This window comes from Pistacia vera, unplaced genomic scaffold, assembly GCF_008641045.1.
Source record: "Pistacia vera cultivar Batoury unplaced genomic scaffold, PisVer_v2 Contig121, whole genome shotgun sequence".
NCBI classification, from domain to species: domain Eukaryota; kingdom Viridiplantae; phylum Streptophyta; class Magnoliopsida; order Sapindales; family Anacardiaceae; genus Pistacia; species Pistacia vera.
This window is the reverse complement of record NW_022195260.1, coordinates 1,206,848-1,278,936: the sequence shown is the minus strand read 5'-3', so window position 1 is coordinate 1,278,936 and position 72,089 is coordinate 1,206,848. Positions and strand designations below refer to the sequence as shown.

The 72,089-nt window shown below is 37.2% G+C and overlaps 1 protein-coding gene and 1 non-coding gene across 2 annotated transcripts in view; one reads left to right on the top strand and one right to left on the bottom strand.

Annotated features, from left to right (window-relative positions):
• Positions 1-26,589: 26,589 nt before the first annotated feature.
• On the top strand, positions 26,590-26,696 carry LOC116114021. The gene has a single exon (XR_004125498.1). It is a non-coding gene; the product is annotated as a small nucleolar RNA R71 (small nucleolar RNA).
• A 40,231-nt stretch (positions 26,697-66,927) lies between these two features.
• The window catches only part of LOC116113830 (MLO-like protein 4), a 6,624-nt gene continuing 1,462 nt past the window's right edge, over positions 66,928-72,089 (bottom strand). Inside the window, exons 4-15 of the mRNA XM_031399996.1 lie at positions 71,965-72,081; positions 71,680-71,740; positions 70,827-70,918; positions 70,576-70,650; positions 70,036-70,121; positions 69,724-69,773; positions 69,596-69,636; positions 69,330-69,500; positions 69,207-69,242; positions 68,355-68,422; positions 67,623-67,683; positions 66,928-67,394 (exon numbers count right to left, since the gene is read on the bottom strand). Of these exons, the coding sequence (XP_031255856.1) occupies positions 66,960-67,394; positions 67,623-67,683; positions 68,355-68,422; positions 69,207-69,242; positions 69,330-69,500; positions 69,596-69,636; positions 69,724-69,773; positions 70,036-70,121; positions 70,576-70,650; positions 70,827-70,918; positions 71,680-71,740; positions 71,965-72,081 (1,293 nt within the window). The 3' untranslated portion in view covers positions 66,928-66,959. The remainder of the gene's footprint in view (positions 67,395-67,622; positions 67,684-68,354; positions 68,423-69,206; positions 69,243-69,329; positions 69,501-69,595; positions 69,637-69,723; positions 69,774-70,035; positions 70,122-70,575; positions 70,651-70,826; positions 70,919-71,679; positions 71,741-71,964; positions 72,082-72,089) is intronic.

Below are 72,089 nucleotides of genomic sequence, written 5' to 3'. Positions count from 1 at the left end.
TTGTATTTCTTTATAGTAGAACTTTGGAGGCCTTATATATGGAAATGAACCAACTAAACTCATGATTTTCCTTTGCTAATTTTTAATTATTGCTTTGAAGAGCAATGAACAGACAAAGCAGTATGTGCACTTGTTAAGCTTTACACTCACAACAATAGAGGACCATTTGTTGTATACTTGAGAACTACGAGAAGGAAAATGGTGTTGAAGTACCATTCATGGACTATTAGAAATTTTATTAGAAATATTAGAAACAAGGAAAAACATTATTTAGAATAGAAGATTCAAAAGCAAAATTACACTACAAAAGTAGACTACAGGTCTAATACAAGTATCAATAAATCAAACAACTTATAAAATAGAACATATGGTTTGTATGATAGTGAGCAGAAGGAGTACAACTACTGCAAGAGTTCCTGTGCCTCTCCACGGATTTCTGAAATAAACTCTTCTTAAAATTGCCATCGTTTTGTTCCAAGGATCGTTACAGTGTTCTTTTAGTTCCTCACACTTGTTATAGTAAGAAGATGGGCTTACACTAATACAACCACAGAGTTTGTTAAACATATTTGCTATTGAAGCATTGTCGCCCACATAGTTGGTGTTGGTGAAAATGGAATAAAATATTAATTTTATTTCAAAGAGATACAATGACGAACAATTGTAGATGGTAAAAATCTACGGTTACAGAAATATGGTCTGATCCCATAAGGTTAAGGCCATTGATAATCCGCTACATCTGCTCTCACAAAGATACCAACATGAAACGAATTGGAAAAAACCTAGGGTGGTGTTTGCCATAGGCACTCCAACACTTAAGTTAGTAAGACTAAATGAGGCTTATTTAGTGAGGGTAAGGGAAAGGAAGGATTACCGAAAGTTTAGTCAGAGACTAGAATTACGGTGGCGAAGTATAGTTCTTAGGAATAAGAACTAGGGCGTTTGAAGGTGTGATGTTGAATGAATTATGAGAGGATAAACCTCTGTTTATATAGTAGTCGTAGGATCTTTGAATCCTAGTAGAACTATAAGTCCATAATAGTTGAGGTTTAGTGAATAGGAAAGACTAGATTGACTTGCCTTTAGAGGAGTTAGAGTCCTATTTAATGTAAGGTTCAAGATCTTAGATGAAATAGGATATTGATGGAACTTCTAGAACAATCAAGATTGTACTAAAATAGGACGTAAATGTCTTAAAGATTGAAGTAAACTCTAGGCTCTGAGAAGGATCTTGGATCGATGGGCTTGGGCCTATATAAATTGGTGATAAGGCCTCACCAGATTAAGGTCTTAGTGATTGGGTCCAATCTATGACCAGCCTGGTTAATGAAATAGGTTGGCCCATTATGCATATCTTATCATGGGCCCAACCGAGTTGGGTTGCGGCTTTAGGCCACACAAAAGGTGTTTCGTATTTGGGCCTGCTAAACCCAGGCCATTTTTTGGCTCCAACAGTTTGCCCCCCATTCTTTAAGTTAAGGAGTACTTAGCTTATAGAGTAGTTTGTACTGTGTGAAGGTGTCCTAAGTCAATCTACCAGACCGATTGGGTGAATGTGTATCTGTAGGTGCCAACTCTCAGTTCACTGAATTGAGTGAGTTGTAAAACCTATCATATGAGGGTGCATCACTCGATGTAAGAGATTGAGTGGGTGAGTATAAGATGTAAGCTACGAAGGTACATTCACTTGGTGCATCGAACTGAGTGAGAATGCGTGAAACGTATCTTATAGAGACGTCCTTGCTTAGTGCATCGAACCAAGTGGGGTTTGTGATATACTGTGAAGGTGTGACCCACTCGGTGTATCGAACCAAATGGGAGTATGTTAGATGCATAATCGTGAAGGTGTCTTCACTTGGTGCATCGAACCAAGCGAGTGAGTGGCATATTCTTGGAGAAGTCCTCACTCAGTGCATCGAATCAAGTGATAGTTTGTGTACATACCCTCTCGAGAAGTTCTCACTCGGTGCATTGAACTGAGTGAGATGATAAATAATTAGTTCTTTGGGGAAACCTTTACTTGGTGCATCAACCACGTGGGAAGGTCCGAGGCTAGTTCCTTGGGAGGATCCTCTATCGATGCATCAAACCGAGTGAGCTTTCTGACTTGGTGGAACAAATGTGCTTACTTGTGATAAAGATGTTTCAGAGTGAGACCATATGTGACTAAGTGTGGCAAAGTCTAGTTGTTTCTTCACAACAAAACCATTTGGTCAAGTGGACTGAGTAGGTGGATGCGAAGTGTGCCTTGAAGGCGTTAATCACGTGAGGTGGGAGAATGAAATGAATTGCATTACTTGGAGATGACCTCGCTTGGTCAGGTCAACCAAGTGATAACGATCAAGCATGTTACATCTGTCATAATCCTGACTTTAATGGTGCTCATGGATAAGCAGCACATGTAGGGTTAGGGTTTTAATTCACTTTGAGCGGGAGTTTTTGGGGCTAGATTACCTAGGATATGGCAAAGGTGTGCCACGTGGCATAGCTTGAAAGGACCTACATTTAATGCTTTGTAGGTGCTTTTTATAGGGCATTAATTGCGCCCTTTCGACGCATTTGCCTTCATTTCAAACTCATAAATGAGTTCTATAGTGAACTTTTGCAGACGAAGAACTTCAGAGTTTCAAGGGATTTTTCAACACTTTTTCACGATAATTTACTCTTCGTGCTTGTTTTTTCAGTTGATTTCAAACCTTCTATGGCTTTGTGGTCAATTTTTGAGCTAGGATTCATTGATTTTTGTAGAAAATTGGTAGGAAACGAGGCTTTTGAGTTTTTTTTTTTTTTTTTTTTTTTTTTTTTTTTGTGGAAAGGATTTTTGCGAGTTTTGAGTGTTTTTGTGCTTTTCCTTTGTCGACTTAAAGTTTGTGTTTGATCTTGGGGTGAGATTCATGGTTTTTATCACAATTTTGGTCATGTTTTGGCGATTTTGAAGGGGTGTTGAGTCGATTTTTTGAGATTCCTAGGTTTTGGGAAGACAGAAGATGAAGTCATGTTACCTAAGGTTCTCATTCGGCTTGTCTCGGTCTACTTGATCTAGTTGAGTGGCTTGGTCAAGTGAAGTATTAAGATTTGAGAAGTGGCTTTGACTTGACAGGTTAAGGTATCTTGGTCATTTGGTCATCTAGATCAAGTCGAGTGTGCTCCAAGTTGTAAGTGAGGTGAAATGTTTGAAGGAATAGCCATTCGGTCATCTCAAACAAGCTGAGTGATACTATTTTGTTCCATTGAGGGGCAAGAAATCGTTGAAGGGGTAAGCCTAGGTAAAGGCATGTCAATCGGTCGCTTGGGTCAAGCCGAGTGAAGAAGCATTGAATTTGTGGATTACTAAAGAAGCTTCAATATTTCACTCAGATTCGGGCGAGACGAGTGGGGTAGAGATGGAGGTTGGCAATGAGTACGAGAGAGTCCCAGCCATGGTGGTGATGTTAGAGGATAGAAGCGTACTTATGGGCATACCGAAAGGGTTGAGTGTAGTTGTTCTTGAGCCAAGTGGTGTTGATTCTAGTGAAGGTAGTTCAGAGAGGCAAGGGACAAGTGGGGAAGAGTCGGATGAGTCCGACAGTTTTTCAAACTTGCCTTCCACAAATGGGGGTTCGAAGAACGACCCAAGTCAGCTCAGGAGTTTGATATTGAATGTTGACTATCCACCCTTACTAAAAAAGAATGACGAGTGGAAGATCTGGACACTGTACCATATTCCTGACTTAATAGAAGTAAGGGTGCCTAAGTCTTACAAGATGGTTGATTGGGAGGCAAAAGGATGGGTGAGTGTGTATGAGATGTGGTTTCATGATGGGTTGAGACTTCCTATAAGGAAGTTGAAGTCGAGCTGAAGCGGCTAATGAGAGAGTTGGCTGAAAGGGACAAAGAGATTGAGTTGCTGAAGGGTCAGTGTGTCACTATTGATGATGACGTGATCATCAAGGCCAGAGGGGAGCTGACGCAAGACTTCAAGTCTAGGAACACTACTCATTGGAACCTAGACATCTAGCTTTGTTGAGATATGGAGAAGGAGAAGGAGAAGGAGAAGGAGAATGAGCTGGCTGATTAGGGAGGAGACCATGCGGGTGAGCAGATCGAGGACCAGATCATGGATTTCGCTGGTCAGCTAGAGTAGATACTCATAGAGGTGACATGCGGGTAGAAGACTCGGGATGGTGTTAATGCGGTTGACCATTTTGGAGGGACAGTCGCTGAGAGAGGGGATATGCATACCGAGTCGATCATGGATGAGTCGACTCGCATTGACGATACAGGACGTCATGCTCCTTAGAATTGTATTTGTTTTCCCTTTCTTGTATTCTAAGGCCTGGGTTGCCTTTGTATTTCTATGGCCCATGTGCCTTTATGTTTTGTATTGTACTTTGCCGTTAGTGGCATTTACATTCCATATTTGGTTCAGTTAGAATGCGTGAGTCATCAAGTTATGGGTGTGTAGAGGGTTTGTGTGGGAGTAAGTGCTCTAGAGCCAATTAATTATTGTGAAATTGACTCTTTGTAATAATGTTTATTAATCAATAAAAGACATTATCTACTATATCATGTAAACCATGGTTGTATGTATTGATATATGTCCTTAGAATGGTAAAACCATGACGAGGGTTTCAAGTGTTTCAAATCTTGATAGTGAGAACCCTATGAGCAAATATGGTGGCCATTCTAGAAATGTCTGTAGCCCCAACATTATTCTAACTAAGGGCATAGATAATACGATAAGCTATCATAGTGTTGAACGACCTTGTTGAAAGGCAGTGACAGATCTCACTTGTCAAGGTTGTTGGGTGATAATCTGGTACAACACATGGGTGCTTATTGTAGGCAAGTTCACTGGAGTAACCCACAGGAGAATTCCATATAGATGGTAACCCTAGTGTCTATGGAACAAATCCTTTAATGAATGGTGGTGCATGTGATCCGTAGACTTGAGATCACCGGAGTGCCATGTGCACCAATTAGTGTAGTTTGACACTAGCCCAACATAGTTCTATTTAGAGCTATCAATCTGGTAATGACTGGCTGCATCAAGGAGTGTATCAAGACTATGGTGGATTGATAGAGAATTCATCACTCTTGGGTACGGGAGAAGTTATCTCACGGCGCAATTCAATTAATGACAATGATACTAAATCTGTGATCACAGTGAGGTTAAATTGTTGCGTAATCCAATTCATTATTTTGATCATTGGTGCAATAACTGAATACAAATATATCGAGAGTAAACTTAGGTTGACACTATTTCTATACCCTAGTCTCAATGAGATAATAGATGATGAAAGGATTTGATTGCACAGTAACCATATTGTTGACAGGTAGCTATTTCACTGAATCTGAATCTATCGGGTGGCCATGATGCCTTGCTCGGGGTCAATCTTGGTCTGTGTGTAGTGAGACGATTAATTGGTGTTAATCGCAATACTATACACTACCGGTATGATGAGGAGCCTACGGGTCACACACATAGAAGATTATATTTTGGTAAGAACCAATTTGGGCAAGGGGCGTTTTCGTCTTTTAGGGCGAAATGATATTTTGGTAATCTCACAGTGCAATTAAATTTGCTGAGGTTGTTGCCTATATTTAATTTGATGCTAAAATTAAATAAGTGAGATTATATATTTAAATATATGTACACATATTTAAATGGATTATTATTATTATTAAATGTTAATATATTTTATAAATATATTAATTGAGTTTAATTGAAATAATAATAATTAAAATAAAATATCATGATTGGGAGTGTTTGGATATAGGGGTTGTTTGGGTTGGAGCCCAAACCTATTCCTAATTGGAATAGGGTTTCACATGAACTATATAAGTGCATGTGTTTTGTGAATTAAAAAGGTAATTCATTTTTAAGTATTCAAGCATTATCATAAAAATAAAAATAGCCCTCTTTCTCTCTATCTCACGCCACCCTTAGTTTATTTAATCAAAGTTTTCTTTGATTCAATTTGGTTCTTGAAGCTAAAGAGGATCTAGCAAATCCCTCTTTAGCTCTTCGGGTTATCTTTGTGTGGATCACCGCTGGTTCGATCCTGTTCTTGGATTGGTAGCGAAAAGATTTAGAGACAAATTTGAAGGAGCCTCCAAATGCGCGTATGAACTCTAAGCTTTACTCTGATCATTCATATTACTGCAGATTTTTTATTTAACATATAAACTGTATAATCTGTGCCCTGATCTTGGTTTTAATGGAAACGATCTATGCTTTAAGAGTTTTATTTTCCACTGCCATGAGTTAGATCATATCCTAACAGTTTGACCCTCATTGTTCTTTACTTTATTCTATCTTGTGGATGTTAACTGTACATGTTCATGTTTGATTGCCAATCTTGAAGTTGAGTTAGTGTCAACTTTTTTTAGACCGAGTCAGAGTGGACTGATTGGATGTTTTAGGGCTTGAGATCCTTTAGCAGAGTTGGCTTAGTCTAGTGGATGTAGAATCATTTCATATTGTATTCAAACAGAAGGAATTAAGGTCGAATTGGCATGAGCCAATTGAGTGTGTATGTGTTAGAAGGCCTAATGACTGAGTCAGCATGGACGGACTGACAGTGTTTTCATGATGGAGTTAAAGTTAAGTAACCGAGTCGGCAAGGCCGATTGAAGGTGATAATTATAGATGTTCGAGTCGAATGGAGCCAATTAAAGGTGTAAATTAAGTAAACTGTCTAGTGACCAAGTCAATATGAACTGATTGAAGGTGGAAATTTCATGCCATAAGGCCATGTGGCAGAGTCGATGCGAATTAATTGAAAGTGAATACATTTTTTTGGCTAAATAGTACTTTTATTTATTCAAGGCCAAGAGGCTGACTGAAAGTGAAGGAGGTGGACTGGCCCACTCATCCTTTTTATCTTTTTATCAAAAAATAAAAATGATGCTGAGACAAATCCTACTAGAAGTAGTAGCATTTGAGGTGGATGGCATTCCAACTATTATTGATGTCTTTGCCTTTAGGAGATTGGAGTTTGTAGGAGCCTTTTCTTACTTCCTTGGTGATTTTGTAAGGACCCTCCCAGGTAGGGCTGAGTTTGCCAAATTTGATCTCCTTGGTGTTTTGGAAGACTTTGCGAAGGACCCAATCGCCTTTTTTGAAGGTTCTTACTCGGACATTGTTGTTGTAGTGCCAAGCGACTTGCTGTTGGTAGATGGCATTACGTATTTGGGCTTGTTTTCGTAGTTCATCAACTGTGTCAAGGTTGTGGCAAAGATTCTGGTTGTTGGCTTCTTCATCTACCCATTGGAGTGTTGTTGAAGGGATTGATGCCTTGGCTGGGATGAGTGCCTCAAACATATATGCAAAAGAGAATGGACTTTCGCTAGTGGATAAGTAGGTTATGGTTTGATAGGAGTCATAGCCAATGAATTTGACTTTTTGGTGATGAACTCAAAATTACCTCTTACGGCAACAAGTTTTAGCTTCCTCACCACTTCCTCTTTGTTGTCAAATAAATACCTTATGTGCAACTCTGATCCATCCGTAAAAACATGAGTTGATTCACTACTACCTCCAATTGCCCTCTCTGAACCTGCATAAACCACCATGGTGTTCTCTTCCTCACAATCTACGTCTTCTACATAATCTGTATTTAAAGGAATCTCTACATCTGTGGGAACATCTACGGGGTCCTCCTCCTCAACATTTTCATTCTGCCCCCCATCACCAACCTCTTCTACAGTGTCCTCCTCACCACCTAATTCACTGTCTACTCTTGATTTTTTCAACTAACAAATCAATGGCCTCGTAGTTCAAATTAAAACCAGGCAAATCTCCGTCTACTTCCTCGTTATCCCCTTCCTTTGAACCAACTTTGAACGGTTTTTCTACAAGAGAAACCCTTAAAATTGGCCTCAAACCATTATCGGCCACATCAATCATATATAACTTCACACTTTCATCCGAATTTAATATAACAGGAGGTACCATGTAACATCCCACTTGAGGTACATAGTTAACTTATAGTGTATTGTTTAAATGTTTATTGTTTTGCTTTTATTTGGGTCGATATATTGTTAATATTGGTTGGTTGGCCTTAGTTGAATTTTTGTTAAAGTTATTTTGAGAAAGATGTGAAGAAAATCCCTTAAACTTTCATTAGGGGTAAAATGGTCTTTTCACTCAAAATTAGTTGAAATTGTGGGGAGTGAAAAGAGATAGAATTTCATAGAGAATGCATTAAAAATGAGGGCATTATGGTCATTGACTAAGGGACATAGATGGAATTTCAAAGAAAGAATAAGGGCATAATGGGAAAGTGTGGTTATAAACTAAAGTGTTAAGGGTTTGAAACCCTTATTTTCTTCATTCCACCGCCACACTCCTCCCCCATTTTCTCTCAAATTTTCATTCAATCCTCCAAGGATTTTGAGGGCTTTTAAGTGGTTTTTCATAGGGCTTTGAATTCAGGTATCAAAAGGTAAGGATTCATACTCTTATCATGACTTATTTGTGTAAAGGTTGAGTTCTTATAAAGTTTATGCTTAGGGTTAAGAGAAGATTGGAATCCAACAAGAGTAGAGAGTTTAGGAGAGACTACTCAGCACAAGGTAAGTAAATTCCACTAAAAATCCAACTCAAGCTAAAATTTAAGAATTCAAGTGAGTAGAGATTTATTTTAAATATGCATATGTTGTGATTATTGAGAAATTGAGATGATGTATGATGATTAGCTTATTGTTGGATATATTTGAATATGAGTAGTATATGTGATGATTGATGATGGTTGATTGGAAGAATTGGAGAAATTTTTGTGGAGTGTGTTTGCCATGTGTATGTGATGCTACAAGAGAGTTTTTCTCCTATTTTGGATGGTTTGAGAACTAAATAGAATGATAATTGAATTAGGTTTGTTTATGCACAATTAATGTTTGATGAAATGTCTAAGTGAAAACTGCCCTGTCACTGCCGTGACTTTCTAAGTGATTTTTGGGCACCTTAATGATTTAACTGGGCTAAGACCAAAACATAACGTTGTAGCCCTGTCTCTAAGCTTTAAAACGAGACCAAAACCGTAACAATCTGAGATGTATAACTCAAGTTATGCCTTCTGAGTGTGACCTGCGCAGAATGGCAGTTTGATGCAATATTGCATTTGTGCATTTCAAAAGTGCATTAGTAAGAAACTTTAAGCATGAACCATCCCTATGCATGAATTGTGTATTGAGAAGTAGTTGGAGAAAGAGTAGAGAACTTTGTGAATGGGCTACTCTAAAAGTAAAGAGAATGAGAAAATCTAAGAATGGGTTGGTGCTTTGTGAACTCCAACCTGAAGTACGAAGAGTGGGTTAGTGCTTTGTGAACTCCAACCGGAAGTCACGAAGAGTGGGTTGGTCTTTGTGAACTCCACCCGTCCGGGCCTCCGTAAGATGAGGCCGTGACATTCCACTAAGAAAGAATGAGAAAATATAAGAAAGAATAAGGAAGAGAAAGAGTAGAAGTCACGAAGATGGGTGGGTGCTTTGTGATCTCCACTCAGCCGTGCCTCCGTAAGATGAGGCCGTGACATACAACAGAAAGTTAATAGAAAAGAGCTATGTGAAAGAGAACAGAAAGAGAAATAAATGAGATGAGAAGAGTGTAAGGAAAGAAGTAAGAGAAGAGTTACGGATAGACGAGTAGAGATTTACTTACTGAGCATTATTTTGTGCTCACCCCGTTGTTTTTCTTTGTGTTTGCAGGATCTAGGTGAGGACGGCGTCGGATGGGCATCGGCAAGTGAGGAGTAATAGCTACACTGTCCATTGTTTTTGATACTTTTACAAATGATAGCTTACTTTGTATAAAGAATGATTATATGTATTAAAAAAATTTCGGGCCTATTTACTTTTGCTAATATAAATGCATTTTACTTTATTATTTCTTTGAGTAACCTAGTATGAAGCAGTTTATACATACCTTATAATGTTCAGGAACTCTGCTTAAAACATACTTCACAACTATCATTACGCAAGCAACTCAACCCACAACCTAAACACTAAATCAAAATCATAACCCAACCCCATCCATTATTAAATCTTGTAATCCTGGCAACCGTGAAAAGGTTTCTTCATAGTCAATTTCATGAATTTGTTTGAAACCTTTGGCAACCAGTCTTTCTTTATAAGATGCACGTTGCCATCCATGTCATTCTTCTTCTTGAAGACCCATTTACACCCTATGGGTTTTACCCTTCAGGTGGTTCCACCAGAGACCACACTTGGTTCTGGTACATGGAGTCCATCTCAGATTTCATGGCTTCAAGCCATTTATGGAACTGGATCGATATTGTGTCTTCGTAGGTTCGGGGTTCATCATCTTGGTAGACTAGTACGTCCACCATGTTGAGTCACAAGATAACCATATCTCTTGGGATCATGGCGTACTCTCTTAGATCTACATAGCTCCTGTGTTACCGAAGTGGTTTACTTTGTTCCACAAGTTGTGGAGTAACCTCCTCAGATGATCAACCACTTCCTGTGGCACATCATCCTGTCCTCGTCTAGTATATCTTGTGGTTCTGAACTCATCGCATTCTACTTTTCTCCCACTAGTACTTCTTAGAAAATATTCTTTTTCTAAAAGACACCAGATCGAGCACAAAAATTTTGCACTTTCTGGTGGTAGAAATAGTATCCTTCAGCCTCCTTTGGATACCCCACAAATATACATTTATAGGATTTTGGGCCCAGCTTGTTCGAAGTCAATTTCTTACTAAGCTTCGCAACCTCAAATCCTTATATAGACAAGTTGGCTTTCGCCTACTCCATAGCTCATATGGAGTCTTATCTACAAACTTTGACGGCACATGGTTCAAAACATAGTCGCATTCTCTAGGGCATAACCCCATAACATGTAGGTAAATCATAAAACTCATCATGGACCTAACCATGTCAGTAGGTCATGTTCCTCCTTTTTGACACTCCATTGTGTTGAGGTGTATAAGGAGGGGTGGTTTGTGATACTATCCCACATTTCTTCAGGTACTCTGAAAACCCTGAGCTTAAGTATTCACCTCTTCGATCCGACCGAAGAGCTTTAATACTTTTGCCTAACTAATTCTGTACTTCATTTTTGAATTCCTTGAATTTATCAAAGGCTTCAGATTTATGTCTCATAAGGTAGACATAGCCATATCTACTGAATCATCAGTAAATGTGATAAGTATGAATATCCATCTCTGGCCTCAACTGTTAGTGGACCACATACATCCCTATGATGATGCCTAACAGCTCAGTAGCCCTTTCACTTTATCCAGTGAAAGGAGACTTGGTCATCTTGCCTAATAGGCATGACTCGCATACCTCAAATGACTGAAAGTCAAAAGGGTCCAAAACTTCATCCCTTTGAAGTTTTGCAATGCGAGTCTTATTAACATGACACAATCTACAGTGCCAGATATGTCTGGTTTTGATCGCTATGTTTAGCTTTCTGCTTTCAATATTGAAATATCTTTATGTTAAAATCAAGAACTATAATCCATTATATAACCTTGCAATTCCAATATAAAACCATTCAAACTAAAAGACAACAATCCATTAGATTCTCAAAGATACCCTAATATCCAAAGCAGATACTGAAAAATATTTTAGAAATAGAAGGTACGTGATAACAGTTATATAGTTCCAATAACAAGCCCGTAGGCAAAGATAAATACAAGTCCCTATAGCCAATGCAGCCACATGTGCTCCATTTCCAACTCGTAGGTCCAACTCTCCCTTGGCGAGCACTCCTCTGCCTAGTCCCTGCACATCAGTGCAAATGTGAGTACCACATCCTGTGTCAATGACCCAAGTTTTGAGGGAGATAAATTAATCTCTCATAAAAATACCTGAAGTCGTAGCTTCTGACTTCTTCTTGCTGCGAGAAGCCTTGTATGTTTTCCTCTAGTGGCCGCTTGCCACAAAAGGCAGACTACCTTCACTTCCCTATCCACTCTCAGGCCCAAGAGCAACCTATCATTTGGGCTTGGGCTTGGTTTGGGCTTGGGCTTGGGCTTGGGTTTGGGCGTGCCTTACCCTTACCGTTACCCTTTGCTTTACTAGCACAATAAGTAAATAGGCTTAAACTTTCAAGTCCTGCTCTGCAGTCCTCAACATGTTTAAAAGTTTTGACAGGGTTTTCTTTATCGGGTTCAATTTGAAATTCATTATGAACGGAGCATAGAGAAGCAAGGATTGTAGATTAATCCATTTGTAATTCTGCATCCAAGCCACATCCCAAAGTCTCAAGCCTCTCTATGTGCTCGATCATCTTGAGCCATGAACCAACTTAGGCTCCCTCAGTCTGACGACTCCCAAACGTGCTTTTGACGCCTTATACCTCTTATGTCGACATTTGTTTCAAATAGCTCCTTGAGGTGTAGAATATGGAAGAAGCATCCATATTCTCATGTTGCTTTTGCAGCATAGGTGTCATCGATGCTAACATCAAGCATTGAACGCTATCAGCATCATCAAGGAACTTTTGATAAGTATCCTTACTTCTTGAGTGGCATCAGGATCAGGCTCGCCATGTATGGCTTTTCAGATATACAATTTCTTTTCTGACTTGGTATAATCCGAAGATTACGATACTAGTCCGAGAAATTGGATCCATCAAACCTGTTTTCTTTCTCGATTATTGATCGCAGGTTCATATGCTCATTTTGGTGAATCTACAATTGCAGAAAAGATAAAGTTATTATAAGTTCATTATTATTTAATGTAGTCTTTTATTAACGATGCTCCCACTATTTTACTCAAGCCAATAGCCCTTACTATTACTCGGAAAGCTCGTTGACTTTCCTAGTGGACCGAGATCCCTCCTGCCCATTTCAAACCTTCGCTGTGGTGAACAAGCCAAAATGAGTTGATTAGGTAGGCCAACAAACTTAATCCATACCAGTTGATAGCTCCCATTATCAACCTCAAATGTGAGAAAGCCAACAAGCCAATCACACAATCCAATGGCTCCAACCATTGTCCTCAAGTGTGATTCTCAGTATCAGTAAAGTGGACACTACATGTCACCACGTACATATAATATGTTTACTGCTCTACTATGCCTATGACACTTTTTGAACCTTCGCTTTGGTGAACAGCAAAACCGTCATTTTAAGTCGACCCCACCATTAAAGAAAACTCCAATGCATTTTAACCTCCCACTGGTAGAAGTATATTCCTCACTTGGCGAACAAGGTTTTGACGAACAGTGGTTTGATTAACCATGGTGATGGAAAGCTTACGTGACTTAATATCTTTTTTGAGGGTTTGTTATTTAATGTCTCATCATCTTATTATCTTGTGTAGAATGACATTGTTTGGCATGTTATTCAACATTCAACCTTAGCATGCATTCTACAAAATTTAAACGTGCCAGTACATGGCCCACTAAATAAACCGATTTCCTCGAGCCTAGGACGGTGGATCACCAAGAGGTCCTGAATAAAAACTGGAGTCTTCAATTATGGTCATGTCTTCCTTGATCCGCTTCAAGTACATTACAAAAGCATCATTCTAAATTTCAATAAAATTAATCTAAACTAATTTTACATCATCAATTTAGAAACCTCGATTTACATTTGAGGGGAATGAGATAGAAAAAGATGTACATCGAGAAGAGGAGAGAAGGCAGGACACGCATGCCCTATTTAAAATATTACAACCATACATACCTATAAATAATTTACCTATAAATAATTTAAACATTCACCCTTAGGTCTAAGCTCATGTACTGGGTCACATGCATATACAAACAATACATAGCAAATATTTAAAAAACAATCAAATTTTGAATTGGGTGGGTTATTTATCAATTCCCTCTTAAATGTGCAAAATGATTATTGGCTTTATAGGTTTTAAAAAAACTCAGTTCAGTCCCTTCGCGTTTTTGTCGTTTTTGTGTAATATCACAAATCCAAATCAAATCGAACGCACATACGTTCAACTAGGATAACAACCAACCAATATAACATCCATCAACACATTAGTACACCATTTTGTCATTTGAATCATTCAATCAACAGTAGATTTACAGATTTTTCAGATTTACAAAAACTAGGTTTGTCATGGCAGATTCATCAAGGCAACTATTATCAACAAATACATGTAATCTGTTAGAGTATATGCCCTAGAGCCATCAATTATTGTAGATTGACTCTTTGTAATATGTTCATTAATCAATAAAGGCATTTATTCTATATCGCGTAAATCATTATTATTGCAATATGTATTGATATATGTCCTTAGAAGGTAGAGTCGTGACGAGGTATCAAGGTTTCAAATCTTGATAGTGAGAACCCTATGACACATATGGTAGCCATTCTAGAAACGTCCGTAGCCCCAGTATTACTGAACTAAGGGCACAGATAGTACGATAAGGCTATCATAGTGTTGAACGACCCTGTCGAAAGGCAGTGACTGATCTCACTTGTCAAGGTTGTTTGGTGACAACCTGGTGCAACACATGAGTGTTTGTTGTAGGTGATTACACCACAACAAGTTCACTAGACTGACCCACCAGAGGATTCCATATGGATGGTAACCCCAGTGTCTTGGAACAAATCCTCTAACGAATGGTGGTGCATGTGATCCTTAGATGAGATCACCGGAGCGCCTTGTGCACCGATTGGTGTATTTGACACTAGCCTAACACAGTTCTTTTCAGAGCTGTCAATACGTATGTTGCTGCATTAAGGAGTGTATCAGACTATGTGGATTGACAGAGGATTTATCACTCCCCCCCCGGGTACGGGAGAAAGTTATCTCACGGCGCAATTCAGTATATGGCAATGACACTAAAACTGTGGCCACAGTGGGATTGAGTTGTTGCTCTATCCAGTTTATAATACGGGTCATTGGTCCAGAAACTGAATAAATAATATCGAGAGTAACCGAAGGTTGACACTATTTCTATGCCTTCGTCTCGTCGAGATAACGTATGATGAAAGGATCGAATTGCACGGTAACCATATCGTTGACAGGTAGCTACTTTGCTGAATCCGAATCTATCGGGTGGCCATGATGCCTTGCTAGGGGCCAATCTTGGTCTGTGTATTAGTGAGACGATTAATTGGTGTTAATCGCAATACTATACACTGCCGATATGATGAGGAGCCTAAGGGTCACACACATAGAAGACAATTTAAGATGCAAGAAGAAAGAAGGGCGTTTTCGTCTTTTAAGGCGAAAGGGTATTTTGGTAATTTCACAGTGCAATTAAATTTGCTGAGGTCGTAGCCTTTATTTAATTTGTTAGAAAAATTAAATAAGTGAAATTACGTTTAAATGTGTGTTCGCACATATTTAAATATATTATCATTATTGTTAAATGTTAATATATATTTAAATATATATATTAATTGATTTTAATTGAGATAATGATGGAAATTAAAATAAATCAAATTGGGAGTGTTTGGCAACATGGGGCGTTTGGGTTGGAGCCCAAGCCTATTCCGTATGAGATTAGGGCAAATTGATTAACTATAAAAAGAAAAGTGTGTGTGTTAATTAAATATATGAATTGATTTCTTCCAAAAGAAAAATACACACAGCAGCCCCCTTTTGAATACACTCCCACGGCATATTGATTTGGCCTTGAAATCAATTTCATTGATTCTTCTTTTCCTTCTTAATCTTGAAGCCAAAGAGGATCTAGCAAATCCCTCTTTGGTTCTTTTAAGATTGTCTTCGTGTGGACTACGCAGGTTCGATCCTACACTTGGATCGGTGGCAAAGCGTTCGTCGACAAATTTGGAGGAGCCTTCAACGTGCGTTTGTTTCTCTTAACTCATGTTGAATATTTATGCAGATTTTATTTAATATAAATTGTTAAAATCAAACCCTTGATCTTGGGTCATGTAAACGATCCTGTTATATTATATTTTTCGTTTCCGCTGCGTATACGGGACTGTTTACTAACATAATCAACTATTCGTAAAAAACTGTAAAATCTAGTACCCTAGGCTCTGATACCACTGTGAGGAAACGATCCGAGTTGCGCAGCAGAAAAACAAAAATTTTAAAACAATGGATTGGTCCTTAGAACCCAAAATCAAGGCATAGAAATTACAATTTATATATATTACAAGAATCTGCAAAAAATAAACATGAGTTTAGATTCATGCCCACGTTGGAGGCTCTACCAATATATTACCGATCCAAGTGTAGGATCGAACCATAGAAGTCCACACGAAGACAATCGCAAGGAACCAAGGAAGGATTTGCTAGATCCTCCTTGGCCTTAAGAAATCAAGAAGAAAAACAATGATTTTGGCACAAACCAAAGTTGGCGTGGGAGAGAGAATGGGTTGTTTTTTTTTCTTTAATCAAAAGGAAAAATAAAATAATAATTAAAACACACAAACACCATTCCTTTTATAGGCAAACCAAGTTGCCCTATTCCCATATGGAATGGGCTTGGGCTCCAACCCAAACACCCTTTGTTGCGAAACACTCCTAATTAGATATTTTAATTTATTTAATCATTATCTCAATTAAAAAATCAATTAATATTTAATTAACATTTAACAATAATGATGATTGATGCATGTTTCCTACAACATGCAATATGTAGCAAGTACATTAGTCGCACAAGTAATATAATGATGAGTGAGTATCGTTCCCACGAGGATTGTTGCTAAACACTAAGTTTTCTACCGTTTTCAAGTTGAAGCAATCAAATTCTTTTGGATTCAAGGGGGCAAATTAAACTATAACTAAAACAAAACTTACTAAATTAAAGTTAAACTATGAAAGCAAGGTTTAAAAAGGGGATAAAATCAATTCAAACAAACGGGTAGGGTTTTGACTTCATTCAGACTCTTATGGGTTAAACTTTAAGAATTAAACTAAATTCATATTCTCTTGCATTGATTGTAAATCGAACTCTCTAAAGTGTCCAACATACCTTCTCAGGCTATGTTGTCCTACTCTTCCCTATTAACCTTCAACACCCAACAAAATGAAAGTTAATAAATCTAAGAACATTAAGCACAAGAATCCTAGATTGATTTCATCGGTTCTTGAATCTATCTCTAGCATCCAATAATACAATGGTGATTACCCAAGAAGCTTAACATGAATTATCTCTCAATCTCATCATGTTCATCACATACAAACAATAAATACAGAATAATCACACAATCAAAGAAAAATCATATGAAATTAATAATCATCAACTTTCTAACCCATTAGAATCTGAACTACATCAAAACCCTAACCCAAAATAGGTTAGTTCACGGCTAAATCAATAAAACAATTAAAAGAAACGAACAACTCCAAGTTCAACATAATGGAAACAAGAGAAAAGGAAAAGAATCTCCCCAAATTGATGAATCCATTGAGTTCCTTGAGTCTTCCACTTTGTTCAATCCAAAATCATTCAAAAATCAATCTAAGAAAATGTAAAACTACTCTCTATCTCTCCACGAACGCCCTAAACAAAAAGACTAAGTCTTTCTTTTATACCTCGCCCAAACTATAACAACTTAGCCTAAACACTAAACTGTGTGTTTTACAAAAAGTGGAGTACGCAAACTTTGCCGCAGCGAAGAAGGAACCTCGCCGCGTTGACAAAGGAGTTGAATCTGATGCGTCACTGGCCCATTTTGCCGCGGCGAAGCTTCCTGAAGAATTTAGAAATTCCAGAATTGCCCTCCGCTTGCTTCTGAGTCCAAAAACTCCAAATCTGCCTTTATTCGCTCAAAATTTCCATTTTAACCTGAAACACGAAATGTAAGGAATTAAGTATCAATTCAGGTCAAAATAGACTAAGAAGTATCTAAAATCTGACCTAAAAGCTTAAATAAACTAGCATAATCCTAGGATTATCAAATGTCCCCGAGCATCAGGTACAAAACACGATAAAATAAAAACACAAATGTTCAAAAACACAAAACAGCAAATGACAAAAATTAAATAAGAGAAACAAAAGACTCGACTCACAAAACAACTGCCTAGAATTTATACCAATCTTAAGAGTTGTTGCAAAATTATTAAAAGAAAAATGTTTAACACTCCAAGAAGTTATAAGTTGCATCGACTTTCTTTCTCAATTGATCCCCAAAGAAGGTAATACCCACTTCAATCCACCATAAAACTTCCAGGATTATTTTATGTAGGAATGCAAAGTTTATCAAATGGTGGCAGACTCCATAAGCCTAAATATCGAACTGCTCTCCACTAATGAGGACTAGACAAAGATAAGAATTAGCAAGTCTTTATAAGCTTGTAACGCTAAGCTCAGGAAGTGGGTTCCAAGAAAAAGGATAGGAATAACAATGTAAGAGAACTCGGTTTTCCTCATGCAAACACTCAAATCAAATCGAACTCCACTTCTTCTCAACCACCAATCAACGTATTCACTAATTCACACCCCTCAAACTTGTATCTTTCTTATTTTTGATACCATAAATGCGCGGGTCTAAGGTGTATGTGGCATTGTTAAACTAGAGGTCGCCAAGTGCTGCTAGGCAGTTTGTAAGGCGGTTACTGGTTTCCAGCCGAGATACCCTTAAACTTGGCACAAATTTTTTTATTTTTTTTTTAAATTAAAAGGAAAATCAATTCAATTGAATTGAGGTGAACTACCTCTTTTATTTTTATTGCCCTTCTCACAACCCCCAAACTGTTCTTTTAGTCTATTCGTACAACTCTTCCCTTTCTTTATGTTTGCATTAGGATCGAATTCTCCTAAGGGTATAACAGAGTGTTTAGGGTATAAAGATCGGACAAATTTTTTTTTTTTTGTTAGCCAAGAAAGATAAAGCAATAATGATCAAAACGGTTCAAATGGGTGACTAGGGATAATTTCATTCATAGGTTGGTTAGAAAGGCTCAAACGTTCCAAAAAGAATGCCCAAATCATCTCCTCAACCATGTCTAATCCTAGAAATTCGCCTCAAGCACTTCTCTACTAGGTTCTAGAGTCCACCAACATTATCAAACTTTACCTAAGTACATAAAATGAATCTAAGCATGCCAAAAAAAAAATGAAAATGGTGGTTGAACCACTCAACAAACCTCAATCAAAATTCAGTCAATAAACCTAAACTTGAAGCAATGCTTAACATTTCTCAACAATAAAAATGCAACAATCCAATTCGCATCATTGATTTATACAATTCATCATCAGCAAAAACAATCAAAACAAAGTAAAATAAACAAAATCAAAAATTTCTAATTTTCCTACCCCCAAACAAAAGATGACATCGTTCCCAATGTCCCATTACGCATAAATCAGGAATAGAAAAACAAAAATAATAAAGGTACGAGATAGTTCCTTGATTAATCCGTGAAGTTTCGCTCCACAGTGCACACCTGATCTGTGACCTTTTCATCACCCAACATCTATCAAAACAATTGAAACTGTGGTGTCCACTAGGTTAGAAAAATTTACAGACTAATATGAAAGTATTACAACCTAATCTCGTCCTTACACAAACTAAAAATTACAAGAAAAATGAAACAACGAAAACAACTACAACAATCCAAAACAAAAATATAAATTGAGTTTAATGTTTGAAATGAAAAACAAAATCAACTAAAAACAAATGAAAATAAAGACAACAACACAGGTGTTCCGGTGCTCATTCTTCGCCTTCCTCGTCTTCCTCTTCTTCCTCTTCTAATTCGGAGCCCATCCACTCATCTGAATCCCAGTCGACCCATTGGAATCCTGAAGTGTCAACGTTGAGCTTGTTAAAGCTACTCTTTTGCATCTCATACATCATCTGGGTCTTCTCAATCAGCCAATCCTGACGTTTTGCCATCCATTTCATCATACCCATCATCTGCTGCATCATCTCCTTCTGTGTAGCTGTGGAGCTGGAAGATGTGACAGGGCCTTGTATGGTTCTCTACCGTTTTGTTCCTACCCTTGGTTGCTCAGCTTCTGGACGTTCAAGATGCTTCTGAAAATAATCTGAATCGAGGATAGGGGTAGCATGAATACGTTGCTCATCACCTCCTACCTTGGCTCCAGCTCTAATGCACAAGGCTATAATGAGATGTGGGAAAGAATAACTTGATCACCCTCGTTTGGCGGCATGATGAATGTTGTTAAAGATAATTCTTCCCACATTTATACTCTTTCCTGTGGCAATGGAATAAAGTAGTAATGCTTTTTCGTAAGTTACTGTGCTATAGTGCGTTTCTGGCATCAACTTCACACTAACAAAATATTGTCACAATCGAGCCATCGGTGTCAAAAAAGTTCCCTTAATGGTCTTCTTTTGTTTCTTCGACACTGACCAAGTTACATCCGGTTTTGCAATCACCGAAAGAATGATACTATCGTCAAACTATGTCCCCCTAAACCTTCCGTACTCATCCTAATCAAACCCAGGCAAGTTATAAAACTCATTGATCACATCTTCTGTAAACGGCACATCAACCCCTCTCACAAATGCAAAACCCTCTTCACAATCCGAGAGATTGGCATAAAACTCCTTTACTAGCTGCTCTACAACAGGTTGTGCAAGAGCACTCATAAATAGTTCCCATCGTCTCCCTCGACTCCAATCCAACGCCTAACTCGCGGTCTATCCGCGCTCAGGAATAAAGCCCTTATCTCTTCTTTGGATAGCCCCTTGATATCGTTTCTGGGCCTCTTTATTCACAAAGTGACTGTCCACTTTCTTTCCTTTCCCCTTTCCTTTGTATGGAACCTTAACTTTAGGTGTCATTTTCTATAAATCAATTCATAGCGCAACCCAAAAATTCAAGCCTAGGTTCCCCACAACAACTAATTCAAACCTGAAAAAGAGAATTGAAAACACTTCCAAAAATTCGCAATCAGACCCCCAAACTATGATTTCTCTACATTCAACAACACACTCCAAAACTCAACACCCACACTCCTCAATATCACAACGTGCACAATAACCCCTTCTTCAACAAAATCGAACTCACAAAATTCACAACTCAACCAAAAATAAAATTTTCAAATCTACAAGTTAAAACTTGAAATTTTGCGAAAATGAGTTTAGGGAACTTGAGATCTTACCAATACAAAGGATTATTCGCCACCAATTTACTCAGAATCAACCCAGATTGGAAAGCCCCAAATTTCTTGAACTTGAAATTTTCGTGAAATTTTCGAAAAATTTGTTGTTGAAATGAGTTGTTTTGGTGTTTATGAGGGTTAAGGAGTGAAAACTTTGGTTGGGAAAGCACTTGGGAGGCAAAGAATTGAAATTGGAAATTTTTTCTCTCAAATGTATTTGAAAAAACGAGTGGAAAATGAAAAGCCAAAGTGAGTATATATAGAAAACAGGCTTCGCCGTGGTGAAGAACAAGCTTCACCGCGGCGAAGTTCTTCGTTCATGAACCCTAATTTGAAACCCAGGTTTCGCCGCAGCGAAGCAAAATACTTTGCGGGGGTGAAAAATTACAGTGGCTAATCACCCCGGCGAAGGAAAAATCTTCGCCGCGGTGAAATTGCCTTAGTGGAATTTCGTCCAACTTGCTTTACCGTGGCGAAGACAAATTCTTCGCTGGGGCGATAAAATACAGTAGCTGCCACAAATTTTCAGGTTGCTTCGCCCCGGCGAAGAACAATCTTCGCCGCGGCAAAGTCTGGGACTTTTCAAAACTTATTTTTACCCAATATGCTTCACCGCGGCGAAGAATACTTCTTCGCCCCAGCGAAGTCTGGAGCATTTTCTTTCCTTGTATTAGCTGAAAACTTCACCTGAAACACCCAAAAAACAAATTAAAAAGAATCAAACACATTCAAACACACTAAAATAAAAATAGAAGAACAAAAATTTAAAACACTTGGGTTGGCTCCCAAGAAGTGCTTGTTTATAGTCGGTAAGCTTGACTCTCTCAATTTTTCACGTCGGAATGTCAACCCATATTGGGATGGATTTGCAACTCATCACCCCATCAATGTATGGCTTCAATCTCTGTCCATTGGCTTTAAAAGTGCCCTTTTCTTCATGTGTAACTTCCACTGCTTCGAATGAGTGAATTCTTGTAATCGTGAATGGTCCGGACCATCTAGACTTAAGTTTTCCAGGGAATAACCTAAGTCTAGAATTGAACAACAACACTTTTTGCCCCACTTCAAAATCCTTTTTCCTGATATGCTTGTCATGCCACCTTTTTGTCTTCTCTTTGTAAGTTCGAGCATTTTCATATGCTTCGAGACGGAACTCATCGAGTTCGTTCAAAGTCAGCATCATTTCCTCCCCAACAGCTCTTAAATCCATATTTAGCTGTTTGACTGCCCAATATGCTTTATGCTCAAGTTCCACCGGTAAGTGACATCTTTTCCCATAAACCATCCTAAAGGGAGACATACTAATCGGATTCTTAAATGCAGTTCGGTAGGCCCATAATGCATCATCCAATTTCTGTGACCAATCCTTCCTAGATGCATTAACTGTCTTTTCTAAAATGCCTTTAAGCTCTCTATTAGACAGTTCCACTTGCCCGCATGTTTGTGGATGGTAAGGCGTTGCAACTTTATGTGTCACTCCATATTTACCCAACAGTGCATCCAGTTGCCTATTGCAAAAGTGGGAACCTCCATCACTAATAATTGCCTATGGTACCCCAAACCTTGAGAAAATATGCTTTCTCACAAACTTAATCACTACCCTGGCATCATTAGTCGGCAATGCAACTGCTTCAACCCACTTTGACACATAATCCACTGCTACCAAGATATATGTATTCCCAAAAGAGTTTGGGAAGGGACCCATGAAATCGATCCCCCACACATAAAAAAGCTCAACCACCAGGATGTTGTTCAACGACATCTCATCTCTTTTTGAAATATTACCACTCTGTTGACATTGGTCGCACTCCTCAATCATCTGGAAAGAATCCTTAAAGAGGGTTGACCAATAAAACCCCGATTGTAGAACCTTGGCTGCTGTCCTAGTTCCTCCAAAATGGCCACCAACTTCCTTCGTGTGACAATGTCGTAGAATGCTTTTCATCTCCTCCTCCCGGACACATCTTCATATCACTTGGTCAGCACAGTGTCTATATAGAAATGGCTCTTCCCAAAAGTAGTATTTCAAATCTGAGAAGAATTTTCTCTTTTGTCGGAACGTCATACCACTTGGGAGCACCCTTGATGACAAATAATTTGCAAAATCTGCATACCATGGTGCTTCATCCACTCTCATCAACTTCTCATCTAGAAAGGTTTCTCTAATTGGGATTTCCTCTGTATTTCCCTGGAGTGGTCTCTCAATTCCCGACGAGTGATCTGCCACCACATTTTCTAACCCCTTCTTATTACGAATTTCCAGCTCAAACTCCTGAAGCAATAGGATCCATCTTATGAGCCAAGGTTTCGCTTCTTGCTTTGCCAATAGGTGCCTAAGTGCTGAATGATCCGTGTAGACGATTACCTTTGCACCTAACAAATACGAACGAAACTTGTCAAAAGCAAAAACCATAGGCAGCAATTCTTTTTCAGTGGTGGTGTAATTCAATTATGCATCAGTGAGTGTTTTGCTAGCATATTGAATTACATGCAACATTTTGTTCTTCCGCTGCCCTAACACTACCCCTAAAGCAAAATCACTAGCATCACACATTAATTCAAATGGCAGTCCCCAATCGGGAGCTGTAATAATAGGTGCAGATACTAATAATTTTTTAAGAGTTAGAAAGGCATGCATTCATTCATCATTAAAATCAAACACAACATCTTTATTCAATAAATTGCAACGGGGTTTAGAAATCTTAGAAAAATCCTTGATGAACCGTCTGTAAAACCCCGCATGCCCCAAGAAACTTCAGACCGCTTTGACATTTGATGGTGGCGACAGCTTCTCAATCACTTCTGTCTTTGCTCGATCAACTTCTATTCCATGCTTTGAAATCCTATGGCCGAGCACTACTCCTTCCTGGACCATGAAGTGACACTTCTCCCAATTGAGCGCCAAGTTCGTCTCCTTACATCGCTACAAAACAAGAGAAAGATTTATTAGACAACTATCAAAAGATGAACCAAAAACTGAGAAGTCATCCATGAAGACTTCTATGAACCGTTCCAACATGTCTCCAAAGATCGACATCATGCATCTCTGAATGTTGCTGGTGCATTGCATAACCCAAAAGGCATCCTCCAGTAAGCAAAGGTGCCATAAGGGCAAGTAAAGGTCGTCTTCTCTTGATCCTCAGGAGCGATGGCAATCTGGTTGTATCATGAATACCCATCCAAGAAACAGTAATAGGCATGTCCTGCCAACCTCTCCAACATCTGATCAATGAAAGGTAGTGGAAAATGATCTTTTCTTGTCGCCTCATTCAATTTTTGATAATCAATGCACACTCTCCAGCCCATCACCGTCCTAGTTGGTATCAATTCATTACTCTCATTTCTTACTATCGTGATACCTCCCTTCTTCGGAACCACTTGTACCGGGCTCACCCACGGACTGTCGGAAATAGGACAGATAATCCCTGCATCTAAGAGTTTCACCACCTCCTTTCTCATCACTTGCTTCATCAAAGGATTCAATCTTCATTGTGGTTGCACCCTAGGCTTAATATCATCCTCCATGAGAATCTTATGCATGCAAAATGATGGCGAGATGCCTCTAATGTCCGAAATCATCCATCCAATTGCTAGTTTATGTTCCCTCAACACCCTAATCAACCGCTCTTCCTCCAATTTACTTAATCCTGAACTAATGATCACTGGGAAGGTTTCTAAGTCCCCAAGATATACATATTTGAGGTGGGAAGGTAAAGGTTTCAACTCAAGCTTTGGAGGTTCTTCATTTTTTTCCTTTTCCTTTTCCTTCTCTTTTTCAAAATCAAACTCCTCAAATTCTAAATCCTGACTCTCATCAATCGGTTGAAGTGCTTCTAACAACCTAGCACATTCATTACTCGTCGAATCATCTACCTCTACTGTTTTAGATTTGGCTATAAATGCTTCTAGAGGTAATTGTGGGGTGTTTTCTTCAATAGATTCCACAACCAATTTATCCACCACATCGACACTAAAGCACGAATCCGATTCTGATGGAAGCTTCATCGCCTCAAAAACATTGAAAGTTACTGTTTCATCTTAAACTCTCAACAATAGCTTTCCTTCTTGCACATCTATTAGTGCTCTCCCCGTGGCCAAGAATGATAGGCCCAAAATAAGAGGAATTTCCTTATCCTCTTCCATATCCAGAACCACAAAATCAGCTGGAAAAATTATCTTATCCACCTTCACCAACACATCCTCCACTATCCTCCTCGGATGTTTTATGGACCTATTCGCTAGTTGCAATGACATGGTCGTTGGCTTCACTTCACCAATTCCCAGTCTCCTAAAAACAGAAACGGGCATTAAATTAATACTAGCACCTAAATCACATAAAACATGATCAAACATAATATCTCCTATAGTGCAAGAAATAGTAAAACTCCCTAGATCTTTAAGCTTCGGGGGTAACTTCTTCTGGAGAATGGCACTGCACTCTTCCGTAAGCATGACCGTTTCCTCATCTTATAACTTCCTTTTGTTTGAAAGGATTTCCTTATGGAACTTTGCGTAGCTCGGCATCTGCAAAAGGAATGTTAATATGCAATTTTTTAAAAATTTCAATAAATTTTAAAAACTGCTTATCCTGATTTTTCTTTTTCAGTCACTGAGAAAAAGGCACGGGTGGAGTGTGATGTGCCAACTCTGGTGGTATCTCGGGGAATGGCAATTTCTCCTTCTTCTTTTTCCTTTCATCCTTCTTCTTGTTCTCATCCTCCAAACCGCTTGGTTTCTCATCAACTACAATCTCTTCATCAACTTCCTCTTCAGATTCTTCCTTGTTAGATTCTTTCTTTCTAGCTTGTTTAACCTCTTCCAAAACTGTCCCACTCCTCAAAATTATGGCATTTGCTTGCTCACGTGGGTTAGTGATTGTATTGCTTAGTAAGGAACCCTGCGGTCTCTCATTTAGCTTCTCGGCCAATTGGCCCATCTATACCTCAAGATTCCGAATGGACACCCCTTGATTTCTGAAATTCGTCCTTGTCTCATTCATAAATCCCGTGGTCTCCTGCATGAATTTCCCAAACATGTCCTCCAACTTTGTCACTCTTGGATCTCCCGGTTGATTATTCACCCCTGGTTGGTTATTCGACAAAGTCCTTTGGTTCCATTGATTATTTTGCTGGTTCTGATTGCCCTAAGCCAGATTTGGATGATTTCTCTACCCCAAATTGTATGTGTTGGAGTATGGGTTGTTTGGTTGCCTCTGATTTCCTGCCAAGTAGTTTACTTGCTCCGATGATGAAGATGACGAAGTAAATGTGTTCCCCACTTGACACTCGCTGCTCACATGGTTTCTTGCATAAAAATCACAAGTCAGTTGAGGTGCTTGAATAGAGTTTACCTGCATACTTCCTAACTATTTCTGAAGTGCCGTGAGTTAAGCTGAGATGGCTGTGAAGGCATCAACTTCATGAAGACCCGTCGATTTTCTTGTTATTGCTCTCTCATTTGGTCTTTGATAGTTGTTGCTTGCCAAAACCTCAAGCAACTCATAAGCCTTCTCTGGTGTCTTATTCTGCAAAGCTCCTCCCGATGCTGCATCCACCATGGTTTGGACATTACCCAGCAATCCATTGTAGAAAGTTTGGACTTGAATCCAAACTGGCAACCCATGGTGTGGACATTTCCTCATCAATTCCTTGTACCTCTCCCAAGCCTCATACAATGACTCAGATTCATCTTGTAGAAATGATGTGATATCATTTCTCAGTTTTGCTGATTTTGCTGGAGGAAAGAACTTGATCAGGAACTTCTGCGCTAGATCATTCCAAGTTGTGATAGTCCCCGCTGGTAGTGCCATTAACCACCCCTTTGCTTCATCCCCCAATGAGAATGGGAATAACCTCAACCTAATAGCGTCATCTGACACTCAATTCGACTTGAAAGTGTCACAAATTTCCAAGAAGTTCGCAATATGCTGATTCGGATCTTCCTTCAAATCACCATTAAACCTTACTAACTGTTGGATCATCTGAATGATTGCTGGCTTAATCTCAAAGTTGTTGGCTTGCACCGTAGGCCTAGTAATACTCAACCCACTGCCATTAACCGTGGGAACTGAGAATTCCCTTAGTGTCTTGTTTTCTGGTTCTGCCATTTCAACAACTTTCTTCTATTTCAACCACTAAATCCTCTCTTTCTCTTCTCTCTCTGTTAAGTCGTCTGGCGGTTCTCTCAATCTCAAGATCAACAGGAACCACTGGCTGACGTCTTGCTCTTCACATAAACTACACAGAATTAACGAAAGAAAGTGAAATCACAAACCAACTGAAAATTAAACACAAAAATTAAAACTTCAATCTAGCTAACTATAGAAAAGCTCAATGTTAACTTAAAACTCAATCCCCGGCAACGGCGCCAAAAACTTGATGCGTGTTTCCTACAACATGCAATATTTAGCAAGTATACTAGTTGCACAAGTAATATAATGATGAGTGAGTATCGTTCCCACGAGGATTATTGCTAAACACTAAGTTTTCTACTGTTTTCAAGTTGAAGCAATCGAATTCTTTTGGATTCAAGGGAGCAAATTAAACTATAACTATAACAAAACTTACTAAATTAAAGTTAAAGTATGAAAGCAAGGTTTAAAAACGGGATAAAATCAATTCAAACAAACGGGTAGGGTTTTGACTTCATTCGGACTCTATGGGTTAAACTTTAAGAATTAAACTAAATTCACATTCTCATGCATTGATTGTAAATCGAACTCTCTAAAGTGTCCAACATACCTTCTCAGGCTATGTTGTCCTACTCTTCCCTATTAACCTTCTGCACCCAACAAAATGAAAGTTAATAAATCTAAGTTCATTACGCACAAGAATCCTAGATTGATTTCATCGGTTCTTGAATCTATCTCTAGCATCCAATAATACAACGGTGATTACCCAAGAAGCTTAACATGAATTATCTCTCAATCTCATCATGTTCATCACATACAAACAATAAATACAGAATAATCACACAATCAAAGCAAAATCATATGAAATAAATAATCATCAACTTTATAACCCATTAGAATCTGAACTACATCAAAACCCTAACCCAAAATAGGTTAGTTCATGGCTAAATCAATAAAACAATTAAAAGAAACGAAAAACTCCAAGTTCAACATAATGGAAACAAGAGAAAAGGAAAAGAATCTCCCCAAATTGATGAATCCACCGAGTTCCTAGAATCTTCCACTTTGTTCAATCCAAAATCATTCAAAAATCAATCTAAGAAAATGTAAAACTACTCTCTATCTCTCCACGAATGCCCTAAACAAAAAGACTAAGTCTTTCTTTTATACCTCGCCCAAAATATTACAACTTAGCCTAAACACGAAACAGTGCGTTTTAAAAAAAGTGCCTTGCCACGGCGACAAAGGAGTTGAATATGATGCGTCACTGGCCCATTTCGCCGTGGTGAAGAACAACCTTTGTCACGGCGAAGCTTCCTGAAGAATTCAGAAATTCCAGAATTGCCCTCCGCTTGCTTCTGAGTCCAAAAACTCCAAATTTGCCTTTATTCGTTCAAAATTTCCATTTTTAACCTGAAACACGAAATGTAAGGAATTAAGTATCAATTCAGGTAAAAATAGACTAAAAAGTATCTAAAATCCGGCCTAAAAGCTTAAATAAACTAGCATAATCCTCGGATTATCAATGATTTAATTAAATATGTGCGAACACATATTTAAACATAATTTCACTTATTAAATTTTTCTAACAAATTAAATAAAGGCTACGACCTCAGCAAATTTAATTGCATTGTGAAATTACCAAAATACCCTTTCGCCCAAAAAGATGAAAACGCCCTTCTATCTTCTTGGCTCTTAAATTATCTTATATGTGTGTGACCCATAGGCTCCTCATCATACAGGCAGTGTATAGTATCGCAATTAACACCAATTAATCATCTCACTAATACACAGACCAAGATTGGCCCCTCGCAAGGCATCATGGCCACCCGATAGATTCAAATTCAACAAAGTAGCTGCCTGTCAATGATATGGTTACCGTACAATTCAATCCTTTTATCATCCTGTATCTCGATGAGATGAAGGCATAGAAGTAGTGTCAACCTTTGGTTATTCTCGATATTATGTATTCAGTTTCTTGACCAATGAACTGTATTATAAACTTGATAGAGCAACAACTTAATCCCACTGTGGCCACAGTTTTAGTGTCATTGCCATATACTGAATTGTGCCATGAGATAACTTCTCCCGTACCCGGGAGTGATGAATCCTCTGTCGATCCACCATAGTCTTGATACACTCCTTGATGCAGCCAATCACCACCGTATTGACAGCTCTAAAAAGAACTACGTTAGGCTAGTGTCAAACTACACCAATCGGTGCACAAGGCGCTCCGGTGATCTCAAGTCTAAGGATCACATGTACTACCATTCGTTAAAGGATTTATTCCATAGACACTAGGGTTACCATCCATATGGAATCCTCTGGTGGGTCAGTCCAGTGAACTTACTACGGTATATCTACCTATAGCAATCACCCATGTGTTGCACTAGGTTGTCACCAAACAAGGTTGACAAGTGAGATCAATCACTGCCTTTCGACAGGGTCGTTCAACACTATGATAGTCTTACCGTATTATCTGTGCCCTTACTTCAGAATAATATTGGGGCTACGGACGTTTCTAGAATGGCCACCATTTGTGCTTATAGGGTTCTCACTATCAAGATTTGAAACACTTGATACCCTCGTCATTGTCCCACCATTCTAAGGACATATATCAATACATATTGCAATAATAATGATTTACGCGATATAGAATAAAATGCCTTTTATTGATTAATGAACATTATTACAAAGAGTCAATTCTACAATAATTGATTGGCTCTAGGGCATCTACTCTAAGATGTTCATCATTCCTTTTTTATCAGGTTAGTTTTCAATTTTGACGCTTGCATCCCAGTTCATATGATGCATATTAATACACCTATCTTCTGTGGGTTTATTAAATGATTGTGAAAACAAATCATCCTATTGAGTGGAACTATTTCTCTTAGATAGTTGGATTTATGCAACACTAGTACTTGAAGATGGCCGCAAATGCATGTGGAACATTTTGATTCTTGGTCTTTTTATTTTTTTCTTATACTTTTTCGTTTTGCTTTGTCTGAAGCATTTTTCTTTTATTTATTTTTTTGCAACCAGGTTTGTGCTATGACTAAATACGTAATCAATATCTGGTTGCTTTGTGTGAATGTTGCATGCTAGTGCTCTGTTAGAGTTTTCACTTACACCTTTACTAACAACTATGTCCTGCTAGTTTTGTGTGGGTACAATTGTATGTATGTTGTTCCATTGTTCTTTGGAAGGATTGTAGGTGAATATGGTCTATAGGCATGCATAAATCTAGGACTAGGCATCTGTGAAGAGTCAAAAGACCTGGGGAGAGAAAATAACTCTAATATGTTGTCAATATAACAATTTAGTTTTCTTTATTTGTGTCATGTGATATAATTACCATTACAAGGTATTATTCTTATTTCCTTGATGCATCTGCCTTGTTTTATGTATTAACTAATGTTGCATCATTCACGCAATTCCTCTTTCATTGTTGCTTTTCAACAAGCGATTAAAGAATCTGTGAATTATAGGTGAAGACTTCTTGACACAGTTCTTGTTTCTTCTTTCTGGTTGATGTATCCTTCTTTTCTCTTTTTCCCATATTTTCTTTATTTATGTGATTCATTATTGGATCTTTTGGAATATGGGGATTTGGTTAGTATTTACACAATGCTAGACAAGCAATATTGATGTACTACATAGTGGATTTTTGGTTCTCTTAATCATTTAAATTCTTCTACTCTTTTTTATTATGTTCATTTGGTTTGCTCATTGAATACTTGACTGTATGTGGAGGTGGTAAGCATGAGATATGATTTTTGGAGTACAACTAGGAGAACTTTGTAACATTATATTGTGATTGAGCCATGGGGAAGTGCAGACTTTTGGTACACCTTGAACACTAGTTGTACAGTACTATTATTACCTCTGTTTGAATTTTTCAATTTGATGTTTATATTGTTCTTGAACGTTATGACAATTTTTTTCATCTTCTGCATTGTAAAAAAAAAAAAACAATACTTGATCCATTTGTATGATATTGCTTTCGGGTTTGTGTTGAGAGTCTTGGCAAAAGGCAAGCTACGAATGATGTTGAGGTTTGAGGTTCTCCTGTTTTGAAAGCCTTCGATGTTCTTCGAAATACTACAAAGGTATTGCTTGCCTTGCAGTTATTTTATTTTTTTTAACCTGAAACTTTCTTAGTTGAAGTAATTTGATCTCTCAAATGCAGCAGTTTCTCTAAAAATTATGTTAGCTTCTACTGTAGAAGTTATTCAATTTTCTTGGGGATAATTTGCTTTCTTCCTTTTTCTTAGAGTTATCTTCTATCACCCAACATTCTGCAATGATGAAGATGCTACCTATCCTGATAAAAGGTCTCCTAGGTATGGTTGGAATAATATCTTTTCTGAACCTATTCTTACAAAGATTTACAAATTTCCAAATCATGATTGAACATTGTACTCTACTTTCAGGGTTTGACATTGCGTTAAATTTCTGGATAGAAGGTAATTTGGAGCTAGATGATAGTCCATACAATGTTTCTGGATTAGGTTTGACAAAGACTCACTAAACATGTCTTTTGTTATTGAACTTGGGGCTCAAAAAATGTAGTCTCTGAAAAGGTGCAGCCTTTGAATGTAGTTAGTACTCTGATATTAATCTAAATGAGGGCTTTTTAGTGATTGTCCTTTAGTAGCTATGTTGAAGTGCAAGCTTTTGATACAACTGAACTAGTGGTAAGGTTACTAATATACCTTTTCTCGGTCTTCTTGACAAACTAATGTTTATTATGTTGAATTGTATGACATACTCTAATAGCACTACACATCAATGTTATATCTGCATTTCTTTAATTTTTCACAATTTTTGTTCTACTATCATAAACAACTAGAATTAAGGAAAAAAAACCCTAACCCTTGTGGGATATAAATAGAAGTCTTTTAGCATTATCTTGGGGGGAATTCTTAGAGAGATAAAAAAGAGAGAACAAAGATATTCCAGAACTGAAGAGAAAGGGATAAAATTACCTTTAAACTCTTAGGTCTAGGATTACCTTTTTATTCAAACAGATAAAATTAAGATAAATCCTAAATTTAAAAAACCCTAACTATGCTTATAAAAAACTTCTACACTCCCCCTCAAGCTAGTGAGAAAATATTTAGCATTCCCAACTTCAAAACTAGATTGTCAAAACTCTGTCCAAACAATCCTTTCGTAAGAATGTCCACAGTCTATTGGCTCGTAGATAGATAGATAACATATAGTACCTTATCGTCAATCTTCTCTTCAATAAAGTGTTTATCTATCTCCACACGGTTGTTTTTATAATGATGTATTGGATTATGCGCAATCCCAGTCGCCTTGTTATCACAATAGAGCTTCATAGGATCTTCACTCTTGATTCCTAGTTCTGCACAGAGTCTTTTAACCATATTAGCTCACAAATACCTTGTGCCATTGTCTGAAATTTAGCTACCACACTGCTCCTTGAAACCGCATTTTGCTTCTTGCTTCTCCAAGTCACCACATTTTCCCAAACGAAGGTACAATACCCTGAAGTTGACCTTCTATCACTCATTGAACTTGCCTAGTCTGCATCCGTGAATACTTCCACCTTTCTTTCATTAGTTTTCTCAAAAAACAATCTTTTCTCTGGTGTCATCTTCAAGTACCTTAAGATTCTATTGACAGCTTCAAGATGCTTCTCCTGTGGGTTGTGCAAGTGTTGGCTTTATACACTTAAAAAGAAGGCAATGTTAGGCCTTGTATGTGTTAGGAAATGGTCCATATATGCAGCGGAAAAACAAAAATCATAATACAAGGATCGTTCCCATTGAGCCAAGATCAACGGTATAATTTTTTTTTATTTTTTTTTTACAATTTATATTAAAATAGAAATCTACAGAAATTAATCATGAATTTAGAAACATACGCACGTTTGGAGGCTCCTCCAAATTTGTCAATGAACGTTTTGCTTCCGACCCAAGTGTAGGATCGAACCCACGTAGTCCACACGAAGACAATCACAAAGAACTAAGGAGAGATTTGCTAGATCCTCCTTAGCTTTAAGATCAAGAAAAAAAATCAATAAAATTGATTTTAGGCAAAAATGAATCTGCCGTGGGAGTGTTTAAGGGGCTGGAAGTTTTCAATTTATAATCAAATGAATGAAATGAAAATCTCACCATTTTTACAAATAACATTTTTCTTTTATAGTAAAACTTTAATGCCCTATTCCCATATGGAATAGGCTTGGGCTCCAACCCAAACACCCCATGTTATCAAACACTCCCAATTAGATATTTTATTTTTATTTCATCATTATCTCAATTAAAATCAATTAATATATATTTAATATATATATTAACATTTAACAATAATGATAATATATTTAAATATATGCGAACACATATTCAAATGTAATTTTACTTATTTAATTTTTCTAACAAATTAAATAAAGGCTACGACCTCAACAAATTTAATTGCACTGTGAAATTATCAAAATACCCTTTCGCTCAAAAAGATGAAAACGCCCTTCTTTCTTCCTAGCTCTTAAATTATCTTCTATGTGTGTGACCCATAGGCTCCTCATCATACTGGCAGTGTATAGTATCACGATTAACACCAATTAATCGTCTCACTGATACACAGACCAAGATTGGCCCCTAGCAAGGCATCATGGCCACCCGATAGATTCGGATTCAGCAAAGTAGCTACCTGTCAATGATATGGTTACCGTACAATTCGATCCTTTCATCATACAATATCTCAAAGAGAAGAAGGCATAAAAATAATGTCAACCTACGGTTACTCTAGATATTATATATTCAGTTTCTGGACCAATGACCTGTATTATAAACCGGATAGAGCAACAACTCAATCCCACTGTGGCCATAGTTTTAGTGTCATTGCCATTCATTGAATTGCGCCATGAGATAACTTCACCCGTACCCGGGAGTGATGAATCCTCTGTCGATCCACCATAGTCTTGATACACTCCTTGATGCAGCGAATCACCACCTTATTGACAGCTTTGAAAAGAAATGCGTTAGGCTAGTGTCAAACTACACCAATCGGTGCACAAGGCGCTTCGGTGATCTCAAGTCTAAGGATCACATGTACTACCATTCGTTAGAGGATTTATTCCATAAACACTGGGATTACCATCCATATGGAATCCTCTGGTGGGTCAGTCTAGTGAACTTGCTGTGGTGTGTTCGCCTACAGCAAGCACCCATATATTGCACCAGGTTGTCACCAAACAACCTTGACAAGCGAGATCAGTCACTGCCTTTCGACATGGTCATTCAACACTATGATAGCCTTACCGTATTATCTGTGCCCTTACTTTAGAATAATACTAGGGCTATGGACGTTTCTAGAATGGCCACCATATGTGCTCATAGGGTTCTCACTGTCAAGATTTGAAACACTTGATACCCTCGTCATGGTTCTACCATTCTAAGGACATATATCAATACATATTGCAATAATAATGATTTACGCGATATAGAATAAATTGCCTTTTATTAATTAATGAACATTATTATAAAGAGTCAATTATACAATAATTGATTGGCTCTAGGGCATCTACTCTAACAATCTCCCACTTGCACTATAGCTAATCATTCATGCACTCAACACTGAATGACCCAAGTGCCCATCATGCTCTGCTACAACAGAAACTTCAATAGCGGGTTAGTAGGTATTCTGCAAATCTGCACATTCCCTTTCTGATCGATCTCTTACATTAGATTGAATCAACTAAGTGTTTGGATTACTGGTGAGACCATGATTCCTCAGCCACAACAATGGCTCCATTTTTATCGCAGTACAACTATACTGGATTAGCAATGCTTGAAATCACATCAAGTTCAGTAATGAACTTCTTGGTCCAAACCGCCTACACGGCTGCATTAAATAATGCGATATACTTAGCATCAATTGTAGAATTCACTGTAGTACACTGATTCGAGCTCTTCCAGCTCATTGCAATTACAGTGAGACAAAATTGTGTAATCCCAAATTGCGAACTATAATCATCCTTTTCCCGTTTGGAAATAGCGCCACTGTATTCTCTTACAGTGAGCTCATCTTTCCTCCATAATCCAAGAAGAATATATATATTCTTAAGCCTTTTTCAAGTACTTAAGAATGTCCATTGACACTTACCCAGTGTCATTCACTTGGATTTAGTTGATATCTTCTACTAGTACTGAATGCACATAAGACATCAATCTAGGTACATAACATATTGCTCACTTGAGCCTGATTGATATCCACCACAAGTGCTGAATGCACATTATATATCAATCTGAGCATACAAGATGGATCCACTTGCTAAAGCATGTGGGATCCTCTTCATTCTATCTCTCTCATTGTGTGGTTAAGGACACATATCTTTACAGAGATAGACACCACATGCCGTCAGAAGAAATCCCTACTTGGATTTTTTCTATACTGAATGTGTTCAGTACCTTGTCTATGTACTCTTTGAGCAACCTACACGATCTATCATGATAGATCTTTATTCCAAAGATGTAGGCTGCTTCCCTAAGTCCTTCATGGAGAAGCACTTGGATAACCAAGTCTTTATCGATTGCAAGTTTGGTATATCATTCCCGATCAGAGGTATGTCATCGACATACAACACTGGGAATGCTTCCCACTCACTTTCTTGTAAACACAGGGCTCATCTTCATTCTTGATAAAACCGAATTCTTTTACGGCTTCATCAAAACGAATGTTCCAGCTCCTTGAAGCTTGCTTGAGTCCATAAATGGATCTCTGCAACTTGCATACCTTATTAGCTTGACTATCAAGAATGAAACCATCAGATTGTGTCATATACACATCCTCCTCAAGGTTTCCGTTCAGGAAAGCAGTTTTGACATCCATTTGCCAAATCTCATAGTCATGATGTGCAGCAATTGCAAGCATAATCTGGATGGAATTAATCATGGCAACCAGCAAAAAGGTTTCTTCATAGTCAATGCCATGAATTTGTTTGAAACCTTTGGCAACCAGCCGTGCTTTATAAGTGTGCACGTTGCCATCCATGTCAGTCTTCTTCTTGAATACTCATTTACACCCTCTGAGTTTTACCCCTTAAGGTGGTTCCACCAGAGTCCACACTTGGTTTTGGTACATGGAGTCTATCTCAAATTTCATGGCTTCAAGCCATTTAACGGAATCTGGATCCGATATAGCATCCTCGTTGGTTCTAGGTTCATCATCTTTGTAGACTAGTACGTCACCATGTTGAGTCACGAGATAACCGTATCTCTCGGGCTCATGGCGTACTCTCCCAGATCTACGTAGCTCCTGTGCTACCTGAGGTGGTTCACTTTGATCCACAAGTTGTGGTGTAACCTCCTCATGATGTTCAACCACTTCCTGTGGCACATCATTCCGTCCTTCGTCTAGTATATCTTATGGTTCTAGAAATTCATCGAGTTCTACTTTTCTTGCACTAGTACTTCCTGGAAAATATTCATTTTCTAAGAAGACACCAGATCGAGCAACAAAAATTTTGCGCTCTTCTGGGTGGTAGAAATAGTATCCTTTGGTCTCCTTTGGATACCCCACAAATATACATTTATAGGATTTTGGGCCCAGCTTGTTTGAAGTCAATTTCTTAACATAAGCTTCGCAACCCCAAATCCTTAGATAAGACAAGTTGGGCTTTTGCCCACTCCATAGTTCATATGGAGTTTTATATATCTACAAACTTTGACGGTACACGGTTCAAAACGTGAGTTGCAGTCTCTAGGGCATATCCCCAAAACGATGCAGGTAAATCACTAAAACTCATCATGGACCTAACCATGTCAAGTAAGGTCCTATTCCTCCTTTCTGACACTCCATTGTGCTGTGGTATGTAAGGAGGGGTGAGTTGTGATACTATTCCACATTCCTTTAGGTATGTTTAGCTCAACTTGCCAAAGTTAGCATAATTGTCATTTTGAGATTATCCTTATTGTCTTTCTTAAGAACATGTTATTATTATGAAACAGTTCCATAAAGAATATTATTTACACTCAAGGACAATAATCCATTAGTAAACTAATGCTCTCATTTGTCCTATGTGGATAGAGAAATATAATTTCTAGAAACTGAACAAAAATCATAATAATCCACGAGTTCTAAGAAACAAGCCCATCGGCTAAATCAGATAATAAGATCCTACAGCAAATGCAGCAACATGTGCTTCATTTCCAACTGGTAGGTCCACCTCTCCTTCGGCGAGCAATCTACTCTACTGTAGTTCCTGCACATCAATCAAATGTGAGAACCACACTTGTGTCAACTAGATGTTTACAGGAGAAGTTAATCTCAAAAACATACCTGACGAAGAAGTGGCATTCTTCTTCTCTTTTGCTAGGAAGGCCTTGCAATGTTTCCTCCCGTGGCTGGGATTCCCACAGTAAGGACAAACGTCTTTCCTTTCTGCAACAGTTCTTTCCAATGACTTTTGAGCCCTTAACAAATCCAGAAGCTCGGAAAGGGTATTCTCCTCCATATCTTCCTTAATGAAGTCATAGACAAATTGAGAATAAGAATCTGGCAAAGACTGTAATATTAGATTTATCATTAAACCTTCATTAAGCCCACATCCTAAAATCTCAATCTTGTTCATATACTCGGTCCACTTGAGTATATGATTGCCAATTTTGGTACCCTCTTCCATCCTACATTTGAATAACAACTGAGACACCATATGCTTCTCATTTCTTGGAAGAAAATGAAGAATAGAAGCTAAATCCATTTTCTGGCACTACTGTCGCAGTAATGGTGCCATTGATGCAAGCACAATGTATCTAGTCATTTCTGCTTTTACATCATGTGTATGCTTCACATATACATGCCCAGTCTCATGGATAGAACCATCAGCAGGCTCTGGTGATAGAGCTTGCTCAATAGGGTATAATATATCGCTTGACTGAAGTATATTGTTAATACTTCTATACTAGTCAACAAAATTTTCACCATTCCATTTATCTCCCAGTTTGATGATTTGTCGCAGTGATTTTGGGATCATTTTGCTCAATTTTAAATGAATCTACAAGTGCAGAATAAGTAACCATTATTACCATGTTCATTATTATTTAATATGGTCTTTTATTAAACAAAGCTTCCACTATTTTACTCAAGTCAATAGCCCTCAATATTAACTCGGGGAAGCCCGTTGACTTTCCTAGTGGACTAAGATCCCATCCTTCCCATCTCAAACCTTCGCTTTGGCGAACAAGCCAAAATGAGTTGATTAGGTAGGCCAACAAACTTAATCCACACCAGTTGATAGCTCCTACTATCAACCTCAAATGTGAAAAAGCCAACAAGCCAGTCACACAATCCAATGGACACTATATGCCATCGTCCTCAAGTGTGATTCTCAATATCAGTAGAGTTGACACTACATGTCACCATGTACACACAATATGTGTACTGCTCTACTATGCCTATAACGCGTTTATCAACCTTCGCTTTGGCGAACAAGCAAAACCGTCATTTTAAGTCAATCCATCACCATTAAGGAAAACTCCAATGCATTTTAACCTCCCACTGGTAGAAGTGTACCCTTCGCTTTGGCGAACAAGGTTTTGATGAACAGTGGTTTGATTAAAACCATGGTGTGGAAGGCTTACGTGACTTAATATACTTTAATTGAGGGTTTTGTTATTTAATGTCTCACCAAATTATTATCTTTGTTAGAATGACATTGTTTGGCATGTTATTCAACATTCAACCTTAGCATGCATTCTAAACATAATATAAAAAGTGAAAGTACATGGCCCAACTAAAACCAATTTCCTCGAGCCTAGAGGAATCGGTGGGTCACCTAGGGGTCCTGTAATAAACATCTTAAGTCTTCAAGTATGGTTGTCACATCCTTTGCTCCGTATTCAAGTTTTGCCGTAGCGAGCGCTATTACGAACAACATTCGTCCTAAGGACGATCGCTACGGCGATAATTTATATCGCCACGGCAAGTGCTGATTTGCAATTAGCGTGAAAGCCAATCACGCACGCCGTGGTGATGGGTTCTATCGCCGTGGCAAGCGTACATTGATATGTAGCTTCGGATCAATTCAAACAGTGACCAGAAACACACCAAACGGATTTTACAATCAATCATACACACTTATCTCAACAAAAATCCATCACCCAATATTCCAAACTTGCAGATCATTAACAAATTAAAATTAATCGATTAACAGATTTCTTAAAACATGCTTTTAAGGCAGATTTTAGGCCGATTCTATAAGGCAACATATAATCATCAAATACATGTTATCAACCATCCAAATAAAAACTATAAAATTTGGTACCCTAGGCTGTGATACCATTGTTAGGAAACGGTCCATATACGCAGCGGAAAAACAAAAATCATAATACAAGGATCGTTCCCATTGAGCCAAGATCAAAGGTATAATTTTTTTTTTTTTTTTTTTTACAATTTATATTAAAATAGAAATCGACAGAAATTAATCATGAGTTTAGAAACATACGCACGTTTGGAGGCTCCTCCAAATTTGTCAATAAACGTTTAGCTACCGACCTAAGTGTAGGATCGAACCCACGTAGTCCACACGAAGACAATCACAAAGAACTAAGGAGGGATTTGCTAGATCCTCTTTAGCTTTAAAATCAAGAAGAAAAATCAATGAAATTGATTTTAGGCAAAAATGAATCTGCCCCGGGAGAGTGTTTAAGGTGCTGGAAGTTTTCAATTTTTAATCAAATGAATGAAATGAAATTCTCACCATTTTTACAAATAACATTTTTCTTTTATAGTAAAACTTTAATGCCCTATTCCCATATGGAGTAGGCTTGGGCTCCAACCCAAACACCCCATGTTACCAAACACTCCCAATTAGATATTTTATTTTTATTTCATCATTATCTCAATTAAAATCAATTAATATATATTTAATATGTATATTAACATTTAACAATAATGATAATACATTTAAATATATGCGAACACATATTCAAACGTAATTTCACTTATTTAATTTTTCTAACAAATTAAATAAAGGCTACGACCTCAGCAAATTTAATTGCACTGTGAAATTACCAAAATACCCTTTCGCCCAAAAAGATGAAAACGCCCTTCTTTTTTCTTGGCCCTTAAATTATCTTCTATGTGTATGACTCATAGGCTCCTCATCATACTGGCAGTGTATGGTATCGCGATTAACACCAATTAATCATCTCACTGATACACAGACCAAGATTGGCCCCTAGCAAGGCATCATGGCCACCCGATAGATTCGGATTCAGCAAAGTAGCTACCTGTCAATGATATGGTTACCGTACAATTCGATCCTTTCATCATACATTATCTCGACGAGACGAAGGCATAGAAATAGTGTCAACCTTCGGTTACTCTCGATATTATGTATTCAATTTCTAGACCAACGACCTGTATTATAATCTAGATAGAGCAACAACTCAATCCCACTGTGGCCATAGTTTTAGTGTCATTGCCATATACTGAATTGCGCCATGAGATAACTTCTCCCGTAGCCCGGGAGTGATTAATCCTCTGTCGATCCACCATAGTCTTGATACACTCCTTGATGTAGCCAATCACCACCGTATTGATAGCTCTGAAAAGAACTGCGTTAGGCTAGTGTCAAACTACACCAATCGGTACACAAGGGACTTCGGTTATCTCAAGTCTAAGGATCACATGTACCACCATTCGTTAGAGGATTTATTCCATAGACACTGGGGTTACCATCCATATGGAATCCCTTGGTGGGTCTGTCCAGTGAACTTGCTGCTGTGTATTCACCTATAGCAAGCACCCATGTGTTGCACCAGGTTGTCACCAAACAACCTTGACGAGCGAGATCAGTCACTACCTTTCGACAGGGTCGTTCAACACTATGATAGCCTTACCGTATCATCTGTGCCCTTACTTTAGAATAATACTGGGGCTACGGATGTTTCTAGAATGGCCACCATATGTGCTCATAGGGTTCTCACTATCAAGATTTGAAACACTTGATACCCTCGTCATGGTTCTACCATTCTAAGGACATATATCAATACATATTGCAATAATAATGATTTACGCGATATAGAATAAATTGCCTTTTATTGATTAATGAACATTATTACAAAGAGTCAATTCTACAATAATTGATTGGCTCTTAGGCATCTACTCTAACAGTATGAGCCAAGTATATCAGCCTCCCAACTAGTCACTAATACTTGCCTTCAATTGGTGTACCTCCCCTATCATGTTCAAACTTCACATTTGGCTCAATAGAATTCTCAGCAAGCCTACACCCTAACATTCTAGTATCTTTTAACAGATCCAAAACATATTTTCTTTGAGAAACAAAGATTTTCCCTTCTTACTTATGGCAACCTCTATCCCTAAAAAGTATATCAACTGTCCTAGATCCTTTATCTCAAACTCCTTAGAAAAACCATTTTTACCATCTCCATTTCTTCCAAATTGTTTCCTGTAATAATAATATCATCTACAAATACTATTAAGATAGTAATCTTACCCCATTATTCTTGAAAAATAAAGTGTGATCAGTCTGACCTTGTGTGAACCCATAACTTCTAATAGCTATGGTAAATTTTTCGAACTAGGCCTTAGGAGATCGTTTTAAACCATACAAGGATTTCTTTAGCTTACAAACCTTCCTCCCTGTCTTATTACCTTCAAAACTTGGTGGCAACTTCATATACACCTTTTCTGCTAGGTCACCATTCAAGAAAACATTCTTTACATCCAATTGTTGCAAGGACCAGTTTAAGTTTGCAACTAGGGAAAGGAGAAATTGAATAGTATTCAGCTTGGCTACGGGGACGAAGGTTTCCTGGTAATCTACTCCATCGGTTTTTGTAAATCCTTTAGATATCAACCTTGCCTTGTATCTCTTAACTGAACCATCTGCCTCATATTATATTGCAAACACCCATTTATAGCCCACAATAGTCTTCCTCTCAGGTAAGCTCACCAATTCTTGTGTTCCATTTTTTTCAAGGGCCTTTATCTCTTCCATTATAGCTTCTCTCCATTTAGGATCATCAAATGCTTCTTGTATTGACTTATGAACCTCTATGGTTGAGAGATTAGTATTAAATACTCAAAAATCAGCAAATAGATTGTCACAGGACACAAAATGAGAAACAGGATGTAGAGTACAAGACCTAACCCTTTTCCTAAGAGCTATAGGAAGATCAACATTTGACTCAGACTTACTAGGAAGCAAGTTCATGTGAGAACAAGTTCTTGTTTCCCCTAAAGTCTTGTCATTTATCTACACATTATATAAAAACATATAAGATAGTTATAATAATAATAATAAAAGAAAAAAACTTTTATTAGCTACTTTTAACAAGAATAATACTACACTTACAACGAGTTTATACAAAATCTTTCGTTCAGAGTGATGTGATATATTAATTAAGTAAATTAATATAAAAGTCAAGTTAATACACATTAAATGATGATGAATGATATAGCAATACAAGGGTACTACCACGTCACATTATATAGAAAACAATAACTTATATCTATTATTCACAAGATCATCGATTTGCTCTGAATCAACTATTGAATCCGCATAAAAAGGCAACAGGTTGGTTCTAATACAGTCATAGCCCCGCATTTGGGACTTAGACCAACAGTAAACTTAAAAATGGGTGCACAAAGATGTCATTCATTCTCTGGAAAATCCAGCAATTTTATTTCAAGGAGTGAGCTAGGTTGGGGTTGGGTGGAGGTTCACCAGCGTTTTGAACTTGATATTAGTTTCAGCATTTGGATTGTCACTAGCTAAGAAACCAGAAGTAGCTTTCAAGTCTAAGCAAATTACTATGCCACTTTCAAGTGTTGACAGAGACTGAAAAAGGGACAGAAAGTAAATGAGCATCTTTTCTTCTGCTGATACAACTACTTTTTCGATCATTGAGGATTTTTCTTTAGAAAAATCAACGTTCTAAATCAGCTATTACTATCTTCAATCCAATGGCAAACAACTTAGAATCTAGGAAAGTGTGGGATGGGTATTTGAAGTTTCATAGAGAAGCAGGTAGTTTCTATACGGAGATGGTTATCATTTGCACATTAACACCACATACTGATGGAAAATGAAGAGATTATTTCACCTAACGAGAAATTCTACCTAAGAGGCTTCATGCCTTGCACAAATGTAAAATATTTTCTATCAATTTTCCAAATTTGTAGGAAAAAAAGTAAAGATATTTTTTAGAATTCAGATAAAAGAAAGCGAAACTTATCTATAATCCAGCAACAATTCAAGATTGAAATCATGGTCAAGTGTAGAGTTCGTTAAGGACCGGTCCCAAGTGGTCTTAGGCCTGGGCCCGTTTGGGACTAGTTGCTCATGGGCCTAGGTATGAGCAGTTTCAAGACCCTGACCGGTCCTATAGGTAGGGAAAATTTTATTTTGCCCCTATCTTTTTTTATATTTTAGGGGTGAAATAAAATTCTATAAGGGGTTTAGTAATCTTCAGGGGTAGATTAGTAAGTTTTAAAAGTTTAATTAATTTAAAAACTAATAAATTAATAAATTGATTAACAGTTAATTTTAACATAAATGTAATATTTACACAATCACACAATCGCGCTTCACAAATAAACAATTAAATAAATGTTTTTATTAAATTATTCATCTTCATCACCAACAATATTTAAATCATTAAAATCTGTGTTCTTAAAGAGTTCAAGTAGTTTGGGATCTTCAGGGTACTGTTGTAGTCTTCTCTCTACATGAGTCCAATCCTATAAATATGTTATCACTTCAATCATCTCATCGGTTAAAGAGCATCTTTTGTCTTCAACAATCTGGCCACTCGTTGAAAATGTTGACTTTGATGCAATTGTGAAAGCCGACACAGATAAAATGTCACGTGCCATTTAGGCTACAATGGGGAATTGACTTTGATGTTGGTTCCACAATTGAAGCAAATCCATCTCACATTTCTCCTTCTTCGTCATGTAGGATAGGTCTATTTGTATTTAGCGATTGAGCTCATTTGGTCCATGTATGTACGAGCTAGAGCTACTACTTCCGCCATGTTCCATATACGTCAACATGCTAGATCCTTGATGGAGGTCTTCATCAAGGTTCTGATCGTCTCTCCTGGATATTCCACTTCCACTTCCATTTTACTTGTTCTGATATAAAGAAAAAAAAGCTTGCCAATTTTTACTTAACGTCAGTCAAATAAGATATATAATCATGTCCTAAATGCTAGCCTATCTCAGTAATGAAAAAATTAACTATGTGTAATTTAAACCTATGATCTACAACAAGGCCTAATCCATATAAGAATGGAAAATCTAACCAATATTTCTCGTATTTTTCCTCCATCTTTAAAACAATTTCCATTAAAACATCATTATATCTATATTTAGCAAAAGTTTTAAAAATTTGAAGTAAAATATCTAACGCTAAATTAGTAGTCGGATAATAAATATCACTTAATGTATTAGTGGAATCATAAAAAAAATTTAATAAATGAATAAAAAAGTTCACAAACCGCCCAATCATCATAGCTGACAACTTCATCTGGATGGTTCTTCCGGTTGATGAAATTTGTAATTTGTCTTGCAGTTGGCAAAGCTTTTTCTAACATCAAGTAGATGGAGTTCCAACGGATAGGCATGTCCGTACACAACTTCAAAGGTTAAACCGATGGGTTCTCTTGCCTATAACATTTGATGTACTCCTACCATCTTTTATTGCTATCGCTGATGATAAATCCAATAGTCGAGCACACCCTCTTCATCTTCAAATGTATAGCATCTAAACCTGCTTTAAAAATCAAATTGATGATGTGGCAAGTACATCTCTGGTGAAAAAATTTGCCTTCACCAAGCAGATCCAATCTCTTTTCAAATAAAGAGATTGTCGTGGTGTTAGCAGCTGCATTATCAAGTGTTAGTGCTACAACTCTATCAGTTAATACATAATCTTGCAAAACTTCAAGAATTGTAAAATAGATAGTGTCAGCACTATGCTTTTCATATAATGGTTTAAAACCCATCAATTTTTGTTGTAAACCCCAACTATAATCTAAGAGATGTATTGCGACAGTTAAAAAATTTGTTTTTGACCTACAAGCTCATATGTCTAATGTAAGTGCAATAGATATATTCCTAAAATTTGGAAATTCGTTTTTAAGTTTAGTATTTATTTTGTTATAAAGTTTTAGTATATCTTTCTACTTGTACTTCTATTAACAAGGGTATATGTTGGACAAAATGCAGTTTTAATCATGTGAATGAAATAAGGATTTTCAAATAAACAAATAAGAGAGTCTGTAGCAACTATGAATCTTGCTATTTCTTCTCGTGCAACATGTGCATTGTATTGCCATGTTGAGAGAGTTGAGGATTAAAATTATGTTGAGTTTGAATTTTCCTACCTGATCCAGTTGAAGATGTACTGGACAACTGCATTATTTGAGGGTGTTTCTTCTTCAATTGTTGTCGCATCGTCAAAGTCTCCTTCTCAGTGCCAATAATGGTTCCACAGAAATTACATACCCCACACAATATTTCCCCCTTCTCAATTGTCTTCGGCCGTTTTAATTTGGTGAAGTGTCACCATACATCGGACATGACCCTCTTTGACAGTCGGGGGGTTAGGCCATGCCCGTGCCCATTGAGTCGCAGCTCGCTTATGTTTAGCTACATCTCGTCCCGACTGAATGTGGTTGTTAAATTGCACTTGCTGCCTCTAGAGGAAAGGTTGAAAATGGATTGAACCGTTCAATTTCTTCGGTGGATGGAACGTAAAACTCATTTGGAGATGATCCTCGGAATGCATTATTTCGGGAATCCATTATGAATTTATGATAAAATAATAAATAATTAAAATTAAAAAAATTAAATAATAATATGAATAAGAGATGATATTGAAAAATAGAAAAAATTGAATAATATAAATAAATAAATTATATGAATAAATTATAAATAAATTATAAATATAAATACAAATTAAATGAGAATTTGATTGGAGATTTGGAGTAGAGAGTAGAGAATAGAGAGAGAGTGGTGTGGAAAATCCAGATCTACAACACCATTGTTGTCACAGTAAAGCACAATTAGATCAACAATGCTCGAAACCACTTCAAGTTCTATAATGAACTTCTTGACCCAAGCAACCTCTTTGGATGCATCATTCAATATTTTATACTGAACTTCCATTGTAGAATCTGCTACAATGCTTTGTTTAGAACTCCAACTCACTACAGCTCCATTTAGATAGAACACATATCCTAACTGCAATCTATTACCATCCTTGTTAGTTGAGAAATGGCTGGCAGTGTCTACTATATCCTAACTGCAACTCTTTGGATGCATCATTCAATATTTTGTACTGAACTTCCATTGTAGAATCTGCTACAATGCTTTGTTTAGAACTCCAATCACTACAGCTCCATTTAGATAGAACAATATCCAACTGCACATCTATTATCATCCTTGTTAGTTTGAAACGGCATCACTGTATCCTTTTATAGTGAGATCACCCCCCCCCCCCCCCCCCCCCCCCTCCAAAGCCAGACCCCCAATCCAAGGCTCAACCACCCCCCCCCCCCCCCCCCCCCCCACCCCTCCCCCCCCCCACCCCCCCACCCCCCCCCCCCCCCCCCCCCCCCCCCCCCCCCCCCCCCACCCCCCCCCCCCCCCCCCCCCCCCCCCCCACCCCCCCCCCCCCCCCCCCCCCCCCCCCCCCCCCCCCCCCCCCCCCCCCCCCCCCCCCCCCCCCCCCCCCCCCCACCCCACCCCACCCCCCCCAACCCCACCCCCCCCCCCCCCCCCTCACCCCCCCCCCCCCCCCCCCCCCCCCAATTACTCCCACCTAGAAGCCATGACCATAAAATTCCATTGAAGGAGGGAGCTCAACACACCTGTGCACCCCCCCCCCCCCCCCCACCAGAAGTCATCACCATAAAATTCCATTGAAAGAGGGAGCTCAACCCACAATGTAGACCCTATAGATATCTGTATTATCAAAAGGAAGAAATTTAGAAAGTTTTAGGGCTCCACTTGGGGGATGACTTGTGAATTACTGCTTTATGTTCAACAATAACCATTTGACCATGCCAAGTCAAATATAGCTAACAAAATTAAAACTTCTAAAATATAGTACATGTACTATCAATAGCTGACAACACATAACACAACTCCTTTCTTCAAAGGACCTTGTCCACGATCAGGGAAGTTTTTTGTTTTTTAATGTCTTCGAAATCCTCCCATGTCACATCCTCAACTGTAGTCCCTTTGCATTGAATTAAAACCTCCACACCAGGTTGATTCCTCTTTTTCTTCAATCTTCTTTGTAATATCTTATCAGGTAGGGGTATTAGGGCTCCACTGGCAACAACAAGAGGTAAATATGAGGACGGAACAACATGAGATCCCAACTTCTTCTTAAGACATGAGACATGGAATACAGGATGCATTCGAGATTCTTCTGGTAGATCTAGCTTGTATGCAACATTTCCAATTCTCTGGAGCACCTGAAGTGGACCATAATAACGAGGAGAAAGTTTAAGATTCCTCTGCATGACTTCTGTCAATATGGCCTCAACCTCAAATAAACCCAATCTTCTACCGCAAACTCCCTCTCAGTTCTTTTTTTATTAGCAAGAAAATTGAATTTGGCCTAGGCTTCTTGTAAATTCTCTTGAAGTAAGGTCATTACAAAGTCTCAGCTCCTTAATTCATCTTCCACAGCTTACACGCGGGTGGAGCATGGTTCAAAGGGAAGCATCCAAGGTGAAGGAAATCCATACACTGCTTTGCAAGGAGTATTTGGGTTGAGGTATGGACTAACGTATTGTAAGAATATTCTACCAAAGGAAGCCAACGAGCCTAATCTTTTGGCTTATCTTCAGAAAAACAATGCAGATAACATGCCCCAATTCATCACCCCTGTCTGCCTGTCAGTCTACGAATAATATGAAAAACTGAGAAGTAGTTTAGTGCCACAAATTTGAAATAGCTCCCTCCAAAATTGACTTGTGAAAACAGGATCCCTATCACTGACTATGGATTGGGGTAGGCCATGCAATTTGAAAACATTTTCCATAAAAATGTGGGCTATAGTTATGGCAGTATATGGATGTGAAAGAGACACAAAGTGTGCTATTTGCTTAACCTATCCACTACTACCATGATAACATTACGCCCTCCTAAAAGTGGTAGTCCTTCAACAAAATCCATGTTGATAGTAGTCTAGTTTTGAGCAGGAATAAGCAAGGTTTGAAGAAGACTAGCAAGATGGAGAGTTTCTATTTGTTTTGTTGACAAGTATCGCACTCCCTTACATAAGCCTGAACATCTTGTTTTAACTCATGCCAGAAGAATTCTCTTTTAATTCTAGAACATGTTTTTGGAAACCCTAAGTGACCTCCTAATGATTGCTGTGAAATTGACATAAGATATGCTGTTGGATTGGTACCATGGTTCCTAAATGCAGTTTTCCCTTATATAAAAACAACCCATTTCGGTATAGATATTTGGTTGAATCCAAGTTCCCTTGCTAGAAGCGATAAATCATATCTTGCAATTGGGGATCTTGTGGGTAAGTCTTTCGTAGCTCATCCATCCATGTGGCCCTTATTTCACTAACTGCGTGACTTTGCATTGGCACCATGGTCGTGATACTTTGACCTTCTACAAAATGTATCCGTGAGAGAGCATTTGCCACTTTATTTGTCTTGCCACCCTTATATTCCACTATGAAATCATACCCCAATAATTAAGAGACTTGTTTTTGTTGAGCTAGAGTACCCACCTTCTACTCTAACAAATGTTTCAAGGCATGCTGATCTGTGCGTATCGTGAATGAGTAACCAAACAAATAATGCCTCCATTTTCGAATTGTAACGCCTACATTGAAGTACTTAGTGTTTTACTTGTGCTACTTTTACTTATGCCCTAATACCCTTAGCTAAATTTTTTTTAAAGTTATCTTGAACAAGTGTAAAGAAAACCCCTTAAAATACCCTTAGTCAATTACCATAATACCCACATTTTCAACTAATTATGAGTGAAAAGACCATTTTACCCCTAATGAAATTTTAAGGGATTTTCTTCACACTTGTTCAAGATAACTTTAATAAAATTTAAATAAGGGTATTAGGGCATAAGTAAAACTACGTACCTTGATGTGGGCATTACAATTGCCCCCCCCCCCCCCCCCCCCCCACCAGAAGTCATCACCATAAAATTCCATTGAAAGAGGGAGCTCAACCCACATATGTACGACCCTATAGATATCTGTATTATCAAAAGGAAGAAATTTAGAAAGTTTTAGGGCTCCACTTGGGGGATGACTTGTGAATTACTGCTTCTATGTTCAATCAATAACCATTTTGACCATGCCAAGTCAAATTATAGCTAACAAAATTAAAACTTACTAAAATATAGTAACATGTACTATCAATAGCTTGACAACACATAACACAACTCCTTTCTTCAAAGGACCTTGTCCACAAGATCAGGGAAGTTTTTTTTTTTAATGTCTTCGAAATCCTCCTATGTCACATCCTCAACTGTAGTCCCTTTGCATTGAATTAAAACCTCCACACTAGGTTGATTCCTCTTTTTCTTCAATCTTCTTTGTAATATCTTATCANCCCCCCCCCCCCCCCCTTACAAGAATTTTGTCCCCGAAATTCAAACGAACAACTTAGGATGGCGGTTCCGCATATCTTGCTTTACCTCCCATGTTGCTTTTTCTACCTTATGATTCCTCCATAGGACTTTTACGACTGGAATAATTTTGTTTCGGAGCTCTTTAATCTTTCTGTCTAAGATCTGTACTGGTTACTCCTCATAAATGAGATTCTCTTCTAAATCCACTTCCTCTACTTTTAGTATATGGGAGGGATCATTTACATATCTGCGGAGCATCAAGACATGGAATACATTGTGCACTCTATCCATATTAGGTGGTAGCACTAACTTATAAGCTACCTTTCCAACTCGTTGCAACTTCAAAGGTGCCAACGTATCTAGGTGCTAACTTTCCTTTACCGCCAAAACGTATGACCCGTTTATAAGGGAAAACTTTAATAAACACTTTATCACCCACTGCAAAATCTGCATCTTTTCTCTTTAAATCTGCATAGCTCTTTTGTCTATATTGAGCTTGCTTCATTCTATGTTGGATCAACTAGATATCTTTTATCATTTTCTGGGTTATCTCTGGCATAAGAGCTGTATGAAACTCATCTTTCTCTCCTATCTCATCCCAATAAAAAGGAGATCTACATCGTCTACCATACAAGGCCTCATAAGGAGCCATCTTAATTGTAGACTAATAACTGTTGTTATAGGGAAACTCTACCAAAGGTAACATCTCATGCTAGGTCATTCTATAATCTATACAACATGCTCTCAACATATCCTCAAGTATCTGATTTGTTCTCTCAGTCTGGCCATCTGTCTGAGGATGGTATGCTGTACTAAATGCCAATCTGGTACCCAAGTTTCTCTGTAAACTGGTCCAGAAAGCCAAAACAAATCTGGAATCTCTATTTGATACTATAGTCTTGGGTACACCATGGAGTCTGACTATCTCCCTGACATAGATTGGGGCCAACTGATATGAGGTAGTGTTATCCTTTACTGGAAGAAAATTGGCTGATTTCGTTAATCTGACTACTATCACCCATATTGCATTATACCCCCTTTGAACTCTTGGAAGGCTTGTGATAAAGTCCATTGATATACTTTCCCATTTCCATTCAGGAATGTTGAGTGGCAAAAGCAAACCTGATGGTCTTTGGTGTTCTGCTTTCACCTGTTGGCAAATCAAACACTTAGTCACATAATCTCCAATATCTCTCTTCATACCTGGCCACCAATAACTTTTCTTTAAATCTTGATACATCTTGGTTCCTCCAGGATGAACAGTGTATGGTGTATCATGAGCCTCCGTAAGGATCTTTCTCTTCAACTCAGCATCTTGGGGAATGCATCTATGATTTTGGAAACAGAGGACACCATCTAACAGGCGAAATTCTGATATCTTGCACTCAATCACTTGTTGACTTATTTTTAGACACCACTCATCAACAACTTGTTTTTCTTTAATCTCTCCCAACAAATTAGGCTGAATGTCTAACCTAGCAAGCCTTCTCGGTATCACCTCTATCTGGTCCTTTATCAACTCGCCTAATACCTCTTTCTGTCTTGTGAGTTGAGACAAGTAGGCTTTTCTACTCAAGGCATCAGCTACTACATTGGGTTTTCCAAGTTGATACTTAATTTCACAATCATAATCCTTTGCCAGCTCTAACCATCTCCTCTGCCCCATTTTTAACTCTCTTGGGTGAAGAAATACTTCAAGCTCTTATGATCCATATAAATGTTACTCTTTGCTCTACAAATAATGCCTCCATATTTTTAGTGCAAAAACTACAACCTCTAGATCATGCGTAGGGCATCTCGTCTCATACTCTTTTAACTAACGAGAAGCATAGGCTATTATTCTACCCAACTACATCAATACTGTGCCAAGTCCCTGAAATGAGGCATCTGTATAAATATCATAATCTACACCCTCCTGTGGTAACACAAGAATAGGAGTTGTGGTCAATCTTCTTTTTAACTCTTGAAAACTTTCTTCACAGGCATTCAACCATATGAAAGGAGTTCTCTGTTTGGTGAGAGTTGTAAGCGGCTTAGCCAACTAAGCAAACCCTGCTACAAACCACCTATAGTAGCCAGCTAGCCCTAAGAAACTTCTAACTTCCTTTACTGTCTTCAGCTTTTGCCATTCCAGAATTGCCTTTACCTTACTAGGATCCACTGATATACCCTCCTTTGAGACAATATGGCCCAGGAAGATAACTTGATCTAGCCAAAACTCATACTTAGAAAATTTGGCAAACGCTTCTTATCTCACAATCGTTGTAGCACAAATCTTAAGTGTTCTTCATGCTCCTCTTCTGTCTTAGAATAAACTAGGATATCATCAATAAACATCAATATGAATCGATCAAGACAATCCTGAAACACCCGGTTCATTAAGTCCATGAAGACTACTAGGGCATTGGTTAATCCAAAAGGCATCACCAGAAACTAATAATGCCCATATCTGGTCCAAAAAGCAGTCTTGGCAATATCAGGCTCTGCAACCCTTACTTGGTGATAACTCAACCTCAAATCAATCTTTGAAAATACGGTTACTCCTTTTAGCTGATCAAACAAATCATCTATGCGAGACAACGAGTATTTATTCTTCACTGCCACTTTATTTAACTCTGTGTAATCTATACACATCTATAGAGATCTATCTTTCTTCTTCACAAACAAAATTGGAGTACTCCAAGGAGAATGGCTAGGTCGAATGAAACCCTTGTCTAAGAGCTCCTGAAGTTGCTTTTTCAATTCTTGAAGCTCGGCTGGGGCCATCCGGTACGGGGCTTTAGAAATTGGTGTGATCCTTAGTGCAAGTTCAATACTGAATTCTACTTCTCTTTATGGAGGTAAACCCGACAAATCTTCAAGAAATACAACTAAAAACTCCCAGACTACTGGCACATTTTGAATCTTTGGTTGTGGGACATCACTAATGTGCATGACATGAGCAATATACTGCGAGCACCCTTTTCTTAGCATCTTTCTAGCCTTTACCCTGCTAATTAACATACTAAGCTGGTGACCCTCACCAAAATTAAACTTATCTCCATCGTCAAGATTAAATTTTGCTTTCTTCTTCCGATAATCAATCTCTACTCCAAATATCCCCAGGAAATCTATGCCCAAAATAATATCAAAATCGGGCATATCAAACACTATCAAATCCACTGGCAACTCCCTTCCATGGATCACTACGGACTCCCCTTGAAGCATCTCTTGAGTTACTACACTAACACTATCTGATAACTCTATCTTAATGGGGCAATCCACTCTAATAGGTTTCAAACCTAATCTCTCTAAAATCCCATGTGTAATAAATGAATGTGTGGCTCCAGAATCAATTAATGCACAAAGGGGAACTGAATGAAATAATAACTGACCGATAACTGCAGATGGGGTAGCTTCAGCTTCACTCTAAGCTACTGTAAACACTCGAGCATTGGTACCACTAGGTGTCTACACTATGGGTGCAGGAAGGGCTTTGCAATCTCTCATCATATACCCTAGCTATCGGCATCTATAACATACATTTCGGCCCAAATCTCTAAGACACTCCCTAGAATGATTTCTTCCACACTTTTGACATTGGGGAACTTCAACAGTTCTCGACCTTTCATTCTGCCAATCCCTTATGTTCTTCTTGGGTTGAAATCTTTTCTTATTTCTCACCTCTCTATTAGTGGGGGCATCAACTCTATCTCTCTGTGGAGCAGGAGGTGGAACACTAGGGGTTACTGCTGATGGAGTTGCTAGGATTAGCTTATTCACAAATATTTCTACCTGTAAGGCTCGTTCCAAAGCTGTATGTCTGAGGGGTCTCGACACCAGCCATCACATCTCAGGCTATTTCTGGTTTCAATCCATGCACAAACTTATCCCTCCTCAATTCTAGTGTACTCACTACACCTAGCACAAACCTTGCCAGGGAGTTGAATTTCACTGAATATTCTTTCACTGAGCTTGTCCCCTGTTGTAAACTGATAAACTCCTGAATCTTTTCATGGACTCGATCAACTGTTCTATATTCTGCCTCAAACAATATTTTGAAATCTCCCCAGGTCATCAAGGCTATATCATGAGCATCCTCCATCAATTCCCACCATATACGGGCATCATCCCTAAATAGGAAACTGGCATACTAAATCTTCTCCTAGCCTTTCATAGGGAAAAGTGCCATCGTACGCTCCACCGATTTAAACCACTCATCTGCCACTACTGGGTCTGCAGTACCCCTAAATTCTGATGGTTGATGTTGGCTAGGCAACCCATATATCGGCTCAATACGATTCTGCACTACTCGGGGTACCGGCCTCTCTCTCTCTCTCTCCTCTCTAGGGGTCAGTATAATAACTGGGGTCTATACTCTCTCCGGCACAAAGCCTCCTTGATTCTCTACCAAGACTTGCTTTATAATATTACGGATCCTCAATTCATCAAGGATAGGGAGAGTAGATTCTGGAGGGTTGGAAGGTTCAACCGTACTCATTTCCTTCCTACTGGTTGCTCGGGTTCTACGTCTCATCTACATAACACTAATACGTAGTCAACTCAATTAACTCATCTACAACAAGTAAGGAAAGAAATAACTTACATCAGTCGGCTACGGAACATCAATACAGTGGGAGAGGAACACTGTCAAATCCCAAAACCTTTGCTCTGATACCAAAAATGTAATACTTTCTTTCTAGCTAGTATACCTGGAAAATAAACAATACTATAAGAAAATATATAAATATAGATGAGTATGAAATAATTAACCCATAATTAATTTTTCTTTATATACAAATCTTTACAGAATATAATAAAGTCACAAAATAGCATATCGACAGTGTCATCTTGCCTACTACCTACAAAAACATTGAAAACAATGGGGTGAACACTAATTGCTCAGTAAGTAAACCCGCTATGCTACCCTTCTCTCTCCGTTGCTTACATGCTAAATTTATTTCCTTACATCACACTTCTCTATTCTTCTCTGTTCTTTCTCTGTTCTTTCTCTATTCTTTCTCTATTCTTTCTCTGTTCTTTCTCTATTCTTTCTCTGTTCTTTCTCAATTTCTAATTTCTCATTACTCAAGATAATAGGCATGGTATTATGCATAGATATGATGCAAATGCACAAATGCATAGAATGTGCATTTTCTTTTCTATTTTTCTTATTCTGTTTTCTGTATTTCTTTCTTTTTTTTCTTTCTCTCTATTCTTTATTTTCTTTCTATTCTTTCTTTCTTTCAGTTCTTTCTTTCTTTCTATTCTTTCTTTCTTTCTTGCCGATCGGACTTGGTTGAGGCATGGATTTGGAACCCTGGTCGTGTGAGTGTATTCTCTAATTCTGGGTACAGTCCTCATCCACATGCACTTCTAACTGACTGTACAATTCTTCTTTCTAAATTCTGAGGCCACTCACTAAAGGCAGCATGCATGCGAGGCTATGTTACTCACAGGTTCCTCATCACAACAACCTTCTCTTCTTTTATCTTTTTACACTTCTTTAAATAAAAATTTAGATTTGAATTTCTTTAATATTCTCATTTCTTTTTATTTACTCTTTAATATTCTTTAATGCTTTTTCATGCTCTCATGAGTATGTATGCATGTAGATGGTTGATGCTTATAATTCTTTCTAAATTCACATGTTTAGATACAATAATGCAATATGGAATGCAAACATGTCATTCTCTACCATCTACTAACTCATCTCAAAATAACACATAACTATACTCATACATGCACTTTTCTGTGACATTTCATCAAACAATTTATGTGCACATCCAAGCTCTAAATTGGCTACACTTCTACTTCTTTTCTAAGCCACCAAAATTTGGAACAAAATCTTCCAAGATTAACGCCAAACCTATCCAAATTGCACACTCCATAATTTCTACTCCAATTCTTCCATAATTCATCCAAACTCTCATCAAACATCAAATACACAAACACTACTTCTGATGGATAAGTTCTTACCATCATTTAACACCAAATCCATCAACAATTCTTCATATAAAACACATATATGCATAAAAGAAATTCTCTACACAATATTGCTTCAATCATAACTAGGGTAGGATTTACTTACCTTAGATGTGAGCAATCCAACACTTTAATACTCTTCTTTGATCCAACTCTCTTTCTCTTAAATCCTATGAACACAAATCATCAAAATTTAACACTTTAAAAATTAAAACTCACTTGAGAGAATTTAGGGATGAAGGTGGCACGAAAGTGGTGGAAGAATAGCTAGGTTTCATTCTTCCAATCTTGATATAACATAATGTTATTTATAGTTTCCCATTTTGCCCTTGCACTTTCTATGAAATTCCATCCATGTCCCTTAGTCAATTACCATAATGCCCTCATTTTTATTGCATTCTCCAAGATATTCTACTCTTTTCACTCCCCACATTTTCAACTAATTATGAGTGAAAAGACCATTTTACCCCTAATAAAATTTTAAGGGGTTTTCTTCACACTTATTCAAGATAACTTTAATAAAATTTAACTAAAGGTATTAGGGCATAAGTAAAACTACGTACCCCGATGTGGGCGTTACAATTTGGAAATGGAGGCATTATTTTTTTGGTTACTCATTCACGATAAGCACGGATCAGCATGCCTTGAAACATTTGTTAAAGTGGAAGGTGGGCACTCCAGCTCAACAAAAACGGGTCTCTTAATTATCGGGGTATGATTTCATAGTTGAATATAAGAGTAGCAAGATGAATAAAGTGGCAGATGCTTTCTCACAGATACATTCTGTAGAAGGTCAAAGTATCACAACCATGGGACCGATGCAAAGTCACGCAGTTAGTGAAATAAGGGCCACATGGATGGATGAGTTACGAAAGACTTACCCACAAGATCCCCAATTGCAAGATATGATTTATCGCTTCCAGTAAGGGAACTTGTATTCAACCAAATATCAATACCGAAATGGGTTGTTTTTATATAAGGGAAAACTGCATTTAGGAACCACGGTACCAATCCAACAGCAGATCTTACGTCAATTTTGCAACAATCCATTGGGAGGTCACTTAGGGTTTCTAAAAACATGTTCTAGAATTAAAAGAGAATTCTTATGGCATGGGTTAAAACAAGATGTTCAGGCTTATGTAAGGGAGTGTGATACTTGTCAATGAAACAAAATAGAAACTCTCCATCCTGCTAATCTTCTTCAAACCTTGCTACAATTGCTTATGTTTTCAAACAAGATGTTCAGGCTTATGTTTTCAAATTACATGGCCTACCCCAATCCATAGTCAGTGACAGGGATCATGTTTTCACAAGTCAATTTTGGAGGGAGCTGTTTCAAATTTATGGCACTAAACTACTTCTGAGTTCTTCATATTATTCATAGACTGACAAGCAGACAGAGGTGATGAATTGGGGCATGTTATTTGCATTGTTTTTCTAAAGATAGGCCAAAAGATTAGGCTCGTTGGCTTCCTTTGGTAGAATATTCTTACAATACTTTAGTCCATACTTCAACCCAAATACTCCTTGCGAAGCAGTGTATGGATTTCCTTCACCTTGGATGCTTCCCTTTGAACCACGCTCCACCCGCGTGTAAGCTGTGGAAGATGAATTAAGGAGCTGAGACTTTGTAATGACCTTACTTCAAGAGAATTTACAAGAAGCCTAAGCCAAATTCAAATTTCTTGCTAATAAAAAAAGAACTGAGAGGGAGTTTGAGGTAGAAGATTGGGTTTATTTGAGGTTGAGGCCATATTGACAAAAGTCATGCAGAGGAATCTTAAACTTTCTCCTCGTTATTATGGTCCACTTCAGGTGCTCCAGAGAATTGGAAATGTTGCATACAAGTTAGATCTACCAGAAGAATCTCGAATGCATCCTGTATTCCATGTCTCACATCTTAAGAAGAAGTTGGGATCTCATGTTGTTCCGTCCTCATATTTACCTCTTGTTGTTGCCAGTGGAGCCCTAATACCCCTACCTGATAAGATATTACAAAGAAGATTGAAGAAAAAGAGGAATCAACCTAGTGTGGAGGTTTTAATTCAATGCAAAGGGACTACAGTTGAGGATGTGACATGGGAGGATTTCGAAGACATTCAAAAAAAAGTTCCCTGATCTTGTGGACAGGGTCCTTTAAAGAAAGGAGTTGTGTTATGTGTTGTCAAGCTATTGATAGTACACATTACTATATTTTAGTAAGTTTTATTTCTCTTAGCTGTAACTTGACTTGGCATGGTCAAAATGGTTATTGATTGAACATAGAAGCAGTAATTCGCAAGTCATCCCACAAGTGAAGCCCTAAAACTTTCTAAATTTCTTCCTTTTGATAATACGGATATCTATAGGGTCGTACATATGTGAGCTCACCTCTTTCAATGGAATTTTATGGTCATGGCTTCTAGGTGGGAGGAAACTGGGTCGGGGGGGGGGGGGGGGTGAGGGGGGGGAATGATCTCACTGTAAAGCATACAGTGATGCCAGTTTCAAACTAACAAGGATGATAATAGATTGCGATCAGGATATGTGTTCTATCTAGATAGGGTTGCAGTGAGTTGGAAACATTCTAAAACAAGCATTGTAGCAGATTCTACAATGGAAGTTCAGTAACTAATATTGAATGATGCGGCCAAAGAGGTTGTTGAATCGGGAAGTTCATTATAGAACTTGAAGTGGTTCCGAGCATTGTTGATCCAGTTATGCTTTTGTAATACCCAGATATCAAAGGTATGTTCCTAACTCAAAATAGTCCTTTAGATGTTAATTTTATGTTAAAAAGCAAAAATCTAACTAAGGGCAAAATAGTCAATTCATTTGGAACGGTATGAATCAATTATCCAAAGAGGCTTAGGGGCAAAATGGTTTTTTGCCTATGGATAGCATTGAAAAAGTCAAGGATGAGTAGGCTTCATTGCATTTAATGGCATTAATTAAGTAATAATTATGTCTAGTGTGAAATGACCAAAATGCCCTTATATGAGAATTAAGGACTTATGAGTTAACAATTAAAATAATTAGGCCAATTGCATAATTTGGGAAAATAAATGAAATATTTTCCTATAATGAGAGAATTTCGTTCAAGCCAAAGGGGAGAGCATTTCTTCAACATTTCTTCCATTTTCTCTCAAGTCTTCCATGAAACAAGCTTTCTTCTCTAGGTTTTCAAGGAGTTTTGTATAATTTTCAAGGAGAACAAGATAGGAGCCTGGATCTTCAATTTGAAGGGTTTAAGGTAAGGTTAAAAACTTTAGTTTGATGTGATTTGAAGATTTGAAGTAGATATTGAGGTATAATGTTATATATGAAGGATTAGGTGTAAAAGAAGTCAAAGGCAAAGGATTTGTTGGAGAAAGTCTTTAAAAAGGTAAGGAAGAACCTCCCATGACTTTAGGGTTTATGTTAGGGTTTGTAGATTTTTAAACCTTAAATTAAAGCTTTAAGGCATAGAATTAGTTGATGGCAAGTGTAGTTGAACTCATTTATTCTACTTATTGCCTTGAATTCATTATACATGAAGTTATGGCTATTTATGTTTTATGAGTTGTTATGTTTGATTGAAGAAAAGGAAGTGTAGATGCTGATTGTGGCAAAACTTGTAGTATGGAGGCCACATGGTGTTGAATGGTTCTATTAGAAGTGTTGATGTGTTTGTTGCATTAGCTTACAATGTTTAGCAATAATGGATGGTTTGGGAATGAGATTTTACACTTTCTTTAAGATGTTAAAGACTATTAAGGGAGGTTTATTTGATCCATAAGTTAACCCATTGGTTAATGTCAATAGGAATTGATGTGGCATAGTTAATATGAAAATTCGGATTTAGTGAGCTTAGGGTTTTGTTAACCCTGCTTCAGTATTTCGATCATAACTTGAGTTATAAAAATCGAAATGAGATGATTCTTGAAGCATTAGAAAGCTAAGACACAGACCTATAACTTTTATGTTATGCCAAGAGCCAATCGTTTGAGAAAAGGATGGAAAATGGCCTGAAGCATAAACTGGTTATAAAGTTTAAGATTTAACATAATCAATTCTTATGATTATGAATTGATTATTAATGTTTATTGTAATTATGCCATGTACTAATGTTTACCCATTAGTTAGATGATCTTTGAAAGATATACATGGTCATGATGTCAATGCATGATTATGTGTATGAAATGGCATGAAGATCAATGTAATACATGTTTTAAGATGATGTATGTGAGCAAGAGGTAATGTAAATGGGTTGATAATCCATAGATGAATTAAAAGTATTAAGCTCATCAAAATATGTATTTACATGCCATAAGATGTTAGAAATGCAAATAGACATGACAGAAATGCATAAACATGATGGAAACGTGTAAGCATATCCTCGTATACCGGTTGAGGAAAGATGAATATATGCTTAGATGCTAAATAACGCGTAAGCACGCCTCCTGATGATATGAGCTCTAGATGAAATTTGAGGCTAGATGATATGAAGTGCTTAAGATGCTAGAAAAGTCCGATCGGCTAGACGTTAAATGTTTCATATGCATTTAGTTGCATTACATGAGTTATGATGTTATTTACATCATGAGATGATTTATACTCATGTTAGATGATTTTAGATGTTATGTCTGACATGTGATGTGTGTGTACTATGTTTACATACTTATTTGTATGTGTACACTTGATGTTTATCTAGCCATGGATAAAATGATGTAAAGCATATGACTTAGTAATAAAGGGGAAGTATCCCTAGATGTAAAAGATAAGTGATGTGTTAACATATATGTTTAATAAAGATCAAATAGTACATTCAGAATGAAATAGATCATCCTTACTGAGCGATTAGCGCTCACCCTTTCTTATTGATTCTTTGCAGTAGACTAGAAGCGAGGGATGCTAGAGACAGCGGGACTACACGTGAGGGGAGATGATTTATTGTCATCTCGATGTTTTTATCTTGATGTAAATAATGTAATGATAAATATTTGAGAAATACCTTTGAAGCTTCCACCCTATAAATATGTTTTGATTGTGTATTTCTTAAAGTTTAATTATAAGTTTGGATCCTGCGTGATATTTTATATGCATGTTTTGGATATTTTATTATTATCCTTATATAGATTTTTTCTAAATACAACTCGTTCTCCAGACATGTATCCTCGGGATTCTCATTGAGGGATATTCAGAGGATACCTGACTGGAGGGGGGTTTTACAGCTTTACTGTACAATAATGGTGTTGTAGATCTGGATTTTCACACCACTCTATCTCTCTACTCTCTACTCACTCAAATCTCCAATCAAATTCTCATTCATTTATATTTATTTTACAATTTATTCATATTATTTATTTATATTATTAAATTTTTTCTATTTTTCAATATCACTCTCATTCATATTATTTAATTTTTTTTTTTTCCATTTTATTTTTTTTTTTACATAAATTCATAATGGATTCCAGAAATAATGCATTTGAGATCATCTCCAAATGAGTTTTACATTCCATCCACCGAAGAAATTCAACGGTCAATCCTTTTCAAAATTGCCTCCAGAGGCAGCAACTGAAATTTACAACCACATTCGGCTGGGTGAAGGTACTAAACACAAGCAAGCTACCCTCACACGCACGACATGGCCCAACCCCCCTAACCGTCAAAGAGGGTCATCTCCAATGTATGGCGACACTTCACCAAATCAAATCAGTCAAAGATAATTGAGAAGGGGGAAGTATTGTGTGAGTATGCAATTTTTGTGGAACCATTATTGGCGCTGAGAAGGAGACTTCGACATCGAGGACACTTGGAGAAGAAGCACCCTCAAATAATGCAGTTGTCAGTACTTCTTCAACCGATCAGTAGGCATTTCAAATCAACATAATTTTAATCCTTAACTCTGTCACATGGCAATACAATGCACATGTGCACAGAAGAAATAGCAAGATTCATAGTTGTTACGGACTCTCCCATTTGTTTATTTGAAAATCCTTATTTTATTCACCTGATTAAAACTAGCAAGGATACACTGTAAAAGCATACAGTGATGCCAGTTTTCAAACTAACAAGGATGATAATAGATTGCGGTCAGGATATGTGTTCTATCTAAATAGGCTGCAGTGAGTTGGAAACGTTCTAAACAAGCATTGTAGCATATTCTACAATGGAAGTTCAATACATAATATTGAATGATGCGGCCAAAAAGGTTGTTTGAATCGGGAAGTTCATTATAGAACTTGAAGTGGTTCCGAGCATTGTTGATCCAGTTATGCTTTACTGTGACAACAATGGTGTTGTAGATCTGGATTTTCCACACCACTCAATCTCTCTACTCTCTACTCCAAATCTCCAATCAAATTCTCATTCAATTTATATTTATATTTACAATTTATTCATATTATTTATTTATTTATTTGTATTATAAAATTTTTTGTATTTTTCAATATCATCTCTTATTCATATTATTATTTAATTTTTTGTCCATTTTAATTTTTATTATTTTATCATAAATTCATAATGGATTCCCGAAATAATGCATTCGGATGATCATCTCCAAATGAATTTTACATTCCATCCATCAAAGAAATTGAACGGTTCAATCCATTTTCAACATTTCCTCCAGAGGCAGCAACTGCAATTTAACAACCACATTCGGCTTGGACGAGGTGTAGCTAAACACAAGCGAGCTACGACTCAACACGCACAAGCATGGCCCAACCCCCCCGACTGTCAAAGAGGGTCATCTCCAATGTATGGTGACACTTCACCAAATCAAATCAGCCAAAGACAATTGAGAAGGGGGAAGTATTGTGTGGGGTATGTAATTTTTGTGGAACTATTATTGGTGCTGAGAAGGAGACTTCGACGATGTGACGACACTTGGAGAAGAAGCACCCTCAAATAATGCAGCTGTCCAGTACATCTTCAACCAGATCAGGTAGGCAAATTCAAATTCAACATAATTTTAATTATCAACTCTGTCAACATGGCAATACAATGCACATGTTGCACGAGAAGAAATAGCAAGATTCATAGTTGTTACGGACTCTCCCATTTGTTTATTTGAAAATCCTTATTTTATTCACCTGATTAAAACTAGCAAGGATACACTGTAAAAGCATACAGTGATGCCAGTTTTCAAACTAACAAGGATGATAATAGATTGCGGTCAGGATATGTGTTCTATCTAAATAGGCTGCAGTGAGTTGGAAACGTTCTAAACAAGCATTGTAGCATATTCTACAATGGAAGTTCAATACATAATATTGAATGATGCGGCCAAAAAGGTTGTTTGAATCGGGAAGTTCATTATAGAACTTGAAGTGGTTCCGAGCATTGTTGATCCAGTTATGCTTTACTGTGACAACAATGGTGTTGTAGATCTGGATTTTCCACACCACTCAATCTCTCTACTCTCTACTCCAAATCTCCAATCAAATTCTCATTCAATTTATATTTATATTTATAATTTATTCATATTATTTATTTATTTATTTGTATTATAAAATTTTTTGTATTTTTCAATATCATCTCTTATTCATATTATTATTTAATTTTTTGTCCATTTTAATTTTTATTATTTTATCATAAATTCATAATAGATTCCCGAAATAATGCATTCGGATGATCATCTCCAAATGAATTTTACATTCCATCCATCGAAGAAATTGAACGGTTCAATCCATTTTCAACATTTCCTCCAGAGGCAGCAACTGCAATTTAACAACCACATTCGGCTGGGACGAGGTGTAGCTAAACACAAGCGAGCTACGACTCAACACGCACGAGCATGGCCCAACCCCCCAACCGTCAAAGAGGGTCATCTCCAATGTATGGCGACACTTCACCAAATCAAATCAGCCAAAGACAATTGAGAAGGGGGAAGTATTGTGTGGGGTATGTAATTTTTGTGGAACTATTATTGGCACTAAGAAGGGGACTTCGACGATGTGACGACACTTGGAGAAGAAGCACCCTCAAATAATGCAGTTGTCCAGTACATCTTCAACCGGATCAGGTAGGCAAATTCAAATTCAACATAATTTTAATCCTCAACTCTGTCAACATGGCAATACAATGCACATGTTGAACGAGAAGAGATAGCAAGATACATAGGTCCTACGGACTCTCCCATTTGTTTATTTGAAAATCCTTATTTTATTCACCTGATTAAAACTGCATTTTGTCCAACATATACCCCTGTTAGTAGAAGTACAAGTAGAAAGATATACTAAAACTTTATAACAAAATAAATACTAAACTTAAAAACGAATTTCAAAATTTTAGGAATATATCTATTGCACTTACATTAGACATATGAGCTTGTAGATCAAAAACAGATTTTTTAACTGTCGCAATACATTTCTTAGATCATAGTTGGGGTTTACAACAAAAATCAAAGGGTTTGAAACCATTATGTGAAAAACATCGTGCTGACACTATCTATTTTACAATTCTTAAAGTTTTACAAGATTATGTATTAACTAATACAGTTGTAGCACTAACACTTGATAATGCAACTGCTAATACCGCGACAATCTCTTTATTTGAAAAGAGATTGGATCTGCGTGGTGAAGGCAAATTTTTTCACCATAGATTTACTTGCCACATCATCAATTTGATTGTTAAAGTAGGTTTAGATGCTATACATTCGAAGATGGAGAAGGTGTGCGCGACTATTGGATTTATCATCGGCGATAGCAATAAAAGATGGCAAGAGTACATCAAATGTTATAAGCAAGAGAACCCATTGGTTCAACCTTTGAAGTTATGTACGAACATGTCTATCCATTGGAATTCCATCTACTTGATGTTAGAAAAAGATTTGCCAATCGCAAGACAAATTATAAATTTCATCAACCGGAAGAACCATCCAGAGGAAGTTGTTAGCTATGATGATTGGGCGGTTTGTGAACTTTTTTATTCATTTATTAAAATTTTTTATGATTCCACTAATACATTAAGTAATATTTATTATCCGACTACTAATTTAGCGGTAGATATTTTACTTCAAATTTTTAAAACTTTTGCTAAATATAGATATAATGACGTTTTAATGGAAATTGTCTTAAAGATGGAAGAAAAAAAGTAGAAATATTGGTTAGATATTCCATTCTTATATGGATTAGGCCTTGTTGTAGATCATAGGTTTAAATTACACGTAGTTAACTGTATAATTACTGAGATAGGCCAGCATTTAAGACATGATTATATGTCTTATTTGACTGACGTTAAGTAAAAATTGGCAAGCTTTTTTCTTTATTTAAGAACAAGTACAATGGAAGTGGAAGTGGAACGTCCAAGAAAGACGATCAGGACCTTGATGAAGACCTCCATCAAAGATCCAGCATTTGATTGAAGACAAAGTTATTAAGGTGGTAAATTCCTGGTAAAGAAAATCCAGCAGATATGTTCACCAAAGTTCTTTCTTTGGACAAGCTAAGGCTCTTTAAGAGCCTACTGCATATTGAAGAAAGTTAAAGACAGATTACCAAGACAGTGAGGGATGGCAAAATCAAATGCCAAAGTAGAGATTTGTTGTAATGTGGTATTTGACTTATGCATATATAGAAATCAGAATTATTACTTGGATGGTCAAAGTTATTTGATAAAAAGAAAAGGGGCAATTGGGGGATTTCCCGATTAGGTTTTTTTGTAACCTAAATTTTTTTTGGTCGACATAGTTGTTATGCTCCATTTCTCGATTATTCTCTCTTGGTTACAGAGAGAGAAAGGTTATTACAAATGGTTTAACATTGAAGATCGTATGATGGGATCTAACGGTGCTAGTAGGTTTAGTTTGTTATTTTATATTCCTTTTCTGTGTATAAATCATCCATTAATTTCTGATTTTCTGCAATGTATAAGAGGTGAGGAACATCTGGGATTTCGCGTGTATTACATAGGGTTTTCTCGAGAATCAGTGTGTAAGTATGAGATTTGTAAGCTCTGTAATGTTTTCTTCTTTCTCATAGTGAATTTCTTTATTGCCCTGAAGAGTGGATGTAGGTAATCAATTTTTTATTACCAAACCACTATAATTTCTTGTGTATAGTTTCTCTCCTGCTCTCTTATTACTTTTCAGTTATTTACTCGTGCTTTTGCTACTGATTAGAAACTTAGGTTTGCTTGTTTACCTTATTCGAATAGTCTCATGTTTAACAAAACTTATATGAGAAGGTCTCACCGCATTATGATTTTCCGCAAGGGTTGTGTTTAAAAAGAACACTTCTGGTAAGCTAGTTAATATTTTTTTTAGGACTTTCTGTGTCTTTAAGCCTACAAAGTTCTTAATCTTGTCAAAAAAGGACTTACAAAAATTTAAAAGTGTTTTTATCCATGAATTCGCGGAGTTCAATATGACGCTTTTTCCCAGTAATTATGAGGTTTTTCCGAATATGAAGCATCCATGGTCAACTCAACCAGGAAGCAAGTGTTTTTATCTTGTCAAAAATTCATTTTGGATTAATTTTAAGTACTTGAAAGTGCTTTATTAAGCACTGCCAGAAGCACCAGCGTCAAGGTTTGTGTTTTAAAAAAAAAAAAAAAAAAAAAAAAAAAAAAAGAATACTTCTGGTAAGTTACTAAGTTACTTATTTTTTAAGTATTTTCTGTGTTTTTCAGTATACAGTGTTCTTAATCTAGTCAGAATAGCACTTTTTCTTATTTCAAGTGTTTTCATCCATGAATTCCCAGAGACGATGAATATGATGCTTTTTCCCAGTAACTATAATGTTTTTGTTCAAATATGAAGCATTCATGCTCAACCATGAAATGCAGCAATGAATCCAAATCCTTCGCAATATGGTTACAGAACTAGGTACTCTAACATTAAGTTACAGCTAAGTATAAATTTCTTAATATTTTAACTGAATTCATTAGCAATCAGGTTGGTTTATAGATAAGATAACAAATGAAAGGTCCAGTTCTCTTTGTTTGAGATAAGTGGAGAGTAAAATAAAGAACATTTTGCAATGGAAAGCAAACCGCTAATTCTTATAAAGAACATTATAAGATGAAAATACTACCCAACTTCATTGCCATTTCTCTGTAACTTTCTTTTGTATCTTAGAATTATGAATAAATAAAAACCTATTTTCGTGGCTCATACCAATGTGGGTCAAGAAGTTATGCCAGGCTTAACAATTACAACCTTCCAATACAAGATTATTTTACACCATTCATTCTGCATTATCAGTATTCCAAGCAAGTTGGTTGCACATTTTAATGCCATAAATGAAACCTAACTGATAAGGCTATCCAAAAATTATCTGAACCCAGAAAGGATGTGTTTCAGGTCTTCTGAAATAAGTCATAAAGAGTCTCAACTTTCCCTTCCTCTCCATTGCCTGTACTACCTTCTTCTTCTTCATCAGTAATGGGAGGTTCTAAGGCATTAATGTTTATAGTATCCGATAAGTACTCTTGCACTCTAAATGACAATTCAGTTTCAGGATGTTCGGAGGTCTGAAGAACAGACTCTGCCTGTTCAGTTGATGTTATAGTTACTTGATTCAGTGACTCCATGGAAGAACTCCTAGATAAAGTACTGGATGCCACCATTATTTCATCTCTTTCATCAATTGTTGATTCGAGTGAGCATATAGACCTTGTAGTGCGTGAATGCAATGAGTCGTGTTTAGACCTCTCCTTTACTCTCTTACACCAACTATGGAGCGACTCTCTCACACTTTCCGCCACCAGAGCTTTCTTCCATTGAGATCCCATCTGAATTGGTCAAAGAGCTATCAGCTTAGAATCCTAAAATTACAAGAGTTTAAAATGAAGTCATATTTATTCCTTAGTCAGAAACATAAGCTAAAGTTTCAATAAGCACACCAGAAGATAGAGGTTTGTAAATTACGAAACATGTATAGCATAGATGTACTATTTCAATTCAAAAATGCCAATTTAATTTTAGTATCAATATTTGTTTGTAAAAGTTCTTAGGCAAACCTGTGTCACAATCACATTCAGTGGGACTGTGCTGTAGCTGCACCAGAACTGAACAAGAACCCTGCATTTATAAAAATAAAATACATATATAAGATGGTTTTTTCCATCTAAAAGTACATATAACTAATCTGTTTGCACATTATATATATATCTAAAAGAAGATTTTTTTTTTTTTTTTTTTTTTTTCACTTTGAGCCGTGTACCTTAGCTCTATACTGTGTTAAAGGATCATTTTTGCTTGAAGCTGATAGCATCTCATTACTTATGTACATAATTTGCTCTCTCAACATAATCATGATCAAAACACAAAACATAATCTGTGTAAATCGATGCAAGAACCACTGAGAAAGTTGAAGAAGAGTATATTCTTATAAACAGAGAAGTTTTCTGGAAAGCACATGTTTTCAATCAGCGATAGATAGCTACAAGAAATTATTTCTATGAGATGAGCCAATGAGGGTGATTATCTCAAAGAAAAATGATAAACAAAGTGAAGGACCAAGGCATGGAATACTAATAATAGCAGCCAAGAATTGTTAATCCAGATAAAATAATTGTCTTATTTCAGTGGCTTTATACTAATTAATTTGTTGAAATTACAGTAAGATCCATGGCATTATACCAAAAACCAGCAGAAAGAAATAATATTCATATGCACGAGCCAAATTAGTAGCATAACTGAAAATATATCATACATTTTCATGGAAGTACATAGTTAAGAAGGAAACGTACCCAGAGGTCAATCGAATGATTATCATATAGTGATTTTTCAAGAAGCATGATCTCTCCTCAAGTCCCCACTAAACAACAGAAAATTACAGATTCATTACAAATTGCATGTTCTGGGATTAATTATAAAGCACAAAATGGTTTATTTACTAGCCTCATAGTTATGTATTCTGTGAGTCATTGTTAATACATCGTCTATTTTAAGCAGTTCATTGACTGAAAACTATCAGTTAAAGATCTTTGGTATATGATAGACCCCCCATCAAGAAGGTGTACAAATACAGAGGGCATAAGAGTAAAAAGGAATAAGAGTGCATGCGTTAGTGGAGGATGGGTTTAGGCGTGTGGTGTGTGAGGAATCAATTAGTTAGAGAGGGAATAATTCAGTTACTTGATTAGTATAAGAAGAAGGCTTACGTAAGCAGAAGGTAGAATTATCAATTGTCATTTAAGGAGGCCCCCAGCTCCTCGAATTGCTTGGACTATCTGTTGCATTTGTTTTCATTTCATTGTAATTGAGGATTGTTCTGGATATTGTCATTTCTTTTCCCTTAATACCATATTGAATTGATCCAGGATTACAGTGATCATTATTACTCCTTTTTGTCCCTTTTAAATTTGCTAGCTGTGTGTGTGATTAAGTGAGATACTGGGGAGTTCTATCAGTATATATCGGCTGTACATAAAAGAGGACATAAGGTGTTAATCATGTCATTTTTTTGTCATTTTTTTTAAATACTTAATATAACAAGAGAATGCCGAAACTGAATATTAGTACGACGTATGCAAATTATATGCTGACCATGGATTTCACAAGCAAACAAAACCACAGAGAAAGAACAAGTATACACTTACCAAGGACCATATGAATGTTGCCATCTCAAAGGCGTTCTGCACAAATAGGAAAGAAATGAGGACGACAGTCAAATGTGGATGAGAATCTGGATATGTGAATGAAATAACACAAGAAATAATCACCTGGAATATAATAAATTGAATCAACCGCAACAAAATCACCGGTTTTCTAAACCAAAATAGATCATCACTTGGCTTTACTTGAGTCCCAACGGGTGGCCCTGTCTGTTCCTTAATTTCAAGGGCCAATGAGGAGACAACATGCTGAAGCTTTGTTCCAACCAACATGACAAGCTTTGACACGTACAAATTGAGCACAAAATGCAATATTATTAGGGAGAGATCAATTGGATCAGATGATAACAATTAACAAGTGTGAGAATACCTACAATGGCAGGGATAAAAGACAACCAGAAATAAATATTTAGACCTGCAAAAGAATAAACGACTTCATTATCCCACAAAATAAAGCTTAATCGATAAAGGACATTCGCATTATGAATATACAACAATCTACCATGAATGTTTATGAAGATGCACACTATTGCATAACCCCAAAGTGGCCAGCTGCAAAATTGGAAATAATTTAGTGTAAACTTATTTTACTTCTTCCGCACTCTCTGGAAGAATTTATATCCAGAAAATCTCAAATGCACACACAAAAATCGGTATTGTTGGAAATTGTATTACACAATTATTTGGTCTCATTCAATTCCAAAAATGGTAAAATACCATGTATGAATGCAAAACTAAAGAATTTAGAGCAGTGCTGGGAACCAGATAAAAAAATCACACACAGAACTGCAATTCAGCTTGGATGACTGCATACCTAATGCCGAGGATGCCATGAAATTCGTCTTCCATACTTCGAACCATATAGTTATGGAAATTATAAGAAAGTGGTAGTTTGTGCTTCTAAAAAGATGAAGAAGGAAAATAAGCAATATAATTTCAATACTGAACCAGGAAGATAGCTGATATATTGATGATAACGATTAAACACAAAATTGAAACAATGTAATGGCTTGCAGACTTCAAGTGACATGCTAATAAAGACAACATGGTATTTTGGTGAAGAAGAATAATATGACTATCATCACTAATAAAAATATAAGCGTAAGAGTCAGAACAAAGGGTTTTCAATTTGTCGAGTATCATCAACGCCATCATCTATATAAATACTTCCCATCTATTCTAGGTCCAACTATAGATTCAGTTGATTTCTCTATCAAAGTACCAGGGCCTCTCCCTCAACCCTGTTCTTATACTTCACATGAATACTTGGGAAATTATAGATATGGTGAATAAGCAAAGAAAACAAATAAAGAAGTATCATATAATGAAGCATTAGTAATAATCAGATACCCACAGTGATGAAACCCAGACGTAGAGCCAAGTAGTCTGACTTCCGTATAGAGCCCTTAAATTGTCTTAGAAAGCAAAGCTGCATAATTACACCGCAATAATCAACTTTACCTTAGACACTATCATTCAGAAATTAGGTAGACATTTACAAATCTTAACTTTTGCTTCTGAGAAGAAAGCACAACAATGGAAAAACAAAAATCATTACTACTTAATGCTAATACTTGTCAATCATATAAAAGCAAGAAAAGTTACCATCCAAAGTAGAACCCGACTTCTGCTCCATGGATGAGATGTGTGATGGAAGACAAAGGTGGTTTGTCGCCGCATCACCTTGAATTTCTTTTCTATAAAATAAAATGAAGATTAGAAAACTGATATAATTGAAAAATTAACAATGTAGATATGAATCATAAACCAAGAGTAAACCAGGGGCCTTTGCACATTCGCTAAAGTCTCTTCTGCAAGAGGCAATTATGCAGTTACTACTGCATTTTGTGCAACTACTGTCTATGTATATGGCACGACAACCAGTAATATAACAACGGGGCAACCTAAAACTATACAAATCTTCTCAGCACATATGCAGTTGATTTTGATTTGCATGGAATTCTTTATTTGGCAATTCAAGTGCTGCTGAAGCCCCTTTTGCAGTATTATGACAGAAGCACATATTTTAGTTAGCTAAGCAAGATTGTGTACTGACTCGAGCTGGATAAGAAGATAAATAGTCTAAAATAATTGCTCTAGTTCATGAAATCCATAAATCCCAACCCACTAATTTGATTGACCTCATGTTTCTTGGTTGAACTAATCTGTATTGAGAAACTGCAAGACAAACTGATTGACACTTTGTCCATTCGCTACCACAAATTAGCGTGTGTCACTCATATTTGTTACAAAACACACATTGCAGAAGGAAGCTCTTATTTCATACTTGAAGTTGAGTTCAAATAACCATGATCAAGTTGTCATCTATCAAACTATTGGATCACTTAAAGTGAAATTACTACCAAGCTCTTATGTGTTAGATAATTAAAATGGTATCAAAACATCATTTTGTTTCATAAGCAAATTGAACAAAAACAAGCAGGAACTTCCTGTAAACCTTGCAAACTTGCATCAGCCGCTGGAAATGCTTGGTATTCCCATTTCCTCCAACTATAAATCTACAATAGCATGTCATCAAAAACAAATAAACCTTAGCACAAATATTAACGAGCCTATTAGACATGGAAATACAATTAATATTGCATTTAGCTTTGAATAAAATATGAATATCTTGAACAAACTATAGAAAATGCAGTATCATCAAGCTCCAATTAAAAAACCACCTTCAAACGGAGAGATTAAGAATTTATTGAATGATGCAAACAAAGAGACAAGAAGGCACCTTACTCATGGCCAAACCAACAGCCAAGCAGCTGTAAAGGACATGAGTGATACCAAGAACAAACAAGAAACGGTGAAGCTGCTCAAGACCCTCAAGTGAAACAAACGGTTCACGACCCTTCAATC